Consider the following 71,549-nt stretch of genomic DNA (forward strand, 5'->3'; position numbering starts at 1 on the left):
CATGGTGGTGCAGACCCTATCCTGGAAACATAGGGAGCAAGGCAGGACCACTTGGAACACATCTCTTTGGACCGTGGGAGGACACCAGAGCACCCAGAGGAACGCACGCGAACACTGAGAGAACATGCAAACTCCACTCCTACTGAGCCGGGTTTCGACCCACGTCTGAACCCGGAGCTCAGGAGCAGTGAGGCACCGGTGCTACCTGCTGTGTGACTGTGCCACCCCAAAGAATGAACTGGAATCAAAACAAGGTATCACGTGGAGAGCAGAGCGCACAGTTTTTTTCTCCATTTCAGTGGGCCACTTGGTACCCAGGGCTCAACACGCCTCACCGTCTCCACTGATGATCGTCCCTCCCTGATCGGCCTGCCCCGCGCTTGTTTATTCGAACACCCCGTGATAGTTTTCTCATTTTCCAGCTGGGAGTCACTGGGCGGGTCAGGAGTTAGATGGAAAAATCAATAGCATTTATCAATAACATTTGTGTAGAAACATGTCATAAAAGCAGCACTAATGAGCCTTGGATTCTTAAGAAAGGGGAGTGGAGGGGAGAGGAATGGTTTGCATATGGTTTTTCAAAGCCTGGCCATTAGAAGAATGTTGTGTATGTGACTATGCCCTCCCTCTCTGTCTCCCCCACCCTCTACATGTGACTCTCTCACACCCGCTTTTTCTCTCCAACATGCACGTACACACTGCGGTAACCAAACAGGGTTCTTTGAGCATGCTTTACTATGTTTGTACTATGTCGGGCTGTTGGGAAAGGTGTAATCTGCACACAGGTCAGTGGGCGCCTGTGTTTGGCACGGCGGAAACTCCATATAGTGTGTGTACCAGACCTTTGACTGTGGTGGCGCTTTGGGACAACGATGAAGATGTTCCTGTTTAAGTCCAGTACAAAAGCCCTAAAGGGAAGGGGCACCAAGTGTGTGTTTCCTTGTAAATGCTCCTGGAAGAGAAGTATCGTGTGATTTGGGTCACACGGAGGAAGCTCGATTTGGTGACAAATGAGGCCCGCAAAATAAAAATGTAAAAGCAATGAGTCCAGGAGAAGATGTCAGGGGGGCTGGCTTTGTCCATCTACCTGGGACTTGCGCTGGAGAGCTGCTCTAATATCGCAAACCACTCACAGAGCAGCTCTTCACATACATATTGGCCGGTGTTCTTTAAGTACTTTCGTTTGGGCTCCTAAGAGTCTAAAGGTTATTTACCTTTATTTGCTTAGCTGATGCTTTTCTCCAAAGGGGCTTTCAGTGTCAGGTTTGCACCCTAAGTTGCTTATTGTTATTTTCCCATATATGCTGCTGGGTAATTTTCACTGTATCATTTCAGCACAAGCACCTTGCTCAAGATGTGGGATTCAAACATTTAATTATTTATCAGATGCTTTTCTCCAAAGCAACTTCCAATGAATTCTTATCAGCCCACACACCTTCTTCACCACCATGACTTACACTGGGTCACTCATCCATACATCAGTGGAATGAACAAACTATGGGGGAACCTGGACAGCATGTCTTTAGACTGGGAGAGGAAACCAACACTTACACGGGAAGAACATGCAAACTCCACACAGACTGAGCAGGGATCGAACCCATGTCCTCTCGCACCATCCAGGCGCTGCGAAACGGCAGCGCTACTTGCCATAGCTCAGGTCTCCAAATCTGAGCCTTTTGAGTAAACAGGTACTTCTGACCTTTATGCCTCCTGCTGCCTCTGTATAGTTACAGGAATCTGGTAGTCAGATGACAAAATTAGCACAAATGGATGGACTTTTTAAAAGAGTAGGTAATGTGTGTAATGAGAGGCCAGCAGTATGCTATCGATAACATTTTCTTAGTACAGAGCTCTGTGTCATAGTTGTAAAGCTGAAGGTCAGTGGTGGTCAGTTATGGTGTAAAATTTTCTGGAAAACTTCTCAAGAAGTTCCAGTAGGGAAGCGTGAAAGAAGACTCAAGGTGAGCTGTTAATATTACATGATTCCACTTAGTTACATGTCTTGTTGGGGTGCGGTGGCGCAGTGGGTTGGGCCACAGTCCTGCTCTCTGGTGGGTCTAGGGTTTGAGTCCCGCTTGGGGTGCCTTGCGACGGACTGGCGTCCCGTCCTGGGTGTGTCCCCTCCCCCTCCGGCCTTATGCCCTGTGTTGCCGGGTAGGCTCCGGTTCCCTGCGACCCTGTATGGGACAAGCGGTTCTGAAAATGTGTGTGTGTACATGTCTTGTACACATCTCCACTTTCACCATTTATCTGCTGCTTTTCTCCAAAGTGACTCACAGTGCAAGGTTTGTACACAAAGGTGTTAAGAATCATTTCATCCAGTTACACAGAAAGGTCACGTTTTACTGTTTCTGTTCAGGTGGGATTCAAGCCCAGGTCCTTCGAGTTCAGGGCAGCAGCTGCAGTTGCTGCACTGCCTGTCTTTTCAAATGTATGTAGTACAAATTTCAGCATTTAATATGCAACTAAATTTCATAATACTGTCTTCGTGGATTTTCTTAACGGCACTGAAACTGTGTTTTTATTTAGCAAGTGACCAGTAGGCTATCCATTTTTCATCTGAATAAGTTCCCTCTTATGAGCAGATAATAAGGCATTCATACCAGAGTTCACTGATTATGGATTTATAATCTAATAAAAAGCTCCCCTGTCGACCCCACTTATCTGTTTTTGAAAGATGTGCTTCATATGTCGTCCCCCACCCCTCGAAAACAAATGAAGAGGATACAGGTGTTCACAAAAGTGCCATCTGTCCTCTAAGGCGTATTTTACAAAAAGCCAGGGCCATGCGCAGATACATGACTGGCACTCATTCACTCATGCATGTATGCCGAGATGCAGACCAACACACACACACACACGCACACACACACGCACACGCACACAGAGGAGAGAGACTGTATGAGTGATTGTGACCTTGACCACTCCTCTGCTCTCCACATTGGTCAGGCCCTCAGGGGTAAGTTATGCTATTTGCCCCCCGTCGAGCTGGCCTGGAGCAGGTGGGGGAGAAAAATGAGGCAGGGTGGTTTCGCCAAACAGAACAGCCCAGAGCAGGTGATTTTTATTCCCAAACACCCCCTACCATCATTAGCATATTTATGGAGGTGAAATGTGTTTGTTTACATTTCACTACCCCTGGCATCACCTTTTAATGACACAGATTACTTATTGAGATTGCAGAGCCACAAAGGGCGGCGACTCGCATCCGAAAGTGCCCTGCGTTGCGCAGCGATCGCTTTAACGCACGGTCGCGTGCGCATACCAGGCCGCACAATGGATGATATTACAGGGGTGTGTACAGTATGCTGTCATTTCCATAATACTGCACTGTTTGTCCAGAGCGGGTGACTTTTTTATTGCAATGTTGCTTCCATTTACTGTGGTCAGTTTAGCTATTTGCTTCAGAAGCTGAAAGAAAGAAAAGCTGGAAACAGTAAAGCTCAACGTTGCAAAAACTCTCAGCTGCTGTGCACTGATTTATTGTTGTCCTGCTCAAAAGAGACTGCTTGTTCTGAATATATATACAGCAGGGCCAGTAGTCCTAGCGAAAACAGATATTTTGTATTTAGTGTGGGGTGCATTTGACAGGGTTCTTTCTGATTAGTTTGTTAAAGTATCTGTGAAGTAACTGTTCAAACATGCAATTTAGAGTCAGACGATGCAGATTCAACTTCAAATGCTGAATTTAATCTCTATATTATGTACTACCAATAATAAAACAGATTTATGCCTACTTTTGAGACGAAAACCACATTAAATATTGCAGCCTACAACAGTAAAAATGGTGTAAATTGATTCCATTTATTAAAGCGTAAAATTGTAACTGGGATTTATTGAGAAAATAAGTACTTACTATTTAATTATATTGCTAAGAGCGTTAGCTTTCGATTGAAACAAATGGAACCCATAAGAAATACATTTCATTTGTAAAGACATTACAACTGTGCTATGATAGTTTTTTCCTGGTTGATTTTTAATTTGCATTTTATCCCTTATTACTTTCTTTGAAATTATATAATTATAAAACTATACAGGTTCATTTTCCATACAGCCCCTGTGGGGTTTCGTGACTTGGTTTTGCTATTTCTCAACTTTTTATAAGTGTCTGATTTTCTTCGCATTATTCCAAAGGGCGAAATAAAACAGCATCCAAGAAGCACCCATGTCCAGTGCAGTGTCTAGGAGTGCGTGAATCTAGAATTAAGTTTGTGTGAAAGCTCACTGCAGGTTTGTTGGTTCAGCAGATACAGATTATTATTATAGCCCATTTAGCCGAAACTTTGCTCCTGCGTGTCTTGCGTTCTTACATAATCTCTGGACCCACATGGAGAGCTTACTGTATTCACATTTATAGTAACGTTTAATTATTTAGCTGACACTTTTATTCAATGTGACTTACTGTACTTGACTCGCGTATGCAGTGTTTTGACTAGAGTACTGTGCTCCAGGGTACTGCAACGGTACCGCATGTATGTTCTAACATTGCAAGATGCTTTGGAAAAAAAGTGTCTGCTGAATGAATAAATAATAAAGTTAATAACGAATAATAAAGTTATTTTTTCAGCGAGAGTAAATGATTAGTATCTGTGCTAGCGATGGAAACAGGAGCGGCCTTTTTAGGGAACCATCCACGCTGCAGGCGTGACAAGCCCTGCCAACACGGCGAAGCTTACCTCCCTACCAGCAGCGACCCAGAACGGGTCCGTTTTAATGTTGAATACTGTTTAATTCATCCGCACATGGCCATTTGCAGCGCATTGCTGTAGGGGTCTGACTTTTCGACAGGGAAATAGTCCCCAACCGAAAGAGGGGAAAAAAGACATTACCGTGTGCAGTGCGAACTATTCATTGCAACGCCCTCGACTCATATCCTGCATTAAGTCAGTCAATTTCATGCATATGGATATAATGCATTGTAGCGCAAGGACTCCTGACTGCACCCAAACTAATTTCATGATGATTAGTTTTGAAGGGGGCAGGGAGGAATAACGCTTGGATACGATCAGTGTGCCGATGCATATTTACATGAGGAGCTCACGCGACCTGTGCTAAGGGGGGAGGGGACACTATGTGCAGCACTCTTTATCCTATCACCCCCCCACACTAACCCCCTCCTCTTCATTGCTCTGGGCTGTTTGCATGCCCACTCACCTGCCATAAAAGAAATGAATAGCTAAGATACTCATTTACATGAATCCTATCTTCATAATAGTCCTCTTGGACTGGAAAACACATTCATGTATTCGGGAACTGGACACGGGCAGTTTTAAAGATGGATGGGCAAATTGGAGTGGCAATTAATGTGTGAGAAGTGTTTTTGGATTTAAAGGTCCCCAGAGTGTGGCGCAAGTGGGGGCCTGGGCTGTGAACACAGCAGACTCTCCTCTAGAGAAAAAAAAATGGGAAGGGGGCAGCTCCTCTCTGTCCGAGATGCCCCGTTCTGAAATGCTCAGCTTTATCTCACAGAACAGCTGAAGGCCTGATGTTCCAGCAGAGTTTGCTGCCCTCCACCCGCACCGGAGACAATCGGGCTCATCTCCAGAGTAGAAGCACGTGTGCTCTGGGCCGGCCAGGGAAGATCCTTCACGTGGTTGGAGTAGTTCCCTGGTTACAGTCCTGGTGTAAGAGATCTAAACCAGGATTATTATTATTATTTCATTCCCCAAGGAGCCCCTCTGAATATAGGTCAGCAGTTTAGACAATAAGGATTTTTTATAAATGACAAATTACATGCGCTGCTTCGGTAGTTTGTTCACTATACGTAATGCGTTACATTTCATTCGATTGTTTTCACAGAAAATCCTACAGATACGCACATACGTTTACAGATACGCACTTGCACATACACTTAAAATCCACACAGACACCTCTGTGGAATGCATTTCGGATCCTTGCTCTAGACCAAATAGTGGAATGCATTTTAAGTTCATTGTTCTCAGGGTTAATCCTTCTTTTAGTGCCATTTTCAAATGGTTTTGGATTATTACTGCATTTTTGGCTGAGTTTTGAGCAGTTAAATTCATAATATTGTAAATGACATCATTACTATTGGACTATAGGAATACGCTTGGGGGTGCATTCATTCATATTCTCACTGTAACGCAATTCATTTTAACAAGGTCCTATTTGTGAATCAAAAAAAATCCTTGGCAAGCAAAGAAGCACACAGCAGAGAGTATTTTTGTTGGATTTTCGCCATGTAACAATTACCTTTGCAAATGTGCCCCCTATTTCAACAGTTTACTCAAAACAAATCCAACAACACTTGGAGTGACCCTGAATTACAGCAATTTTCACCATATGTTGGTTGCATGTTGTCAGTACAGTTGTCTTTGGCAATGAAAGCTTTCCCTTTCTAAATGTACTAGAACACTCCGGGGATTGCGGGGCATTGCTTGTGTATAATGGGGAGAAACGGTGGAGGTCAGGCTAGAATAAAGAATGATTTTGCCCCGAGAGAAGATTAATGAGGCATGCTGTAACATGCATCTCTAAAGGCAGGTAATTCTGTCTGGGTTTCAACAATGCTTTAAATAAAAATGCTATTAAGGCTCATTGTACTCTGCAAATGTTCAAAGAGTGTTCTTAAGTTAGGGGTTAGATGAGGAGGTCCAGCATTTCAGATGAAGTCACAACATTCACAGTTAAGCAGGTGGCTGCTGTGACTGAAAGGCCACACTGCAGTCTGTCCCTGTTCAACAGCTCAATGTGGCACCACTGTTTGGTCCATCATCCAGTGGCTGTGTCCTCCTCTGCTTAAAGACATGGTGGCTTTTCTGCTTACATTTATTCATTCAGCAGATGCTTTTCTCCAAAGCAACTTCCAATTTACATTTATTCATTTTAGCTAACACTTTTCCCCCAAGCACCTTACAAGGTTAGGGGCACAATTATTACATGCTTACAATCATTTCCCCATTTATACAGCTGGGTAATTTTACTGGAGCAATTTAAGGTAAGTAACTTGCTCAAGGGTCACTACAGCCAGAGGTGGGGCTCAAACCTGCAACCTTTGGGTCCACTACACTACCTGCTGTCCTCAATAAACTTTCTGTAGTGTTCCACTGATGTATGGATGAGTGAGCCATTGTAAATAGTGTATCTAGCAGTCTAAGTCACCTTGGTGAATAAGGTGTGTGGGCTAGTAACACTACATAGCTTTGGACAAAAGCGTCTGCTAAGTGAATAAATGTAAATGTAAATGCAGTGTTATCAGCCCGCATACCTTATTCACCGCGGTGACTTACACTGCTAGATAAACTACTTACACACGGTCACTCATCCATACATCAGATACACCATATGCTTGTTTTCACTTTTACAGTGATCCCAATTGAGTAAAGATGCAAAGGTTCAAAAACATATTTTTTGCAGTTAGACTCCAGTGTAATACATGGTAATGGGAACCCTTTTTAGACACACTCTCAAGTAACCTGTGACATCCAGATTTGTGCTCTGTACATTATTTTATGGCAGTTCTACGTAACCGTAACCCTTGGAGTGCTCTCGCAAGTGACTACCTGAATCTTGAATTCTATCCTAAGTGTCATTGTCACCTTACGATGGATGTCAGACTACACTTGTCATGATTGTCCTTTCTAGATTTTTCATGAGACTCTCTCCTTGAACTGATCCCATCATTTTAATGCTTTAACTTTTTTTTTTTTAAATTGATGTTACATTAGTGTGGCAGAGAAACTCAGCATATAATGCTGGTTCATCCAGGCTGTGGCTTCGCTTGTGGGTTTGAGTCCAGCTCAGTCCGTGTTGAGTTTGCGTGAGATTCCTCTGGGTGCTACGTGTCCTCTAGCAGTCCAAAGACAACAGTGACAATAGGTTAACAGAGCACATTTACAGAACATTATTGCCGGTCTTCAGTTCAGCTGGTATTTAGAACAACCAAAACCCATTCCATTAGAAAGTCAAGCTGCATTTTTTGTCAGTAACCTGAAAAAACGACCCGTTTTCTGATATTTATTATACTCATTTAAAAATGTATACTTATTCTGTTATACATGCATTTGTATAATTTTCATATTCATTTATTTAATAGCTTTTCATATTTATGATGCTCATTAAAAATATATACTTATCCTGTTCTATATGCGCTAATATAATTTTAATATTTATTTAACACTTGCACTATTTTAATTCATCATACGGTGAGTACTACCTAGGCTCGATTGGGTATTGATTATCGATTGCCTCCTATAGTTCTGTTACGGTATCGCGCCTTCGAGTGTTTTAGCATAAAAAGTTATCATATTTTTCAAAAATATTTAGGATTGAATGGATTAATGACCTCTTATCGAGCCGCTTGCCAAGGGCGCATCTCGAACACTGACCGAACTGTGAGTGCATGTGCGCTACCGATTGCGCGCTACCGATTGCGCGCTTCATCACTTGCAATTCTCAGGAGCCACCACAAGGGGGAGAAGGACAACCTGACAATGGCAGAAATCCGGCCGGTGCCTGTGCAGCGACTCAGCCGGTGCGTCACTGCTATACTGCGCATGTGCGCGGCGACTGCCGCCTCAGCGCTTAACCGGCAACGGCCTCGCGTCGAAGGGACCGGTGCGGCCCTGTACTTCACTCTGCTTCAGTTGTTTTTAAAGCACGTAAAAATAGTAAAAACGATCCTTTGCGCACAAAGTACTCGAGACAGAAGAAGCATAAACACAAGATCGGTTACACAAACAGTCGGAAGCATTTATTTCACAGGGAGCATTTGCTTCTCTTTGAACTGTGCCTGCTGTAGGAACGCAGTGCTTGTGGCCGGGAAGATTGCGGCTCGCTAAGACAACATTTTTCTAATGTTTAAAGAGAATGGCGAGTCGAGCATCGAAATATTACGGCTGTTGCATGAAAGGGACGTGACCGTTAGGCGAACTGTCTAGATGAGGGGTGTCAGAGAGCGTCTTCTGGGCTGTGCGTACGCTGCCTTCTGCCATGGGCCTCTCTCTGCTTCTTGGCCTTACTGGTTCCAGTTTGCTGTTTGTTGTTTGTTGTCTAACATGAACTCCTGTTTAAGGACCGCTGAAGTATGGCAACGTAAAACAGAAAAACACAAGCACACCCTTCAGTCAGACATGCTCAGACATTCTAGCAAAAAATAACGTGAGAATGTCGTTCGTTATGTGGCGAGGAAGTTGGAGGGAACACGGCGAACTGGTGTACCTCTCCAGGACCGCATCTGGGACTTCGTTGTCCAAGGCAGGAGAGTGCTGCCGCTTTCCTGAGTGCTGGATGTTTACATTTATTCATTTAATGCTTATTTTCAATGCGGCAAACGACTAAGGGGAAACAAAACGCACGTCACCAACAAATGGAGAGATACAGATATTTCAGCTCTCCAGTTCTCCCCATCATCGTCACAGGTAGCCTCAATCAGGCTCTGTGTGTGTGTGTGTGTGTGTGTGTGTACCTCAGCAGAGAGCAATAGTGTGTGCGCAACAATGGATGCTGTCCTTCTAAAATTTTACTAGTTACATTGCTGTGTACTTCTTGTGTCCACTCTAATTCACTTCAGGATGTTCAAATCAAAAGACAAATGCAGTCAATCTCTGGCAACTTGCGTATCTTTTACTTGTACAAACAGAATTATATTTTCCTACATCTTTAATTAAGTTATTGTTTTGGGGGGCACGGTGGCACAGCGAGTAGCACTGCTGTCTCACAGCGCCTGGCTGGTGCGAGAGAACGTGGGTTCGATCCCTGCTCAGCCTCTGCGGAGTTTGCATGTTCTCCCCATGTCTGCGTGGGTTTCCTCCCACAGTCCAAACACATGCTGTTCAGGTTCCCCCGTAGTGTGTGAGTGTCACAGAGAGTGTGTGTCCCACTGATGTATGGATGAGTGACCCCTTGTAAGTAGTGTATCTAGCAATGTAAGTTACCCTTGCGAATGAGGTGTGTGGGCTGATAACACTACATAGAGTTTGTTGGAAGTCGCTTTGGAGAAAAGCGTCCGCTAAAGAAATAAATGTCAATGTTTCCTGTCTGCTTTCTTGGAAAATGGTGACTGACTGACTGACAGTAGAAGACAATAATACGAAGAAAATAGATCCATACTAAATAAAGCTGGCCGATAAGATCCGTGATTGTAGAAGCAGACAAAAATCTGATTTTGGTCAAGTTAAGTACAACTGAATGCTGAATGCAGGAAGTCCTCGTATAATCTGTTTCCTCTGTTGGTGTAGCCTGCTGTTAATGGGGAAGAAATAAGCTGCACACTTATCTAAGAGGACACGTGTGAAACGGGTGTGTTGAGATGGATCTCGCAGAAGAATTCTCTCTCATTCTCTCACTCGCGGACTCATGAGAACCGTTTCTTCTAAGGCAGGGTCGCGATGGTCTGGAGCATAATCCGAAAGCACAGCAAACCAGGTCTGGACAGGGTACACCCCGGACGGGACACCAGTCCATCACAGACAAAATAATCCCCTCACTAAAAAGCTGGGCGATTATTCATTCAAAGCCAGAGAAGACTTTGGGTGTGCTGGGGTGATTGATATTGTAGCTGATGAGCGTGGCTCAAGGGAACAGTATCACTACCCTAAACCACGGGCAAGTAAAGACTACTGAAAACTGGAGAGCTTCATAAATTGAACATATGTTGGAGATCACGGTTACCAAAATGGTTGTGTAGGTACTCTGGGAATGGAGTGAGTCAGTGGCTGTCCTTTCAGTGCCATTCTCTTTATTTCTCTTTCCTCTGACCAACTTGTGCTAAAGCTCATCCAGTCGCTCATGCCACAGCTGAGCATTCATATCAGCGGACTTTGCGGACCGTAGAACGCAAAGTCTGCTTGTGCTTTATTGTACCCAGGTAGTGAAAGAATGCAGGCTAGGGGCAGGTGACAATGACATGTGCCCTGCTGTGGAGACCAGGTTTACACAGTGAGCTCCCACAGCGACCAAAGCCCTGGCCTGTGCCAGCATGCACACGTGCAAATACCTAACCAACAATAAGCATAAAGAAATCCCCTGTGGTGGGACATTTAGCACACTGCTAAATTCCCTTGACTCATTTCATTACAACAATGCGTGCTGGGCAGTTTTTGCTGGGCGGTAATGGTCACTGGTGAGCTTCAGTCCTATGGTATAGACTATCTGGTGCACGCCGTTGAGGTCGGGAGCAAAGAGTACGTTGATAGCCATCCTCATTCTGACACCGAGAAAGAAAGTGCAATTGGAAATATTCGTAGGGGTTTTTCCGAACATATATCCTAACTTTTCCCTAACATTTCATGTACAGTACTACGTTTCATGGTTTTCTAAAAGTCTTTGATCACATTTCATCTAAATCTGTCTCATACTTTCTGCCATAATCTTCGGCCTGTAATAACAACCTGTATGTTCTGTCAGACTGGATCCAGGAGAGAAGATTGTTTCTCTTGTCTTCTGCAATTATGCTGAAGTTGGAATGAGTTTTTGACATTTCCGCAGTTTATGCTGGTATGAAAGGCACTTCTCTCGCTTACGTGGAAGCGTGTGGTAAGCACCTGCCCTTTGTCACCTGTCCACAGCCCTGAGCCACAGTGCCTCAAGGGACTGGACCTTTGGGCTGCTGGGACTGATGGTCCCCCTCGGGGCTGGCCATGTGCTCAGTTTGTGCTGAGCAGACACTGGGAGCAAGCTTGGGGAAGTGAGTGCTTCGAAGAGGGGTTGACTTGGGGTGGGGCGGAGGGTTGAAGGGCACGGGGAAGTTGTGGGGGAGGAGGAGGAGGAGGTGGAGGAGGAGGAGGAGGGGAGGCAAGGGGCTGGAACGCCATGTGCTGCCACAGACTTGGAGCTGTCACAGGCTGCTGAGAGATTGATGGGCGTGAGGGGGAGAGAACAGCCTGCAGCGTTTTGCCAGACGTAGCTAAGGAGATTTCACGAAGTAGAGCTCCACACCCCTCCCGATTCCACTCCAGCTGCGAGGAGCAGTAAAGTGTGCTTTAATAACAGCCCTGGGTCCCCCGGTTATCTTGGGCAGGCTTACGGACTGTGGTGGCAATTGCAGGCTTCTCGCAGGGACGCTCATGCATGTTTCTTAGTGTTTTATAATCTTGCCAGTCAGCAGGTTAGCATTTATACTCTGGCTGCTGAGCTGCGGTTTTCAGCTGTATGAAAATGGTACCGTGGGATTAGCGGGCCAGTGTTTTGTAACTGATATGTAAATTCCTAACAACAGCAGGACCATTCAAAACTAAAACCTACATAAACAATCGCCAGTTAGGGCTAAGCACGTAGGCTGCGAGCTTTATCACAAATAAAAGAGACGAGTATTAGAACTTGAGACGGGAACTAACTTGGTGCCTTAAACTCGTGATGTGCGGCGTGATGAATCAAAACAGAAACATAATGGTAATTAAAGCTAAACTCTTCATCAGGTTCGCGCCAGTGTGTTGCTTTTCATTCGATCGCATGCACGGGGACATGCCTTCTATTCTTTTCCTTTCTTTCTCACAGGATTGCTGCATCTCGCCAGCCCTTTCCCACTGCCCCAGTCCGCCTGCGGAGTCCCTCGAGGCCGCTACAATGGCATCATCATCCATCGGATTGTGTTTGGCCATCACCCATTCAAGTTTGCCTTCTTTCCTTTTGTCTGGAGCAATTCCTTACTCAGGCCCCCAGACCTTCGCCTCTCCCCCACTCCCCACCCTGTCTGCTGCAGTCCATCTGCCCCCCTGCCCTCTGGTCCCCCCTCCCGACATACACACACACACACATACACATGCGCACACACACACTCACACACGCTCAGCACCAGCTGTCCTGGCCACCCAATCCCTGGGGATGTAAACAGGTGCAGACGGCACATGGCGGGTCGTGCTGCCGTAGCAACCTGCCAGCGCAGAGCTGCGTAAGGATGCATACGCATTGTTGCTTATCGTCATTGTTTCCACGTAGTAGACTCAGATGTGCCTCTACATGTTTGTTGCTTAAGGCAGGAAGACAGCAAAAAGTTCAGAAGTATTTTAGTGCACGACACGCAGTCGGCTGGAAAGGTAGTTAAAATGCACTATTCCCATAATATGAAAAACGTGTGTCGCGAACTATCAAATGCAAACCTCACTGTGGCTTGTTTGAACGTGGAAGTATGTGTAGATTGAAATTTGTTCTTCATAATACAGAAGTCTCAAAGAAATGTGCATTTTAACTTGTTGGATGTATATGTGCAGGATTTTAAGTCTTCCAGGCTAAAGAGTTTTATTTCGTTCGAAAAGAAGTGTATTGATTTCTCTGTGAAATACCTTTCTCCGGCAGCTGCAAATTACAGTTTCTGCATCTCGGTTTACAAATTCCTTCGTTGAATGGTATATTTTGTATCCCTGCTTATTGTAATTCAATTACTATATGCCAAGGAGTATTCCTTCACCGGGAAACGTGAAGGTCCGGGATTAATTTCATGTTTCAGAGGAAGGCCACATCGTGGAAGTCACATTTAAACTTTGTTTACAAAAGGCTTGAAGGAACTATTGGCTGACTTTTGTTTAAGACAGGAAGTGTGGACCCCTGCCAAGTACAAATGTAAAAATATAAAGGTAAGGCCATCCTACATAGATGAAACAAAGGCATGCAAACAGATATTTTCTGGTATTTTTAGTGTGAGCACTGTGTGGTTTGTAAATGGCCACAGTGGCAATGTAGGGAATTTATCAACAATACCACAAAACAAAACATTAACAACCTCTGTAAACACCCTCACTTTTTATGTTTAAATGCATCATTTAATGTATCGTTTGTTATTTTATGTAAATTTGAGCCAGTAAAGGATGAAACAATTGTGCTGCAAATCTGTAGCTGCTGCGAGTTTGTTGTTTTCTTCGATGATTTTCATCGATAAGAATCCGAACTGCCATCAGTATCAGTACAGTGAGATTAAACTGCTAAATTTGCATATGAGAGCAAAAGAGACGTTCAGATCTTTGAAGCTGAAATGTCATAGGGAGACAACTTCTCTCAGAACACACATCCTTTGTTATGTGTTTCTATTTTTATTTGGCCTTTACTTCGTTTTGCATGTTTTCTCTGAAACGGCTTGATTTATAAACATGCCAAAGAAGGAGGCAAATTTGTCACATCTTAATTTACCTTTATTGTCTGCCTTAGGCACACCCTCCCACACAGATGCTGTATTCCCCTCAACTACACCCCAAACCAAGTGGAAAAAAAAAAAACAACACACAACTTCAAACTAATTAAAATTCATCTGTTTCTTAATCAAGGACATGGATACTGTCTTTATTTCCAATGTGCTAGAAAGGCAATCACAGGTCTCTGACTTCAGAAGCGGAAGGGATGCCAGCATGGGATATACTATGGGTACCAGCAGCATAGTTACAAGGACAAAAGTTTATAAAAAGTTGTAGGGTCAAAATCTTTCTTTTTCAATACATTCCGGGGAGATTTTCTCAGTGTCCGCGACATAGATTATTCTACGCCACGGATATTTGTTCTCGAAGGGTAACACGTGGGAGGTAATATTGGTAATTGACCCCCACCCCGAGCTCGGAGCTGGAAGGACGACGTACCGCCGACAGAGAAACAGCCACCGATTCGAGATATTCCCTGGTCAAGGAGCCTGCTTTGCATGGACGGAACAAGCCGGGACAAGCCTGTGCCAAGCCTGTGCCGCGCACGCATGCCGCTACCAACCCCCTTGCTCCTCTAAATAAGTCCCTGCATTTAGTCTGGGTAACATCACAGCAGAAGGCTGAGAACTTCACCTGAGCTGAGGACAGAGCAGCGAAGTAGCACAGCTACCAGCGCGGGTTTCGCTGATGCCGCAGCATAGTTAGAGCTGAGAAAACAAAGGGAATTCAACGAGTGTTTAGGATTCTTAAATCAGCCCTTGGTATTAAAAAGTTGCCATAGTAGATCACGAGTACCCTAAGTTACCACAGCCCAAGTGCCTTGAGTTGAGTTCTGTGAGCCTCAAGTGTGGCTTAGACTAAGTTAGAGTGTGGTCTGACACCAACAACAAGTAGTAGCAGAAAATAATCTGGCTGATGCTAAACAGCAGAAACAAGTTCTGGCTTTTAAACAGATTCGTTGTCTCTAACAAGTTAGAGGGCCAGCTCAAGTCAAGACACCGAGGACAGAAGGACTCTAAATAAAGCAAACGGATATGTCTGTGTGTGTGTGTGTGTGTGTGTGATGCGCTAAAACTGGGGACGCTCCACGACTCCCAGTACACAAACACAAAGCCTGGGGGTTAGGGGACAGCCCCGCATTTGCATAACTATTACATCGGACAGCCCCAAAGCCGCAAAGCCGCAAAGCCGCAAAGCCCCAGAGCCCCACACTTTGAGCGCGGAACCCAAACCAAAGACTCCACCACGAACTCCACCGTGAACTCCAGCAGCGGGATGACGGCCCGGGCAGTCGGAGGAGCTGGCGGAGCGGAGGACTCTCCACTTCTCGACAGACACTGAACTCGCCATTTAACTTTGCCATTACCGCCCCGCGATCGGTACGAAGACAGGCGGCAGTTCTCATTCTCTCGAATGCGCACGATTAAAACTTGAAATGTGTCACAAGTGACTTCTGCGAGCAGCGAGTCTTTAGTCGGCACTGAGCGCAGGCAAGAGAGACGAGGAGGGACTATATTTCGAGGCGGACGAGTACTGGCTTGGAGAGCGCGCGCTAGGGCTGAGCGATCAAAGTTTCAGTTCGGGCGGTTGCCTTCCTTCCACTTTATGTGTGTAAATCGCGCTCGGTCGCCTTGTTTTCTTTACTTCCACACTTAAAGTGCTCCGAGTGTTCGAAGTCAGCAGAGGAGGCGAGAATCTGGGAGGATCCGAAGGCGCTCAAGATGTCGATTTTGCCTTTTACTCCCCCGATCGTGAAGCGGCTGCTGGGCTGGAAGAAAGGGGAACAGAACGGGCAGGAGGAGAAGTGGTGCGAGAAGGCGGTCAAGAGCCTCGTGAAGAAGCTGAAGAAGACGGGCCAGCTGGACGAGCTCGAGAAGGCCATCACCACCCAGAGCGTGAGCACCAAGTGCATCACCATACCCAGGTAGGGCTCCGCGTACGCCGCGGCGCCGTCGTCGCGACTCGCACTACGACTACGCTACGCTACGGCACACCAAGTGCAAGATAACGTTAACGTGTATGTGCACGAAATCCAACGCCGTACTGAGCAGGCAAACTAACTAGCCCGACTATCTCGACTGAACAACCATTTATTATCCGCCGACAGTGACGGTAAATTGAACGGCACGCGTCGCGACGAGCAGCGCCGTCGTCGTGCGCTAAATTCACCACCGCCGCCACCAGGCTCCGTACTCAGTTTCACTCAACAAGCGGCAGAACCGTGTGTCCTCCGAATTACTGCGGCGAACTCAGCCAGAAGTATCTCTGAAGCAAAGTCATCACAGTAGTGATGTAGTTTTTTAAATAAGTCAGTCCGGTTTGAAAGGTTTCGGCTCTGAGTCTCTGAGAACATCTGCGCCGCTGAGCGTACTGGTACTTGGTTCCACTCTCGGTGTCTCGGAGCGCGCGCGCACACACATATACACACACACACCCTTTTTTTGACAGGACTCTGCCGCTACACCGTTTGGGCCACTTGTGGCATCTTCGCGCAGTGCCAAGGGCTCCGTTTTTTCAATAAATTCAGCCCTGCTAAATATGCACTTTCCCTGCCTGCGAGCCTTGGCTTGTGCAGCTCACTGCCTCATGATCTGCGGTGCTGCCTGGGCTGCTGGGCTCCATCCAACCAAGCAGCCAGCAGTGCTCCGGCGGCCGGCCGGGTTTAAAAGTTGAACTGGGCTGGGCTGGGGCGCCATCTCAGGCACTCTTTACTTATATTTTACCTCATACTTTGAGTCTGTACAGTGCATGTGCGCGTGCATGATTACTTTCGTGTTCGTTGTCGACTCATTCTCTCTTCTGCCTGTTCCCTTCCTTCGGCCGGGCCCGGCTCCAGCCACGTCACTCGGGCTGCGCGCTTCGGCTCCGTCCCCGTCTCCGGCTCCGGCTGGTTCCTCCTTGTCGAGCGGTTCTCTCTCACCCTGAACCGCCTTCGCTCAGACGCGGCGAGGGCTGAACGGCGCCTTTTCGCTCCGTTTACTGCGAGTGTGACGGCGGTGACTCCGCACCGAGCCCCTCTGATCTGTTATCTAAGCGAGTCACATCCACTCGCTCGCTCGCTCGCTGTGTTTCCAGAGCAGCACCAGGCTGCAGGCGCTAGTAGTAGCGACCCACCGCTAGCGGCTACTTTCCCTCTTATTATTGCCAGCATCTGTTTTGCATTTTGGTGGCTGTGTGGTGGCCGGGATGAGTATATTTGTAAAATAAATAAATAAAGAAGAAACCCTTCTCGGCTTAGTGATTTCGTGCGCGTTTATTATAGTTTGAAAAAGTGAGATTTACGTGCGCAAGGGACGAAATGACGAACGCTGGCGCTCGGTTATATAATAGCCGGACTGAATGTGGGACAAGCGAAGCTGAAGCTGCGTGGGCTCCTCCTGATCATGGCAATAATAATTTACGGTTTCATTTCTCTCAATATTGGAGCACCTAAGGCTTAGATCACATCATCAGCCTCGTAGCACAGCGCCTAAATCAAATGTACTTCTGCGCGTTTGTTTTGTGCGTTCTGCTGGTTTGCGGTTAACATCATCATGATCAATAATTTAAATGTTTTTCTTTAAAGTGCTTACTTATTTATGCCAGGAAAAGTGTTTTGTTGGGGAAAGAAAGGGACTTAATGTTGTTTTCGCCGCTGTAAACTTGTTTTATTTAGTAAATCAGTGCTTGCATCTAACCCAGTTAATCATGCTGCTGGGAGTGGAGTTACCACAGTAAAGCCCTTATGTAATGTAAGACTAATCTCTTTTTGCTTGGCCAGGTACCCAGTTGCCTTCTAGAAATGTCAATATGAGCAGCATTCCCAAAACATACAGATTTTTTTTTTCCTTTTGCTGCTTTAATGTGTTTGATGACTCTAACAGTTTCACTGAAGCCACATTAGGATTCGTCAGTGTCCCTATAAATAAGCTATCGTTTGTTCTTTAACGTGATAAGTTTGATTCCAAGAAAATGTTTAGTGCAGTGGAAATGGCTGCTTGCACAATTATAAGGGGGATGGATCCCATAACGTGGGTTCTCAGTGCCGATTCACACCTGTGCCTCATCGCGCCGTCCGTGTGCAAAGGAACGTCCAAATGGACACTCTTCTACTCATTCATCTTTGTTCCTGCCTTAACGTTGCTTTTACTGGTTTCGTGCTTAATTTCAAAGCCTGGATACCAGGTAAAAAATGCACTAATCCATTCATTCTGCTGGTGCCACATTTAAGAATACAGTATTTGTACGTAAAGTATTTTCGATCGATTGATCAATTTGTTGCCAAGCTTTTCGTGCAAATCCCTGTTGCAGATCATCATCTTTCATTTACAGACTTGGCAATTTAAAGAATACAAAGTTCAGTGTTTAATTCTCTATCTCTACATCTACAAACAGAAATGGGATTACATTCTGAGTATGAAGTTTTAGCATACTCTGTTTTCACTCTGAGGTGAGCAGCCCCGTCCAAATCATTCAGCACTGTGCTTCTGCTTCGGCCGTTGAATTCTCCTGCAACTCCTGAAGGAGTCCAGCCGCATCTCTTCTTCACCCTCGTATGGAGAGGCTGACGGGAACCTCTGGCTCAGAACTGTAGTGTGGAGTTGACACACATAATAGATTGTTTTAAAAGAGCCTCTTTACCCTCGGCAGCTGGACAATTTCCCACTAGGTTGGGATACTTACTGTTGAGTGTAGTTAGAGGTCTTTGTTTGCCACCAGCTTAGATTTGGGGGCGGGGGGTCCATTTGCCATTTTTATAAATTGCAGTTTGTTTCGAATTTAACGCTTGACGTTAACAGGACATGTGGTGGTGCACATGTGACCTGTGATGGTGTGGTGCTCCGAGACTCCAGATGATTATATGTGGTGCCGTTAAATGCGGTAAAGGGTGTTGGAGAGGGCAAAGAAGTATATGTCTTAAATAGATGATTCCCTCCAAACCATTTCGTGGTAATGCTAAGGAGGACATGAAAGTGTGCAGTTCTGTGAATTTACAGAATTAGAAATACACAATGCTGCAAAGCTGATCAGTGTGACAGCAACATCCTGTAGCAAAACATTAGCTGAGAGGAACCACTCAGTTTCAAACTCATAAATATCAATGTTGTATGGGCTGACATATTGCTATTGTTTAGTTTTATCCATTGTGTCCTTTTTTTTTTTTTTTTTTTTTTTTTTTTTTTGTTGCCAAGCCGTTTCTTTTGTTGTCCTATACCTTAAGGGCACATTTTTTGGGGCAAAAGTCTGTATGGCTAAAAAACACAACACATTGTTGGAACATCTGCCACATAAACTGCCTTTAAAAGCAAACTTTAAAAAAAAATCTAAACTTGATTTCATCTGAGTGGAGTTAGGGACCATTTATCATATCAAGTGAGTGAAATTATCACAAAGTTAAGAAAACAGAGTAGTATGCATATACAGTTGTATACATCATGTATGCCTTATGAAATGAAGTTTCAAATTTTACTCAAATTGTGCTGTTATCTTCCCTAGTTCCTGTACTCCATAGTCTGTATGAGTGACTTGGAATTTTGGATATTTTGGTGTCCAAGGATGTTTTTACTTAATTGCAGATTGTAAGTATGTGCAGTAGAAACCACTGGAGTCCTTAATAAAGATACTTAATTTAGAAAGTGTTTTCTGTTTCTGAAATTGTTGTTGATCAGCTGGGGTTCATACAGTTCAGTGTAGAGCAACACTAGAAAATCAGTCATGTTCTATTGTAATGCTATTAAAATGATACTGCAGTGGAATGGATTGTGAGGTAATGCACCAAGTTTAAAAAAAAAACAGGCATTATATCTGTAGAAATTAGTAGTATTATAAATTGTCTGTTTGATCAGTCATTAAAGTGGTTTCACTATTATATAGATTGTGTGGTTTTGGATGTACTGGCTGGTTTCCGTACCATACAAGAAACTCATAGTGCTTTTGCCTCTTCCTTATTTATATCTGTGTTGCACCATCCCTTTTTCTTCTTGCAGTTCTCTTATCCATCTCCTAGAGAGACTTAACTGAATGTCACTCCTCTGTATTCAAGATGGCAGTGATTCACAACAAACACAGGAATTCAGTCTTTTGTATAGATGTATTAATGTGGAGAGCTACATGATACATGTCATTACACATTCTGATCAGGAGAAGAAAGAAGATTTTTTTTTTTTTTTAAAGAAGTAAAATCTCTACAGTAAGCATTTTCATTTTTTTTTTTTTTTTTTTTTAAATATAACTGCTGTAGTATGTACAAATCAGTTCAGTTTTGGAGTCTTTTCTGAACTAACAAATTATAATGGCACTTGTACTTAAAATGTCCATAGGTGACAATCAGTTTTTGGGCCTGGAGTTCCAAGAAGTGAATAAATATGTGTTTTGCTGGAGCAAGGTACCCGAATCTCACTTTAGGAGAATCAACAAAATGAAAAATATGGCTTTACACCAAGGACTTTTTTTTTTTTTTTTTTTTTTTGGTACTGAAGATACTATGACATTCTGTTGCCAAAATGATTTGCCAAGTCTAGTAAATTAATGACAGTGTTTGTTCTGGTAGATTCAAACACCTTTTGTCCATTTGAAGGGTTTAGTAGCACAACATGTTGTAGAAGATTTAATCTCCAGATTTCCTTGTCCATGGGATTGCACAGATGAGATTTAATTAAAATGCCAAAAAACTAGAAATAAGGCTTTTCAGACGACCTCTTGATGTTGCTAAACGTACATAATCTCTTAAGCAATATTATAATTAGAACATTACTAAAACATTTACATAATGAGGAAGTAATGCCACTCTTGGAGGGGTCTTACTGTGCACAATGAGGAAACTTTTTTTTTTTTTGTTAAAAGGCGTTTTGTTTTCTAAATCTTTATTCTTTTAACTTGTCATAGTCAATAAAATCTTAAGTAAATAAGTACTAAATATTTGTTTTCTGTCTTGGTGGTAAAGCTACGGTGACAAACTTGAGTGCATGAGTAATGAATGGATGGATTAATGGGACATGATGTAATAAAGTACCTATTCAGATGAGGGTATGCTTCATTTAATTTCCTGTTTTCTCTTTCCTTCATTGAATATCTGACATTAATTAGGAGTACCTGTAATGATATTGTAAGCTATTTTCAGGAACATCTTCCAAAATTCTCATTACTCCTACTCTGGCATTCTCCTTATTGTAAGGAAAATGAATGTATATTTGTTTGTGTGGCAGTGCGTTTTCCGTGAGGTTTCATAACTAATAAAACAATATGTAATTGCAGGTTACTTCAGTGGCAGTGCAGGTTATATGATTACACTATGTGGAATGAAAAATGACTATGTTTAAAGACTGCCAGTTGATCCTGCCATTTATATTGAGCAAACAGATCGGAATGGTGCTGGTAGTTAAAATTATTCTGTGGAAAGCTTGCTCCGTTACTCAAAGTTCAGTTTGTCTTTGATTGAAATGTCCTTCAGCTTCAGTGATTTTGTTGTACTGTGACTGCTACCGGTAGCCAGTCTATGATTCGCACTGTGATAATGGACTTACTGAACAGGAGTTTGCCGGTTTGCGTCCCGGAAGATGTGCAAAATATTTAACTTGAATTCTTTCAATAAACATGAAGCTGTAGAAAATAATTATAAATTTAACTGTAAGCTATGTTAGTCACTTTGAATGAGGATGAGGATGAAGATGAAGGAGGAAGGTATGCTCAACCAAAAGCAGGAAAGGCCTGTAACATTTAAGGCATCAGTTTCACATAGCAGTTGCAGCTCTTGGCTCAGCTCATGATGAACCAGGAGAAGGAAAGGGAAGGAGCGTACTTAAATGACACCTGCTAGGGTCTCTCCCGGCCTCCTCTTACTTTTGGTACACGTTGTGTAAAAATGACCAGGACAGAGGTAGAGCTGTTACTGGCAGTCCCCCATCAACTACTTTCACAATGGCCCTTAGTTTTCAGTATTAGGCAATTACACAGGCAGTTCGGCAGGGCTGGGAAACCTCAGTGTGTCTTTAAACAAGGGCCGCCTGTGTGCTAGCAGGGCTTCGGGCCACTTATCGGCCTTCGTCATTCTAAAGCGCACTTGTCGCGTTACGGTGCGTCCGCCTCCGCTCCGTTACGTGAAGCGTCGTGTTAGGAGACGCTCTCTCGCATAAGAACAAAGAGAGCCGCCACCAAAAATAAACATTTTAAAGTTGCAAAGTACGTCATGTAATTAAAGAGGACGTTCTGAGTGCCTGCTAAGGTGGTTGCAGTGCTGCCTTTTTTTTGTGTGTGTGTGGGTGAGATGACTAATGCTGTTTTTTATCGCTCGTTCAATGTAGTTTCTTTGTGTCACAGTGTCTGCTCTTCGGTGTTGCTGAAATCCTTTCCGTGCTTGTGGATGGCTCTGTTCTTCTCTTCGTTCTGAAGGCTCCCTTTTTCTAATTAAATGCATCCAAGGCTTTCTAATAGCTGAGAATGCGGGCTCCCGGATGGCTGCCGGGACTCCTGCGCCCCTCAACCGCTGCCTGGGGCGGCAGATTCCTCACAACCAGCCGATTGTCGGAATGCTTTTTTCCAGAAGCAGCTGGTGTGGAGTCGGTGCCCTGTCCCGTCTTGTCCGCGCACGCTGCCTAGGCTGGGTGTGCGAGAGGGGTCGGGCTGATTCATTGGGTGGTTTGGGTTGTTTAGGCGAGTGAGAGAAGGGGAAAGCTGGAGGTGGGAGGGGGTGTCGTCAGGGGATTCCCAGAGCACAGGGTGCAAAGGAGTCCAAGAATGGGACTCGTTTCGAAGCGGGAGGAGGTGCTGCTTGTTCTTGTCTCGTCACAGCGCTGTGGTTTGCGGTAGAGAAAGCACCTGAATGAATTACTTAACAATAACTGTGGGGGGGTAATATTTTAAGGTCATTGAAGTGTACGGCGTGCTTGACGTTTTAGGCTATCGGAAAATTGTTGGTACAATCGCATAATGAGAGAATAAAAATTGTAGAGACTGTAGGATAAACATGTGACTTTGTGTCCAAGTACTTTTTGAAAAGCAGATTTTTAAAAAACCCAAAATAAATTATTTTCGTTCACAAGTGTCCCCAATCAGAAAATGGACATCCCCCCCACACCTGCCCACACACACACACACATCCTGTCCCTGTGTGGAGGAGCAAAAGGCGAGAGGAAGTCTGCGTGTGTGCTGGGACAACACCCTGCACTTCCAACAGGTTTATTTTTAGTGAACAATGACTTAAAAGGTACTGAAACTTGAAAGACTTAAGTCCTTCTGTGTTTTGTAATTTTGATAACCTTCTCTAACCTGGGGAAGAGAAGCAGTTTCACAAAAATGGTTTGGAGTTGACCGTGGAGGTACATGTTTAGAAGACAATGAAGCTGGACCTATCAAGTTTTTAAATATCAGTTTTTTGTGGGGCAGTAGGGGTCAGGACCTACTGCCCCCTTTCAGCTACACCAGAGCACAAACCAGCAAACGGCTTGTCTGTGGCAAAAGTGTCACTTGGAAAGCTGTTACTCTGATGTCGAACCTCTTTCCCTGTGTGTATTGACTGTTGTTCAGTGTGATGAAACACTACAAGGATTAGTCTCTGCAGCATCTCCTGGGACTCCCAGCGGTTGCAGGACGTTACAGTAGTGACAGCTCCTGCGTGCACCCCAGCGATTGAGAACACTGTGCGAGAAATCTTTGCAGTGCCAGGTTTTTTTTTTTGTGTGTGTGTGTGTGTGTGTGTGTGTGTGTGTGTGTGTCTGTCTATGTCTTTGAGAGAGCTGAGCAGTTCGAGGTGCTGTTAGTCAGCTCTCAGGAATGTGCCGTCGGGCCCCCAGGGAGGGCGTGGGCTGGTGTTTGGTTTGCGGTTCTCGCAGGGGTGGAAGGTTTAGAAAGCAATGGCTGCCATGCTATCTGCGGGGGATAAAGGGCACTCTGTACACAGACAACAAGCCTGCATTGTGCTACACCACCATAGCTGCTGCCGCTCTTACTCCTCCACATGGCCTGAGGGGTGACACGCAGACTTTATAACTCGTAGAGTCTCGGGGAAGGCAGGTGTGCAGAGGGTGAGAAGAGCAGCACTGCAGCCATCATGCGCTTCGTGGAAGCATACCGCTTAAAAAAAGTGCACGTTCAGACAGGAAATGAACTATGTTATACTGTAATGTGAATAGCCTTGCGAGAAGTTGGCTTCTTCAGTGTTTCTGTAACCTGCAGAGCCTCCTATGTAATAAAATAAAAAAAAAAAAAAACCTCTTGCATGTGTGCATATTTGCTCCATGATCCAGAAACTGTATTGTACCACTGTATGTCATGTTCTTTCTTCAGATGAAACAAAAAGTAATACGTGCAAATGGTTAAACCGAGAAGGTACTGAAACGGCCAATATCATCACGGCTGTATTCGAGTCAAGGCTAACTATACCTGTTGCTGCTTTTGACCCAAGAATTTTAAACTTTTTGCCATACAGCACAAAATGTGGAGGAACTGCTTTAAGTTGAACAGAAAGTTAAACCAGAGTAATAAAAAATGGCCTTGTGGGGGAAGAAAAACTTAAATTCACTGGGGAAATTGGTTGAAAATATGAAGTTAAAGCCTGCTTCTTGGGACACTAAGTTATAATAAAGGGTGTTAATTTTATGTTTGTGTTTTTTCTGCCGGTTACTTAATGTAACTGAAATATACAGTTAATATGTAAGGTATTATATAAAGGTATTTCTAATTCTCTGCAGTCACTGAAAATGTTACAGCGCTTAGTTATTAATTCGTGCTGAGAACTCAGTGGCACAGAGAACAATATTGAGTATGTGGAAGGTAGTGTAACACTTTGTAATAAAGTTTTTTAATGTGTCATAATGTCTACTACAGTAGTGTTGTCTTGCTGTAGTTGCTGTATGTGTGTTTGTGCGTTCATTTTTTTTTTTTTTACACAAATGAAATTGCACATACTGTCAGTCAGATAGTAAAAAGAATAATTAAGGGTATGTCCCACAGCTTGCAGTAGTGAAATTTGTTCACAGGGAAACAAAGCAGCTTCCTGCTTAATTATTGTCCTGAAGATGAATTATATATTTAGTTGCATGCCAGTTTATTCTGTGTTCCATTTTGTTATGGTGTGTAAAGTAAATCCTGATAGTTCAAATCTTAATTTTTAATCCATCTTGCACTAATTTTAAAATGTAAAAAGCACTTGGAACAAATGGTACGAAAAGTGCTTTATGCATGTTTGTTTATAATTATGTTGTCAGCTCTTAGATGCCAGAATCACACTTTTTTCCAGAAGTAGCAGGGTGTGCAACAAGCCAACCTATCCAGTTAGACATCATCGGTTATTGAGGTTGGCTGAAAGATTGCAATGAATTTTGTAGACAGACATTATCATGTAACAGGGCAAGGCACTGGACTTTTCTGGTACAGGTATCTCCCGTTATATGTACCTAATTGGTTTCTGAAAACGGTTTGTATTCCAAGAGCCTGTAAACCCAGAGGTCCTTTCCCATTATTTTAAATGGGGAGTAAAAATGGTTTCTTCCTGGACTTTACTAACATACCCAAATATTTCCACAAACATGCTCCAGACACCTTAAAAGCTGTCAAATGGTAATGAAAGCATTAAGATAAAATATTTAAAAAAATCACGATGGGACTTAATAGACTAAATTAGGGGAGGTTTTTTACTAAACTACTGTACAGTAAGTACATGTAAACATGTGAAATACATATACAATAGATTTACATTTATTCATTTAGTTGACACTTTTCTCCATAGTGACGTACATCTCGGAGAACAATATGAAAAGCGTATTGCATAACAAGGAGAGATTTGGATGCAGACGTGACGTTTGACAGTTTGTCGCATGCCACCATATAAACTAGTATACATTTCACAAGAAGCTGCCTACAGGCTTTTCCGCTATGAAACAAATTATTAAAAATTATTAAACACACATATTTATTAGGCACTTAGGAGATTGGGAAGAAGTGTCCGAAAGAGGTAAGTTTTGAGACCACTCTTGAATGTAGAGGGGTACGTGAACAAAAAAGAAAACATTTCTCAAAAGTATGTGATGAAAACTTGAGAAACAATGCAAAATTACAAAGAGGTTATTGTTTGTTTAGAAGTCTGTGCCTGATTAGCTTATGACTTCAACATTGTTAGTCTGTGTGTGCTTCATTGGTTCGTGACTTTTATATCACTGGGGAAAAGTCTACCTCGAACAACCGAAAAAAGTATGATAGTGGGAGCGGTCAGTCTGTATACCGAACATAAGTGCAACTTTTCTAGGGTTGTTATACCAAAAGTCTGTAAACTGGAAGTCTCTATCCTGGGGTACAGCTGTCCTTCTATGCAAGCCAGTCTTGTGAAGATGTACACTTGGCACCCTTAAACCTTGCTCATAAACCACGCAGCCTAATGCTCCGAGACTTCATATATTCCTCGATTTGATGTCTTGTGATAATGAAACTCCATCCAGGGTAACAACCCCTATGTTAAATGGAGCTAACGTCTTTCAGTTATCCATTTTATTGTACAGGGCACGTTTCTGAAGTGCAGCATTTGCTGTAACTGAACTAGATGGTCTATTGGGACAATCTGTATAGTTAGACCCCCGGTTCAGACTATAGGCAGTGTAAGTTGGATGCCAGTGAGAGTGTTTCCTGAGTTTGGCCTGGGTCGCCGACCAGACGTGTGTGTATTGACTGCGGAGAGGTTTGAGCTCCTCAGGTGGAAACGCAGACCTAGGTTCCCGCAGGCCAAGCATAACGTAGCTGTCTTAACTGCTTTGCACAGCTGGGCGATGATGTCAACCGCACAGATCTGTGACAACTGATTACTACAACAGTGTCAGGAGCGTAGGCAGAACATTATGTGCTGGTTGTTTGACCAGGCAGTTTGTGCAACAGTAGGTTTAAGAAATCAGAATGCTTGAAATTGGGCCATTCATATAACGTGTGTACTGTAAACCAAGTTTGTAGTTGTAGTCATTTTGCAAGTAGCTTTTCATATGGGATTGAGTAGTTCTATTATTTTGCCAATCTACTATTGACGTTTTCTATACGCTGCTTGTCATTAGGGGGGCGCAGTGGGTTTGGCCGGGGCCTGCTCTGTGGTGGGTCTGGGGTTCGAGTCCTGTCTGGGGTGCCTTGCGACGGACTGGCATCTCATCCAGCGTGTGTCCCCTCCCCCCTCCAGCCTCGCACCCTGTGTTGCCAGGTTAGGCTCCGGTTTGCCGCAGCCCTGCTCAGGACAAGGGGTTGTAGGCGCGCGCGCGCGCGTGTGTGTGTGTGTGTGTGTGTGTGTGTGTGTGTGTGTGTGTGTGTGTGTGTGTGCGCGCGCGCGCACACGTTTGTCATTAAATTCCTGTAATGTTATGAACTCAGATTTTCACAATTTCGCTCTGTTGTCGACTATCCCAACTTAAATAATTTAAATGGCACCGGAATAACAACCCGTGGGTGTGGCAGCCGCCAGTATGTGGTGGTGTCTTCGCACGTGGATCCGTTATCTGACCCATAATAGTATCTAAGCAGTCTATCCAAACCAAGTGCGTCTGCTCGCTCACGGCAGGGGGATGTTAGTGACGTTACAAAATGGAAATCTCTGCCACCACTTCCTGAACTGGTGAGGGGGAGGGGCAGGCGTAGGGGTGGGGGTGTGGGGTAGGGAGATGGAGAGATGGACGGGGGGGAGTTGTGTGCAAATCCACAGAGCTGTAGCAAAGTACTGCAGTGGTGTGCCGCACATGGTGCCTTTGTTCCCCTTTTCCTGCCTTGATCGCTTTCCCTTTTTGTTTTTGTGGTGAATGGTTAGTCATCTTACTCCACCGAAGGCCTGTGTTCTGTTTTACTCGCTGTTTGTTTCATCTGGTTGTGTTACTGTGATGCAGCTGCAGCCAAGTGCAAATGTAGAGTAAAATGAAGATTCATTCGCACTTGAACAAAGTGACAGAAAAGACGTAGTGTTTATGACACAGTCGCAGACATGTGAAGTTATTTTATGTCCCAAACCAGAAGGGAAATGGTCAACGTTGTCCATTAACAAGGGATCGAATAAGCAAATGCATCGTATTTATTTGTAAATAAAATAAGTGATGGCTGCGTGTCAGAAGAAAAGTTGTTTGCTATGTGAAGACTTCTGTGGCTGGAAATGGGGATGGGGGTTGTCACTGAGGCTCAGACGGGGGTCAGCTCAGACATCCCCGCTGAGGGCGTCTCATGCGCTTGTGCTGCCCTTGAGATTAGACCAGCTAGGCTAACCTTAGTGTGTTTTGGTCTGAGCCCATCACCCAAATGTCAATCCCCTTCCCCACACTGGGGACAGCAGGCATTAAGGGGAGGAGGAGGGTATTAGGGTATTAGGGTATTACTGGGCCAACACGCCTTCCATACCCCAGGCTGGGCTGGGGGTGGAATTAGTGAAGCGCAGTCCCATTTAGCAGTTTTCCCTGACTCTAGGATCAATAGCTGTTCAGCCATTTATGTTGTCAGTGCTGTTCTCTATAGGACTCCGTACAGGCGCTCTTCTTGATTCTTGGCACCTAACAGCTTCCAGCAGTAAGAGAGAACATAGGTGACGAGTTTGCACGGTCACAGGGTGTCAACCTTGGTAGTCCGCTTGTCTAAGTAAACGTTCCGTCCGTTGGTCGTGAACCTTAATGGAACTGTTTGTGTCTGTTTTCCACCATTTCCCGAAACTTGCCCTCAGTCTGCACTGAAGTGGCAGGCGAGGGTCCGTCTGTCTGCAGGTTCCCGCCGTTTCCCTTCGGAACCTCACATTTGGGTTATGATAAACTTGGCAGAATTAAAGACAAAAGTGAGCACCTGACCACACACTAACAAACTGCAGAACAATTGCAGTATCAGATCAGCCTTTTGGAACGCAGCAAGCATGTAACGTGTTTCCCCGCTCTTGGCTGCCGTCTGTCAACCACGAAGGTCCGTTTCAGAGTATGTAAACGTGGATGAAATATTACAGCCAGCCTGCAAGTGTTATCCTCGCTTACTATAAAGGGGTCAGCCTGCTGCTGTGACGTCTCTCTAGATGATTAGTGGTCCACCGAGGGAGTGTGAAAGTGACTCAGCCACCATTAACCTTAATTCTTCACGATGGCTCTTGGTTCGCTGATGTGTGAAAACGGAGGAAATGGCTAGTTGTTTACAAAATTTGCAGTTTCCTCTCTCAGCTGCTTCATCAAATAATGACTTTTGGTGTTTGAATGGCTATAATAAAACTGAGTAAAAAGGGGTATGTGTGAAATGCCACCATTTAAAAAAAAAAAAAAAAAAAACACTCAGTGCATCTCTCATTGGCGCAACTGCCTAGTTGCTACTGCTGAGCAACTGAGAATCATGATCTTAACAGAGGAGTTAGTGTTTACAAGATTCTTGCTTACTGATGGAAAGAATAAGAATTGCTGATGGGAAGAGTATTGATCACTCATACATCACTGTAAGGACCTGTGGCGCTGCAATATCTAAGGTACAGACCACTTGTCTGAGTAGAATTATCAAAAAGTTGTTCACAGTTTTGGCCTCTTCCCAGGTTTTCATATTTTATAATGTTGACATTTGCCACACATACAGTCTTATGTCCTTGATAAACTATAACAAGTTAGATTGGGTTAGTATGATTGAAAGTTTTAGTTTTAAGGATTGATTAATTTTATAGAGGACTAGGCACCTTTTTATTCTTCTTGCATGTGGTGTAATGTCTTTCTTTCAAATGATTGCTCTTCTCAGTGGTTATAACTGTTTATATAGAACAATTGCTGTCATAATTCACTTCTAATTTGAATGATCAATGTGATTAAAGTCCATGGATCTTGTCTGTGGCTGCAAAAATGTATGTACACCAAATGCTTTAGTATGTTTTGATAACCTTCCCTTTCAAATATAAAATAAGCAGGCTGTTTTCTCCCAGATGTATAGCGGTACTCCTGCTACACAGCTTTCATTTTATTTCACAGACCTTTAGAAATCTCAGCGCAGCTGGCCTTGGTGCACTGCAGCAGGAGAACTTTGTCAACATGTGAGAATTGGAGCTCAAACTGGGTGAATACTGCCAGTCATTCTGGGGTTTTTTTTTTTTTTTTTTTTTTTTTTTGCCTCCATCCCTCTGTCCTGGGCAGGTCACTGGATGGACGGCTGCAGGTGTCCCACAGGAAGGGTCTGCCCCATGTCATCTACTGCCGCCTGTGGCGTTGGCCCGACCTACAAAGCCATCATGAGCTGCGTGCTGTTGAGCTCTGTGAGTTCGCATTCCACATGAAGAAGGATGAAGTGTGCGTCAATCCCTACCACTACCAGCGAGTGGAGACACCAGGTGAGTCTGCTGGAGTTGGGAAGAGGGGGCTCTTTCTGTCACCCCACCTAAGAATGTGCAATGTTTGTGCTTTGACACTTCAGTGTAAATTGTTCATTTACAGAACTCTGTGCATGCTGAACATTCAGATTATGTGTTACCTCTTTATTTAGACTGTAGTGAGGTTGGTTTTACTTTGCTTGATTCTAGCCTGTTGTGCCTTTGTAGTCAATGTGATGTTGGTGACAGATGTCGCTGAAACTTGTGTTTTGTCTCTAAAGTGCTTCCACCGGTGCTAGTGCCACGCCACACAGAGATCCCCAGTGAATTCCCACCTCTTGATGACTATAGCCACTCAATCCCAGAGAACACCAATTTTCCTGCTGGCATTGAGCCTCAGAGCAACTATATCCCTGGTAAGTTGGGGAGCCAGAGAGCTGATCCAACAGACAGCAGCCTGGTGTCTGACACAGTCAGTATTTCTTTTCTGTTGGGTTCTGGGTTTGGGGTGCCAGCCATTCTCTTGGAGACCTTGGAAATGTCATACCCAACTTCTCCCTGCAAGCCACATGCAGAGGTGTGTGGAAGAGGTGTGAAATAACGGCCAGCAGGTCCCTGGCTTCAACTCTGACTTCTTACTTGCTTGAGTGTCGAACTTTGTGGCTGAATGTCTGTAAGTAGTGAGAGATGTTAGCCTTTTTGTCAACATCGGTCAACTAGCCGTATGTGAATGTGCTCCCATGTCACACAAGCTGGCACACAAGGCCATCAATAATCTTAATTAGCCCTCAGAATTCATCCCAATTTCTTGGTTGTCTGTTCTCCACCCACCACACTAGTCACATTTAATCTTACTTAGTTTGATTTAGACACACTGTAGCACCAGCCTGGTCAATGGGGTGTTTCCAGTAATCAGCATGGTGATGGGCAGGTCCTGTGCACTTCGAAGGGGAAATTCCTGAATTCACCATACTGCCTGTATTACAGAAACACCCCCACCGGGATACCTCAGTGAGGATGGGGAAACCAGCGATCACCAGATGAACCATAGCATGGACACAGGTCAGTGATCATCTTGTATCCACCTTGATGGAGTGAACAGTAACAAATTTGTAGCTGATTTATTAAGGGGCCCTTATCTTTTTTTTTTGTCTTATTTTTTTTGAAGGTTCTCCAAACTTGTCGCCAAACCCAGTTTCTCCAGCACACAGCAACCTGGGTAAGCGAAGTTACTAGCTGTGGCATCATCCTTTGCTGCTTGATATGCACTGTGTGTCTGTAAACTGCTTTTGACAGTTTTTCTGTCAAGAACCCTTCAAAAGAGTTCAAGGAATCTTAAATTTTAAAACCCCATTTCCCTCATGCACAAATCTCTCTGCCTTTGTGAAAGTACGTGTTTAACTTATTATGGTCTACAGTAAAATGTAAGAAAAACATCTCAAAACATGCTGGAAAGCAGCATTGTCGAATCAGTCTGCCCCAGCAATGCTGGGAGCTACGTGTCTCTATGCATTTGTCATTACCCATGAGCCTGTGTGCATCTTCTCCTCTAGGATGAGCTGCCTCTGTGTGGATTTGACCAGATGCATAGTAACATCCTAATTTACATAAATACCGTTTTAGAGAATTCAGTCTCCCCAGTGAGGAAGTGTGAACAGTCTTTTAGATCAGCGTTGACTAGTTTTGTTTGAGAAGATACTTTGGGTGACCACTCCATTTGGATCCATAGACCATATTAAGTATTCTTCACATATTGCCTTACTCGTGTATCCAGTGCACCCTTTGCAGATGTTCAGTCTTCATCCTGTCACAAATCAGAACTCTACCATGATGGTTCTTTCAATACTATGTACTCTTACATTTATTTATTTAGCAGACACTTTTCTCCAAAGCGACATATATCTCAGCAAAAATACAATTTGTGCATTACATTAGAAGATATACTGTAGTTGCAGACATGGGATTCTTAATTAAATCTAGTTCTCTTTCCACTTGAAGCACCAATGTTCATCGCTCGAGTAGGTGCATAAAACGCAGGATAGATTAATTCTGATAACCTTCCTACTTTTTTTTTTTTTTAAAAGGTACACAGACATTAACATACAATACAGGAGTAGCGGCGGTGTAAAGGCTTACTTATTGGCTGCCTGTGTGTATATGTTGCAGATGTGTGTGTATGCAAAGTTGGGGATGTCAGCATGCATGATAATGAGATAGTGCACAGGTGTAATGTATTGTTGTGTGGTGAATGGCAAAGCTGGTCAGTTAGCCTGGTGAGACCAAGCTTCTGAAGGGCCTGCACTGTAACTGAAATGAAAGATGAATTTCATAAAAATAAATTTTGGTTTCTTTTCCTCCTGGGGATCTGAGAAATGTCAAGATATGGTCCAGCTCAGGTGCAGAAACCAGCAGAAGTGGTGTTCTGATGGCTTCTAAGTGTACAAGAGGGCCAAATTTCATATAGTAGGGAGCTAACTTCATGTTATAATTATAGGGTTCAGATCCAGCAGAAAAGGTTTTTCAGTGTTTATGAAGGGTTCCCCAGAAGCCTATAATTTGCTATTCCTGCTCCGGTGTCCCAGTGACGAATGTATTTCCGCAACCCCAGCTTGTGTTTCTGGGAACTGACGCAAGCACTGACATTAGCATGTCCACGCTGGTTACTTCAGAGCTCTTTTCCTTTTGACTTCTCTGTGTTGTGTTTTCACCTTTCCTCACGTAGTTAATCTTCACTGTCCTCATTCTGCTCCTATCTACAGATCTACAACCTGTGACATACTGTGAGCCTGCTTTCTGGTGCTCCATATCCTACTACGAGCTGAATCAGCGCGTGGGAGAGATTTTCCATGCCTCCCAGCCATCTCTCACTGTGGATGGCTTCACTGACCCGTCAAACTCGGAGCGTTTCTGCCTGGGACTACTCTCGAACGTTAACCGCAACGCTGCAGTGGAGCTCACCCGCCGTCACATTGGTACTGTTCCTTCTCACCTTGGCAACACGGAAGCATGTTCACTGATACTGGAATATCGACAGGACTTCTTGTGTAGTGTGAAGTATACAAAGATTTTGGTTTAAATCAGATTCCCCTCTTTAGATAAACTCTGCAGAAAGGTAATCAATCAGTCAAAAGCCTAATGTAAAAGTACACACGAACATTAAAAGAATGTTAGGATTTAAAATGTTAGTGTCCGTTTATGCCTCTGAGTCTCTTAATGGGGTTTCTCTTAATGATTATTAATTTCAGTGTGATATTTCAATAAGTCATGGGTTGGCTTCTCACAAGTTGGACCCTAAGTAGAACTGAGTTTTGCCTTTCATGTTTTGCTGCCCTCAATGCAGATCTGTCCATCCTTTACAGGCAGAGGCGTGCGACTGTACTACATTGGAGGCGAGGTATTTGCTGAGTGTCTAAGTGACAGCGCCATCTTTGTGCAGAGTCCCAACTGTAACCAGCGGTATGGCTGGCACCCAGCCACTGTGTGCAAGATCCCTCCAGGTAAGCTATGTACACACTTGGGAGGGGCACAGTCCCAGTAAGACACCCAAACATTGTGGAGCATGCCAGCTGTCAGACAGGGGCTGAGAACACAGGATGTATGCCTATACAGGGTTGTTTGTGTGTTGAGTCGTTTATGAGACCACCGTTGAGTTTTCATTCCTCATTTTGGTTCCGTTGCTCCTCAGGTTGCAACCTGAAGATCTTTAACAACCAGGAGTTTGCAGCTCTGCTGGCCCAGTCAGTGAACCAAGGGTTTGAGGCCGTATATCAGCTCACCCGCATGTGCACCATTCGCATGAGCTTCGTGAAGGGCTGGGGAGCAGAGTACAGGTAACAGGGAGCGGCGTTCTTCTCACCAGCTCGTATGCTGATTGGTGAAGTACTTCTCAGAAGATTAACCTGGCTTGATTCCAGTACTTAGGAACATGCAATGACTCTAAAACAGCGGTGGGCAGCCGTTGCCTGGTGGCTGACGTAGAATATGGCTTTTGTTCCAATGTGTACATTGTTAAATACAGATTAGGTATTTTCATTTACATTTATAAATATAACGACACTGCTGTGCCTTCACATAGGACTGGGAGGGCTTGCAGTTGGTATTTTTCAATTTCAGACAAAACAATTACCTGCTCAATTAAGTTCAATCGCTTCCAGCTGGTATCCCATTCATGGCTGAAGCTGCTGAAACAGCACAGATAGGACACAGATCGTCCAGGCCTGTTGGATTACCATGACTCAGAGGTCGCTCCGGCTTGGTTCGCACTGAAAGTGAGTCACGGATTAGAAAGTTGGGAGGCACGCACCTCTGCCTGGTGCCTCACCAGCAGAGTGTTTGCAGTAACAAGCCAGGCCTGGGCTCCTGTGACTCACAGTCCTCAACACTTTTCCTGCACGTGTTTTTGGGGGGGGGCGGAGGAGCAGTGAGAAGGGAGGACAGGAGGTGACTCACTGTGCTGGTCAGTGGAACACCACCCACGATACAGCCAGCCTTCCACTCTGTCCAGATAGTCCATTACATTCCATTTGAGAGTGAAGTGAAGTCAGATGAAATCTCCCCCCTTCCTTTGATACATACACATCCTTGCCATAGTTTCTACAGAGTGATTTCACTGTTTACAGGAGAGGAGTTGATTTTACTCGGTTATTTCTAGGTTTTTCGATAAGGAGGTGTACTGGAGAGGTCAAATAGTCTGCAGACAATACAGCATAAAAAGTATTCATGTGTCAGTTTTTTAAAAGCAGAAAATTTATTCTGACAGCTCTGTAGAATCACTCTTTCTGTCCCTTTACCATCTCCTAGCTCTGTGAAAAGGAAGCGCATTTGTGGGACAGGCTTCGGAATTGGTCACGTTCCACAGCCAGGAGCAAACATTAACTCAGTTCAAACAAATCAAAGCACAATTGTTTAAAGGGCTTTCTTGTCATGTACTGCTTTCTGTGAACGTGAGTGAAACTGTGACAGTTTGACTTATCTTCTGGAACTTGTTTACTTTCTGGTCTTTCATTGCCTTTTCTGCTGACACAGCAGTTTCCCTTGTTTCCCCTACTGCGATCTAATAAAGATGAACACTGTGAACATGCGGAACCACCCCTTTGATTTATCACTCATGTGGGCTATGAAGAACTTGGCAGCACCTTGTGGTTTGGACTGGTGCCTTGGCTCAGTTTAGAATGAGCAAGTTTAAAGAGGGCGTAAAGATGAGTGGTGCCTGCCAAGCTGGTGGACCTGTGTGCTTTGCCATAAGTTTTTCTCCCCCCCCCCCCCTCTTTAAGCACAATAGCAAACAGTGAATCCATCTCTGGAAACAGAAATAGCACAATTCCTCATTTCTGTCTGTCCTATGGCATTGAAGAGCTAGAAGAATGAAAGACAGTGGGGTTGTTAAGGTTCCTAGAGGTGAGGTCCAAGAGGAGAAGATGACAAATGTGAATGTGGAAAGACACAGGATGTTCTGAGTGGTGTCTGGTAGCATGTGTGACATGCATTCAGAAGAATCATTGTTATCTGCCAAAATGTTTTCAGGTTGGGTACTGAGTTGGATACCTGGGGGGGGGCCTTTTTAGCCTTTGAGATGGCATTGAGAGTATCCAGCTCAAGACTGCTGCACTTTCTGCTACTGCAAAGAGCCTTTCTACTACGGCAAGGCACTCTGTACTACTCCAGTGGAAAATGCAGTGAATTTACTGTTTACTGGCAGATGGAAAATCCCGGAACACAACACACTTTACTAGTATCAATAATTCAGAATAATTGACAGTCTGTAGCTTGTCAGGCAGCATTATTCACTTAAATGTTTTCTAGTATCGTGCTAAAGCTGAACTCATTGTTCCACATATGTGGAAAGGGGGTGGTGCAGGTTTTTTTTTTTTTTTTTAATGTTATGGGATGAGGGTGGTGACACCCCCCTCCTTGTTTCTCATGCTTAGCTGTCTCAAAAACAGACCAAGCATCCATTGCATAAGTGCTTCATTAAGGTTCCAGTTCATATTGGGCTTTTTTTTTTTTTTTCCCCCTCCCCCCCCCCATTCATTACTCATCAAGCAAAAGGCACTTGGATCTCCAGTGTGTCCTCATTCTTGATTTCTTGCCCCTCCTCTCAGGCGCCAGACTGTGACCAGCACCCCTTGTTGGATTGAGCTGCACCTCAACGGACCTCTACAATGGCTAGACAAGGTTCTTACTCAGATGGGCTCCCCCAGCATCCGCTGCTCAAGTGTGTCCTAAAGAAAATGCACCAAAATCAAGACCCAAAAACTGTTCTTGAAGCACCCAGTCTCATCCCAGAAGACCCCGGGGGAGATAATGGCATATGCTGGGTAGGTTAAAAACCCACCTGTACATAGGTTCCAGCAGCTTTCAGTTCACACAGTGTTCTTAGCACTTTTGTTTTCATGTGTTGGCAAAGGGGATGAGTGCATTACAGACAGTAAAGTTTGTATTGTTTTTAATACGGTCCGTACCAATTGATTTTTTTTTTTTTTTTTTTTTTTAAAAAGTGTGTATATACATGATATACACACGTGCATCATGTATTAGTTTGGCATGCAGTGCTGAACAGCTGTAGAGTGTAAGCAGTGGTAAATTTTTTTTTTTTTTTTTTTTTTTTTTTTTTTTTTTTTTTTTTTTTTTTAAAATATTACTCCTTTCAGATTTAGCTGTACATATATGTAGCGTTATTAGATCATGAACAAGGCAAGTTATATTTGTATAAAACAAAATTCTGTGGTTTTGGAGATTTTTTTTTTTTGTTCTTAGAGCAATGGAATAAGTAACCTATTGGTGGTAATAATACATGTACTAAATGTACAGTTGTTTAAATGAAAGGTGTCTGGCCATTTCTGCCCCTGAGCAGTGCTTCAAAGGATACCTGGTATGATGCATCAGCATTTGTAAATGTCCCCCCGACCACCAATAATACAATTCTAAACGTAGTAAAGTATTTTCATTTTGGCCAAAGGGCCAGGAACCTTAGTTTTAGCTTAATGTTTTGAACTGTAACTTGATTCTCCAACTCCCCAAGCATCTGGACATGATTCTTGTGTGCCCTTTGTTTTAGTTTTGCTCCATGACCATGAAGTAGTGCCTTGGAATACATGAGTACAGCTACAAACGCTTGCACATATTGCAGCGTTTTTTTTTTTTTTCTTTTCTTCTTCTTCCGTTATATGGTTTAGAACCATGGTTGTACTGCAGTTTCTCCTTTCCCCAGAACAGTGATCTCGTAGTGTTGTTTAATCGCTCTTTGTTGGAAGGAGGCCAGATCAGCATCCCCTGGTGTCAGATGTGATGGTGCAGTGTTTAATCTGCTGGCCAGCTGTTTCCTGGATGTGTCGCCACAGACTGCTCAAGGATACCATCCACAGTCTTTCACTCCCTTAGCTTGTTCAGTAGCAGTAGTGTTTGGAGGACAACTTTCACAGAAGTGTACTCTAGAATCCCAAGACTAGGCAATAAGTCACAAATTTTCAGCAGGATGATATTGAACATATTAGTTTTGTCCCATGATTGTAAAACAGATTTAGCAGTTAAGAAAATACCACTTACAAACTCTCGATTATTCCTGTGTTTTTGCAGTGTTTCTTAAAAGCAGTTTCTACTCCACCTATGCCAAAGTATTGGTGTTTTGGTCTGTCTTTAAATACAAGATTTCAGAAAAGAATTTGAAGTTGTAAACAGAGCTACTTTATGAGAGGGGGGGAAACTAAGTTGATTTTATGTAATTATGTAGACTTTTTGCATGAAAATACCCTGTGTATAAAATACAAGAGCATGTTGCTATTTTTGTCATATCAACATAGTGTACATAGAGAGGAAACATTTTTTTAAAGTGGTCAGTGTCTTGAACACTAATGGAAAGGGAGGCTTTTCTGCTCCATCCCTTTATTGGAGGTGTGGGCCCTTTCCCTGATCTCTGGCAAACATAGTCCACAGCATAGAGATGTATATTTATACACACAAACACCTTTTTGCGTCTGACAACTCAGCCTGATTAAAACCTTTGGCTGTTTAAAAACCTTACCCATAAGATCACTGTCATATAGCAGGAAGTGTCCTTCCTGGTTCAAGTGTGTTTGGGCTGATGCACAGAAATGTCACTCTAGCTGTGCACTTTTTAAGGTGTTTGTGTATATTCTATAACCAAGACCAGCTTTTTTATATTCTAGCTAAAAAAAAAAAAAAAAATGTATATACATCTATAAAGATGCATTATTTTCTAAAGTTTCCATTCTGTACTGTAGACTTTTGTACCAAGTATACTTTTTTTGTAAGGGAGTTTTATTGTAATATGTTTCAGCACAAAGTCCTTTATAATGACATGGTAAAGGGGCAAAGACTGCTGGCAGATCTCAGTATCCTTGTATTTTTCTAATAGAACTAGCAGTCCGGGGAGGCTGGGTTTTGAAAGGGAAGAACAGTTATGATTAGGTTTTTACACACTTCAGACAGGTCCCTGGCAATTTCAGTAAAGGTGATTTATTTTTTTTAATTAATTTCAATAAGTTCATATTTAGCACACATTGAAGGGCGGTCCTTCAAAATACACACCTTTGGACCTGATGTATCCTTGGGCAAGATAAGTGTGTAAGCAGTCCACTGGGCAGCTTCCCCCCGTGTAACTTCTGCACCCAGGCAGGTATTGCACGTGTGTGTGTGTCAAGCACCATGGATCTCCTACGCTGCACTGTACCCCTTTTGGCCTGAGACGGAGTGTACAATATTGCTCCTCTTTGCGGCGCACAGGAAGGCACACACTCCCACTGTGGAAAAAACACTTTGGTTTGCATAAATTTCTGCAAGGTTTTCCCCCTTTTTTTCTTGTGCATTTAGTCAGTGCTGTGTTTAAAAATGTTCTAAATGTATCCTGCAGGGATTGTAGTCATTTCCAGTGACTTTGACATACCCCTATTCTCCCTTACTCATGCTAAGGCACAGTACACTGGTACGGAGTCGTGTTCAGCAGCTTTGTAACGTGATTGTAAGTGGGCCTCCCTCCCCAAAGCGTCTCACTGAACCATTTCTTAAGCCGTACAGCTGTACAGAACCTGCAAGAGAATGCTCCTTCCTCACCTTTGCCAGTGTCGAGAGCCAACTTAACTCCTGCAAAATGTCGTGGAGGATTTGTGTGTTTTTAAAAATGTACACTTCAGTACTTTTGCAACTGTATTCTTTAATTGGTGCTTAGATTTCCGTTTTGTGCTTTTCTCAGTCTCTTAGGTGTCCTTTTGTATAAAGCTGTATCCTTTTCATTTAAAATATATTGTCTTTTAATAAAAGCAAAAAGCAAATTAGTCTTATGTTGATGTAATTTTTCCATGTTTGTCAACCAGCCACAGTAATTTAGTTCTATAAATGCAATCAATGCTATAGTCTTATTACAAACATTACTGTAGATGATTTGTTCTTGCTATTTTTAATGTCTTTTGTTCCTTTTAGTACTGGGTGGCAACTTCCAACAGTTAAAATTGCATATTGATTATATTATGGCTGAGGCCTGTTTTCTAGGGTGGGAAGAAATGCTTGTTAAGTTAACAGTTCACTTCAAAGAATTAAAAAGTCAAAATGGTTATTCTCAGTTGCACACTAAAACATTAAGAACTGACCGTGAAACAAACTCCAAGTAAAGGTTTCAGAGTTATCTGGTCCAGATAACTTCCTCCACACATCTCCACTCTTGGTCCAGTAAGCATTTTGGGTAAAGTATCAAAGATCCACCCCCTTTGGACTTGCAGAAAGGTAGGCTGTTGAAGTGTAACACAGCAAGCTTCCCCACTGTCACACCTACAGTTTAAGTGAACTGAAACTTTTTTCTCTTCAAATGGTGACATTGCATGTTGCAATTGGTACCAACTCATCGGGGATGTTCAGATCATCTATAAGCTGTAGTTTCACTTGGCAATGGTAAGCCTTGTGCCATCAGCTCTCCCCAGCAGACACTATGAATCAACTCAGCAACACGCTTAAGTGTGCGTTGCTAGGTTACAGCTAACGTAGTCTGCATCTGCACAGAGCTCTGCAAGAAGATGGCTGCTGATGATAGAGCAGCCAGGGACAGACCATCAGCTGTAGTAACATCACAGAACCCATGGATTTTTTTTTTTTTTTTAATTAAACAACTAACTCAGAACTGTTGCCAGAAGTGTTTTCCAACATAGGCATACACAGGCTGGTAGAAACGATTACAGAAGTACTGCTTGTTTCCTTTCGTGCCCCCCCCAATCTTTGCAGGCATCTGAAAAACTTCCTGAACATCTACAAAATGTAAACCAAAGTCAAACGGGTATATATGCAGTAATATACTGGAAAAGGTGGGCATATTTATGCATTGTCTTGCTTTGAGTCCACTGTGAAGGACAATCTCAAACTAAGCACATAACATCTGACCTTATTTGGGATGATAGTTTAGGTTAACGTGGTATTACACCTTGCAGATACGAGGGAGCCACTGGTTCAATTACATGTTTGATAGTCACTGTCCTTCAACTATGGATTTGATGGCCTAAGGTGGCAGTGGAGAGACAGAAGTATAACAGACACAAAGGGCCTCTTCACCTCCTACTAGTCTCCTCTTCATCACCCCAGCTCCACGGGGGGTGTAGGGAAAGGGACTCATCAGCTGACAGCAGAAGAGTAGAAGGAATGGAGGCAGCTGGGGGCTGAGTGTTAGCTTTCCTCCCCTGAGGACAGTCCTTCGATCTCATCTTGGTCACCCCCAATCGCCATCCAGAAAGCTTTAGCAACCTAAAAATAAACACCCCCACCAGTTTGAAATTTAAAAAAAAAAAAAACAAACAAGATGCAAGTTATTAACTGCCACTTCCTCACCGATTCTGCTGGCAACCTCACTCACTTCAAGCACTCAGCAAGTACTGTCAAAGTACAATGTGGTCTTTCAAATGTTATTTGAATGTCTTGTCATTAGCATGTTACCTTTCGTGCATATTAAAAAAAAAAAAAAAGGATCCCCGAACAGCTAAATACACTTAGTTCCAAGAAGCAAACTGCACAACTACAGGTGCTGTCCTTCTAGACACCTCTGCAATTAAGCTGTTAAAACTTAAGGTGTCCGCATGTTGCTTCTCAACCTAATGACAAGTATCAGGAAATTTGGCTAAATTAATACATTAAAAATTAATAGTAAAATCCAGCAAGAAGTTTCTTATTGTACTTTAATGCTGCAAACTTTTACACAACACTGTGGAAGACCTCTTTCAGCAGGATCTTTAACAAAAAACATTAAGGGTGCATATTTACATTTTAACTAAAGCGCTTCAGCAATATGTCATCATCCCTTGAATCCTGTGGAGGAGCAACTACACAGATGGAAATCAAATAGGGTTTTTTCAGCTCTGTAGAACGGAGTGGGGCGTTACCTTTTCTGCGTGAACTTTCCGCTCTTCGTGAGGTAACGACGATGCTTTGTCTGTGGTAAAGGAGGTACGAAGGAAATTATACCCTTTTACCCCTCTAACCCAAAGTAACTACAGGACTAGATTAATGATAACTTAGCCTGACTTTTCTTAAACTTCAAGGAACTTTTGTACTCCACTGCTAAAGCAGATCCTAAACAACCCCAACCCATGTCATTGTTACCTTTCATCTCCTTCAGCTTTGTGAAGAGTCGCTCAAAATTTTCAGCATCTGCATCGCCATTGGTGAGGCTGGCTAGCTCCTGGATGTCGATGTCTGTCATGGGGTCTGGGAAGGGAAAGACCATCAATGACAGTCGTGTTGACAAACTGAAAATGCAGCCAACTGGTGTTCGCTCACCCAGCGCGTTGACCCCCGTATCGCCGTTGGCAGCCATTTCGGTGTTTTCCTCCTCTCTGCCATCGTCTCCTCCCTCTACTGGCAATGGTGGGGACTGCAAGCAGCATGGTGAAGAATTATTCTGAAAAGTAAAGCTTAATTACAGGCAATTAATGTCAAATTATTATTATTTTTTTTTTTTTTTTTTAAAAAGTCACTTTCTTTTTAGGTCACAGCCCTTACCACTGAAGAGTACTGGAGAAAAGGTACCTTTTACAAAATTGTGAATTTTATATATTGAATCTCTTAGTAAAGAGAAACATTGTTCTAAAAAACAAATGCAGCCAGACACAAGAATATTTATTTATTTTTCAGTCCGTTGCTTATTTGAGTTCAGCTTAGTCTCGGACTACAGCGTACACCGACACCGCCGCGTTTTGATGGCTAGAGGAGGCCGGCAGGCGTGGGGGGAACTGACGTTAGAATCCTGCTTGGGACGAGGGTTGTTGTGTCGGGATGCCACCAGGCTGCTCATCAGACCAAACCCCTGGTTGTGCTCTACAAGAGAACAACACGGGGAGATTTAAAAACATGACTATATAGTAACAAGTACAGGAATCTCCAGGCATTCATTAAACCCAAGCCTGAAGAGCTCTTGTCATTTTTGTAAGAGAAGCCACATCCACGGGCTCATCCTGAAACGGACGCGAGCTCGCTAGAGATATAAAAGTGCTGTAACGTAGGGCTACTCGGCTCCAGTCCTTGACACGATTCTGCCCGTCACCGAAGCACCGAGAGCTCAAATAGCATGAAATATGTGAAATGAAGGTAGCCGGTGAAATCGAGTAGTTCCTCTTTCCCAAAAGCCAGCCTGGACGAAAGCAGGTGAACAAGGCGGGCTGCAGTAACGAAATGGGCACTAGCTAAAAACCAAAACAGATTGATATGAAATATGCCAAATAAGTAGAAGCTTCTGCAATAAATGTTTTAATGCTGTTTAATAACTGTAGCCCAGATACACTCAAATAGCTGTGTTGGTGGAACACACAGATGCACAATGTGCAGCGTGACTCAACACCGAGTCAATAAAAAAGCTATGATGATAATTTGAGCAGCACAAGTGAAACATCGGTTTACCGTCCTTCATCTCCACGCTTGACCACACGTTTGCGTTGAGCGCTTGGACGATCCTCTTCACTCCCGTCGACTCTGGAAAATCATCTACGAAGAAATTGCAGCAAGTATGACAGAGCAAAGAGGCTGTGAGAAATGAAAAATCTCATTCTTGCCTCACATCTGGCCTATTTATAATCACAGCCAGCGTCAATACTTGGACCATTTTTATCCATTTGAACTAAAAAAAAAATAAAAAAGAACCTTAAGATCTTGCCTGCTCCCCATTATAAACAAACCCTGCTTCTACACACAGCTGAAATCCTTCGCTACTACTTATTACTAGCACCACGTTTCTGGCATTATTTCAGCACTTCAATGTTCAGTTTGCAGTTTTCATACTGACATCCTGGAAGTAATATTATGTAAATACGCTATGTGTTGTCACAGACAAAAAAAATTAAAAAAAGGTGAAAATATAGAAATTTTCCACCTATTAGCATAATTTATAGCAATTATGTAGGGAGCACTGCATTTTACACGTTCATTTAGTAGATGCTTTTCGCCAAAGCAACTTAGAATATTTAGATTTTTTTTTTTTTTTCTTTTTTCCAACAATTGTTTACCCATTTACACAGCTGGGTAATTTTACTGGAGCAATTTCGGATAAGTGCCTTCCTCAGGGGTGCTATAGGGGGAGAGGTGAGATTCAAGCCTGCAACCTTTAGGTCCAAAGGCAGCAGGGCTACCCACTGTGCTACCAGCTGTCCCATTTTGGACAAATGCCCTCTGTATTTTGGACGTTATAATTCAGCTGTCGTCAACGTGCACGCCAGCCATCTCTTCGTTTACTTCTTACAAAACACGTTGCTTCATCCCACCTCCTCCAAGTATGAGATGATGCCAAGTGATTATGCGTAGAACGTTGCGCTGGAGAGAAAAAGGTCTGTCGTAACACTTGTAAAATATTTTATTTTTATGCCAACACGGTTAGCTGCGGGGCAAATGCACTTGGTTTTACCACAATTTAGTTCATTTTGGAACTGAGCGTTTCTCATTAAAAATGTTAAAAATGGAAGTGACGGAGCTGCCTGAGGCATCAACAAGCTCCCTGGCAAGTTCTTCACGGAGCTCAGCGGCGAACGCAAGGAAGGTACGACGGCGCAGGGTTCCACGGTGCGGCGTTTAAGCGTTTGCGTCTCCGCCATCTCACCGTCCTCGTCCGGCAGGTCCTCGGGGTTGAGCTCCACCAGTTCGAAGGCATGGGCCAGACACCACTGCTGCGCCTGCTGTCGACTCACTCCTGCAACGACAGCGCTGCTGTTTCTCCCTCACACGCACACATTCCCCTGCGGCATCGCCGCGGGAGTCCGCGTGCCGCGAACCGAGCCGACACGAGCCACCCACCGTTGTCGTGCACGCGGTCGCACACCAGGATAAGCACCTCCGGAGCCAGCTCCTCCACCACAGCCAGCCAGGGGCCCACGCTGTCCAGACCCCTGCTCTGAAGGCAAGGGAAACCAAGGTTAAGAGTCCACTCGGGCCAAGACACACAGGACAGGGAGACCAAACACCAACAGTCCGCCACTCGCCTCCGCGCTGTCGAAATAGACGATGAAGGCCTGCAGCGAACGGGCGACCTCTGCCGTCACCTCGAAGGGGCTCGGCACCACGCACAGGCCGACGTCCGCGGTGTAGTACTTGTTGTTGATGGTCCACGGATACCAGCGCACCACCCCCTGCTGCTTGGAGGGCTCTGGCAAGGTGGCTACACCGAGGATCTCTGAAATGAGATGACTTTAAGATAACTTCTGGCAATTACCGCAGTACAAGGAATATTCAGCTCAGCACGGCCTTAATCTGCTTTATATCGTGCACCACCCTGCAAATCACTCCATTTATAATCCTTCCAGTTAAGAACTGTTTTTTTTTTTTTTTAAATTCCTTTTATTACTGAGGTTGTGGGAAAAAGCAAAGTTGCGTCATAACATCACTTTGTATTTTACCATCAGTACGGTTGCAGCGGGTGTGCGTTGAGCGTGATGCATCAGGCCGTCACTCGCACACCGGCAACCAGCTCCTACAGCAAATGCTCAGCACTGGCAGCAACGTCACGTTTTTTCTAGAGTATTACACTCGTAAGACGGAAATAGAAAACTGAGTCAGACATCTGCTTTTGTTAGGAACGCCGCTCAGCGGACTTTGTCTTGCCGTTTCAAGAGAACGAGGTGAAGAAAAGGACGGAAGTCTGACCCGAGCCAGCCAAGTTTTGCATGAGCTGAGCGCAGCTCACATCTGGTTTTGCTCAAGATGAGAGGAGAGGAGAGGAGAGGAGAGGAGAGGATGAGTAATCCGAGTCCTCACCCACCCTGTAACAACAATGCTGTGGTAGACTGTGGTCGAGCACTGTGTTTACGCCACACATAGTGGGTCGAGTGCATTTCATTCAGTGAAAAGTCAATTAAACTCCTCTCCAAGTCTGGATGCGAGCGACTTCCCGAAACGGACCGAGACCGCAACGGTCGACGACGTCTATTCATTTCAACGAAACGTGTTCCGCTCGCTTACGGCTCCAGGCTGCAGGTCGGTAGTTTGGAGAACTCTTAGCTATATTATCTTCATATCTAAATTATATACAGTATATATACACACACATACGCTACATTTATGCGTATTCATTTTCTCCAAAGCGACTTCCTATGTACCGTCATCAGCCCACACACCTTATTCACCCAAGGTGACTTACAACGCTCCATGCGCTACTTGCAATGAATCACTCATCCATACATACACCGGGAAAACACGTTCCCTCCAATCGCTCGCGCCACGTACGACTTTGTTCGAGCGGCCAATCCACCCGAAGAGCACGTCTTCGGAGGGTGGGAGGAAACCCACGCGGGCACAAGGAGAAGGCGCCAACTCGCCGGAGCCGCGTCCTTTTCCCACCACCCAGGTGCTGCGAGACGACAACGCTACTCCCTGCACCACCGTGCCTCCTCTCTCTAAAGAATACGTTTTACATTTACTCATTAACTGATGCTTTTCTCTAAAGCACCTTACAATGGTAGAATACTAATTCTTTACCAATTTACGCAGATGGGTAGTTTTACTGGAGCAACTGAGGATAAGTACCTCGCTCAGGACAGGAGCACAGCAGCAGCATTAGGCGAGATTCGAAGCGGCAACCTTTGGGTCCGAAGGCAACGGCTCCGTACAGGTACTGCATTTGGAGATGTATTGCAATGTCACTGACATCAAATATCTTACGGTAGAAAACTGTTTATGTAGAAATTTTTTCCAAAAAGAAAAAAAAATGAACTTTTTCAACACTGAATGTCTCTTACATCACCAGTTGTTCACCTTTACTTATTATTTTACATAAGCGCCCTAAGGTTGTTCATACCGCTCAGCTTAGGAAAAACACAAAAGCAACAAGTGCCACTCATAATAACCAGTGCCACTGTAAACAAACGGCAGATGGACACGTGAAGACTAGCTAAAAATACGCAAGTGAGAACAAGAGTGGGGGAATGGAAAGCCCGAGCGAGCGTCGCCGGGAGAAGAAAAAGGCCCTCCGCACTCCGGCTGAACAGCGCCATCTGCTGGGCGCAGCGCGCAACTCTCCGGACACGCAGCAGCGGAAGATGGAGGGAAGCGGGACATGTGACACAAAGTGGGCCGTGAACTCTGTGGAACACGTCGCTCGGGGAGAACTGAACTGTGATAAACCACCCGCTTCTTAAGAGCCGTTTAATGGAAAAAAAAAAAATATATATATATATATATATATATATATATATAATCAGAGGTGACAATCATTCGGCTCAGCTTCCATCTAGAGGACCTCATCATCTTTGAAAGTTTAACTCTAACGTGACTCATCAGAATCAATGCCTCCGAGGTAACGATAACGCATAGATTTTGTAGCGTGTAATTATACACACATATATATAATATATATATATACACACACACACTTATGAATGCCAGCAGCAGGGCACTGATTCACGCAAAATGCCGTCTTCGCCGTGTCACGTGACCACGAGGGCCGCGGTTCGCACGCGATTTACGAGGAGAGTCGTTCGTAACGCGAGGCAAGCAGCGCGGTGCGGCACCGACGAGCGGAGAGCGAACTCGCCGCCGTGCCGCACGTCATGCGAACTAAACAAGAGCTCAGCTTGAAGTTGAGCTGTCTAGCAGAAAAAGCCTGCAGCCTGGGCAGTTTAAAGTGGGGATCCGATGTTACGAGAGAGAGAGAGAGAGAGAGAGATACACACAAAACCGCGAAAAGAAAGACTTCTTCTCAGACAGACACGGCGTTGTTAATTCGCTGATGCTGATCACTTACCGTGACATGAATTTACTGACAAGTTTTAACATGAAAACCACGGTAAATAAAAGAAAAATCAGCCTGGTCCAGAAGCAAAGGAGGAAGGCCAGGTGATATAATAGTTGCCAAAAAAAAATACACTTTCATGTACCAGTTATACTGCGGCGATTACTCACGTTTAATGAGCTCTTCTTCTTCAAACTGGCCGTCGCAGCTGGTAATGAGGACGCAGGGCAGCGCTCCCGCCTCGCCGTCCTGCGCAGCAGACATGTTTAAAGGCTGAAAAGAGGCGCACGGACCGGCTCTCGCGGAACCTTTCAGCTGTCGGCCACTGCGGCAGAGGGACCACATCCGTGGAACAAAAGTGCTCTACTGGCTCGCGTGTAGGGTGATGCGGAACCTTGCGCTTCTCATCCAACACAGCAGGAGGGACTGTTTCCGAGTGTAACACCAGTTGGCGACGAAGAGAGTCACGTGACCTCTGTGTTACTGCAACGTCACGCTATTGTTAAACTGTAGAATAAACACGAAGCAAAAAAGAAATTTGGAGCATCTGGGGAGTTTTGCGGAATCCCGTAATAATGTGATGTTACGAAATGAAACATGTACCCACTTCTGAAGTCGTGTTAGCTTCGCTGGGTTAATAATAAAGGAACAGTTCCGTAGGCAGAGGGCGGATCTTCATTTCTTTTGTCAAAATCGTAAAATTGGCGCAAAAACTACGGGCCCAGAAAAAAAAAAAAAAAAAAAAAAAAAACATGCACGCAGTACAGCTAAATTCGCATTAAAACTGCGTACCGTCGAAGAAGTGCAAATGTTTTCCCGCCGGGTGGATACACCCACCCACCCACATACATATGATATGATAATTAATAATGATGATAATAGTAGTGAATAAGAGAATTAAGAGTTGCTCTGCCTCATTATAATGATGGTGGTTTACGAAGATACAAAAGAAGAACAAGTTTGCAGTTCTCTTAGCTGCGCTTTACTGAGTCAATGTTAAGTGTCCACTTGATCCTCATGTGGAGCTCGAATGTTTCTTTGTCTTTTCTGTCCTTACTTACACATATGAGCCACTCATCATGCTTTTGATTTTTGAATCATAGAATTACAGTCTTTCAGATGTTGAAAATCAGCATCAAATGTAGGAAAAATATATACATTTATCTTACTTTCATATTGATTCTCAACATCTGACAGACTATAATATATTTTGCCTTGGGCTTTTGTTTACCCTTCTAACTAAATCTATGCATTTATGGCATGATTTGCAAGTCTTGGTATCATAATAAAGATGTTTTATCATGCATTAGAAAGATAAAGTTTTCTGAGATCCAACGCTGATGTCTCTTCTTGGAAAGACCTGCCCTCGTGCCGTTACTGATACTCCTATGTTCTGGAAAGACAGTCACTCTGAGATGTCACAATGCAGTGCTGTTATGTGTCCCAGTAATATTTTCCGCTCCCACCTCACCTCCCGTGCAGCTTTCGGTGCTCGTGAATTAAGTTGTGCGACCAAGTGCGGTTTGATGAAAATATGAACGTGCCGATGACGACAATCCAACAGATTCTCCGTTTCCCGCGGTGACAAATTTGGAAAGGTGGCTGCATTTGGAGGTGGACTGCAATGCCAGTGATGTGAAATATCCTTGCATAAAATAATTTAATATTGGCAAGTAATTTTTCTGCTGGAAAATTTAAAGGGATTCCCATTTTCCCTGATAAAGTTTTTCATTTGGATGCTTCTCGTTTCATTTATTCATTCAGCAGATGTTTTTCTCCAAATCAACTCGTAGTGAATATTATGTAGGGTTTAGTCGATACCTTTGCATCCATGGTGACTTACAGTGCTACGCACAGTACGATACACTACCTAGAGTCGTTTCCTCAGGCTCCTTCATACTCAAAAGCAATGTAACACACCCTCACGCTCTACGGACAATCTGGAGTCGCAGTTCTACCTGAAGCGTGTCTTCGGGTGTGGCACGCAATCATCGCAGACACGAGCAGAACATGCAGACCGCATAGACTGAGCAAGGATCAAACCCGTGGCCTCTCGCACAGCATATGCAGCGTGAAACATAAGCGCTGTCCGCTGCACCGCCGTGCCACCGACATTTGTATTTTGTAAATGGAGGAAGGGCTCACAGAAGCCGTGACTCACCAGCATAATTCATAATTTTATGAGATTTCAGGTAGAGGCTTGATTGTGTGAAGGTCAATGTTCTGCATTGGAGCAAGTCATTGGGATCCTTCGTCGCACCCCCAGCCTCCCATAGTAACTTTTAATTCCTCAAGAAATGTAAAGACATTCAGTTAGTAGTTAGTAGCGACACGAATGATAGCAAATAGCTCTCTGAAAATGACACACAATGCTTTACGTTTTTCATTTCGCACAGTATGGCACTGATTTTGTCCACAGTGCTACCTGAACCCCTATCACCGGGGTGTTCGCTTAGCGGCGAACGTGTGGTCCCGGTCACAACGTGCAGCCGCATTATTTTGCACTTGTTCAGAAGCTTTAAAGAGCTCTAAAACTGAGTGCTAACATAAAGTGTGTTGCTGAAGGGCGAGAAGCATTTATCATAACCATGATAAATGATATTTAACTGAAGTTCTGCAGCTGTCATTCTTTCAATGGATTCTTAAATGACAGTAGTATTATTATTAATAGGTTGGGTGGTGTTACTGTTGTTTGGTTTGATGGGGCATTTCCTTGAAACACAATCCTAATGTGTTTATAAACCAGTTAGATATATACTTTTGCTTTACTTTAGGAAAATTTCTTCTTGCACGGACCTAGAAGAAAATTAAATCTGCAAATTTGCACAGTTCAGTTATTTCAGCGGCAAAATTGGCTATGACTGAAAGAGTGTAGTATGAAATGGAATTATCTTAGTGCTGCCTCAGTTGAATTAAGTATGAAGTTTGCACTACACGTGAGGGATTATTGGGTTGGGAAGCTTGTGGTCTTGTTATTGGAACGCTATTCCCATTGTGCAAGCTTACTGCTTTTATGAATTTTTCTATCAAGGATATTGACTTTCTGCTCCTTCCATTTAGCTGAATACAGCACATCAATACAGGCTTGTTCATCCTTGAGGGAAAATTTGATTAGGAATTATTATAGGAATCATTACAGCTAATTGAGACGAATTGGACGTTATTATATGATGATGGACTGAATTTCCAGCCCCATTCGTTGCCTGAAACCCAGCAAATTAATCCACGGCTGCTGTCACGGCCAGGACACGGAGTGATAGAGAAGTTTGCGGTAACAGATGACTACAGTCAGAATCCTCTCAACCTGGAGACAGGGAAGTGAAGGTCACCCAGCCTGGCTATGACAGCAAGAACATTTGTTGGTAAACAAATTAATCTTTCCAAAGGTCACCATTTGTTTCAGAGCTCCTTTCCCCTCATTCCTCTGCTCTGCCTGGTCCTCCCCTGTATCCTGGGCTTGTCACAAGGAGCAGCGCCGAAGCTGTCATTCCGCCTTATGCGGGCCGACACGCAAGACGGCCGCTAGACCGAGAGGGCTGCAGATTGCAGCGGATCAGCATTCTTCGAGGGGAGCCAGCGCCTGATTGCTATGCCATGGGCTGGTGCTTTACAGCTGTCTCAAGACAGGAACGGGTACCTGGGCCTGCATGCCAATAAGATGGGCGCCCGCTTTCCCCAACTGGCACCCACTGGCCCTCTGCCCACCGCCTCAACGGCTCTGCGGCGCCAGCCAGCACTTCTCCGACGCGCCTTCTGTGCCGGCAGAGGTACCCTCACACTTCATTTTTGTCATCTCTTTTTTTTCTCCTTTCCTTTTTTCCCTCTCTGCCCTAAAACAGATGTGTGCCTTTCAAAAGAAAATTGTCAGCACCTGGCAGGTGCCTTCGCTCCACGAGAGATTCACGGCAGGAAAAGCAGCGAGCAAGCAGAATCGGAGAAAGAGCCTATTCAACTTCGCATTTTGTCTTACAGCAGGCGCTCGTTGCAAAATCGGTGCTGTTATGCCCACATAAAAAACTTAATGTTTCAAATTATAAAAACAATTATGCACTTTTAATAGCGGTGTTAATAAAGGGATATAGACCAGCTAGTGGTCTGCCTTGGTGCAGAAACAATGGCAATTAGAGAAATGAGGCCAACAAGCAGTAAGAGCAACACGTAAGAACAATGCGTATTGTAATTTTGGTCAATATCGATGGATATTAAAAAGACAAGGTAGAAAAAGAAGTCTCTTTTGTGTATTCCAGTATTGCAGGGGCACCTTTATGTTGCCCCCTAGAGAAAACAACTGAACTGAACTCTAGCCTTTTTCCTTGCTCCTTGAGGGTGTACATAAAGAGTGCTCTCTTTAGTAAGCTGCATATATGGACTAAATCAAATTCTAATGTTCCATTATCTCACAAAATTGAAATATGCACTTTTCTAGGTTATCCTTTGTTCAGCCAAAGTAAGTTATCCACTTACTTCAGCATGCGTTGAGACGAGTTCGAGATCGACCGGCATGTCACGGGTCCACGAATAAGTGTTTTAAGCAGGAAAACTCAGATGCTGTTTGCAGAAAAAAGTGGGTGGGGGTTAATTATGAAACCGGTGAGAGCAAATGTATTCCCTGAGAAAGAGAACTGTCAGAATTGAGACCCCCAAAGCAGTCCAAACGGAGGAATAAATAAGCAAATGCTAAAATTGTCCCCCAACCATAATTGACCAGAGCCATGCCAACTTGTGATTGATTGCTGCAGGGAAGGCACTTATTGGCTGCTTTACAATGTCATTAGCTACTGTGCCTTTAATGGATGCAGAAAATCTGTTAGTTGTAACTACATACTTGCATGTACACAATCGGACCCTTCCACAATAGTAATAGCGCAACATCAATTATGGTGCCTCTGCTCTCTGTATCATCTTTTGGCTGAAAACTAAATGATAAGTTCCCGGAATTTATAAAAACCACAGATTTGCCAAACTTTCAGAGGCAGTAGCTGTTGTCTTTATTCATTTTTTTTGATTGATTTTGAAGCCTGCACTCATTGATAATGTGCAGCAACCTTTAGTTTGGTGGCATATGAAACAAACATTTATTTGATGCGCAAGCATGAAAAAAAAAAACATTTGAATATTCTAATATTTCTAACGTACAGCCTATTCTGGAACTACAGGGTGCAAGGCAGACTGCACCTTGGATAGGGTGCCACTTCAATGCAGGGAAATCGCACGTACTCGGTCACACACACATACACGCTAAAGGCAATTTAGAGTCACCGGTTCACCTGAAACACGTCCTTGAGCTGTGGGAGGAAACCGGAGCGCCCGCCGGAAACCCACACGAACACGTGAAGAACGTGCAAAGTCCGCACAGACCGCGCCTCATTCGAACCCGCGGCTGCTACGCCGCCATGGCGCCCCTATGTCGGAGATAATTTGCTCTAACATTAAACGGGCTTTCACAGACATTGTGTATGTGCGAGAGGAATTATTTGGGCTCATTCAGTCTCATGTTACGAGAGACAGTCCAGGTTTGACTGAAATAAGGAACTTTCTGCACGATACAGGGCTGGATGGTTAACGTTACGTGTAAATGTTACCTTGCCGATGTTTAAATAGCTGCGCTTGAACATGTGCGGTTAAACCAACTCTGAAACGGTCCCTGAGTGATCAGAGACAATTTCTCTGGGTAAAAGTTTAGTTTCAGACTAGACGAAAAGAATCGAGTCTTTTCTCTCTTTCAGTAAGGGTCAGTTTGCCAGCAGTGCTTGCTTTAGCAAGACAAACAAACAAACAAACAAACAGTTGGCTTCGAAGCAGCTCATCCAACATCAATCCATTAATATTTTTATCATGCAGGCTTCGTTGTGAGGAGCTAAAATACAACAGCTGAAACATAATGGACCTGAAAGGAACTTGCTCTCTCTTTGTGTTGTGCGGTTTTCTGTCTACTGTTGCCAGCTGTTTCCATGTTGGAGAATAGATTATTAAAATAATTATAAAAATGAAAATAAGCACAATCCGTCCAATTCGTGGTGATCAATGGACAGTCGTAACAAGTGCTGCGACATTACAATATGTACAGTTCGTACTCATGTGTCAGTCGTATATCTGACTCTAAACACATTCCATTTTCTTATTACTTTCAGAAACAAGCAACGACTTTTAACTCAAGAATGTTACAATGAGAGTTTGTTTTTCATTCATATGTGCATTCTGAGGCCCTTTTTTGTTAGTGATGTGGTTCTTCTTCATTATGATTATAGTTGTTCTTATGTACATACTGTGACCCATTCAATTAGCGTTGTGAGCTGTAAAGCTGTTTGCTGAATAAAACCAAAACAATTGCTGTGAATTTAAACAGACAGAAAACTTTAAGAATAAATGACAGTGACACTGGTCTAGGGATTCAGCGATTCTGCCATGGTTTGTTCCGGAAGGAAGCGACGGACCCAAGCACAGGGCAGCAAGAGGCTTTATTATGGAAAATCCAAGTATCGATGTCACAGGACAGGCGAAGGTCTCAGAGGTGCGTACGTCATTGAAAGGGAAATCCAAAAGACGAGGCCGATGAACAAGCAAGAGGCCGATGATCACAAACAGTTGAGGCGGACAACGGGGGGGGGGGGGGGGGGGGGGGTCAAGGGAGCTAGGAAGAGGACGGGAGGGCGCGGCAGCCCCTAAGGCTGAGCAAGGTTCCACGTTAGCGCTTGCTCTGCCGCAGCCTTTTATGCGTCTGTCTGCGCCGAGCCCCAGGTGTGCCTCGTTGTTCCGATGGCGTGGGCGTGGCCGATACTGGTCTACGTATTCAATGATCCCGATCTATGGATTCGGCGATCCCGGTCTCTGAGATTTCTTGGCGGGCGATGGCACAGACATCCAGGAACAGACTGTCATGCTCTGTCAGCAGCAGCATGCTTTGGGAGCGTATGGTGCCCACGGTCCTTGAGACGAGAACAGGGAGCAGCGTCGAACGGAGCACCGGCCTGCCAGGGAGCCGGCGGTTAACTCGGGTCCCGCCGCAACGTCGGGCCGCGGTTCTCACGTGACCCGCGTGCTCGGGGCGGTCCGCCGTGGCTCCTCCGCCTGGCTCGGCCCGCTCGGACGGCCCGCCGCACGCGGGCCCTGCGGGCGCGTCGCCTGCGACACCTGGAGAGCGTGCGCGGCGGGGCGGAGGTGAGCACAGCCCGCCAGCTGTCACGCTCACGCAGCGCTAGCACTCCAGCGGCGCTGCTTCGCTGCGCACACAGCTTTCAGCCCTTCGCCGCTCATATATCCGCACGTTCCCGCAATAGCGGCCCAGCGCTTCCTTTGAAATCCCCCTGTTCTTAGCGCTACGCTTCCTTAAGAACATCAGCGCCGTAAAGGGCTCTCCAAACATACCCGCAGTATTTTGACGCACTCCTAATATGCCAAACGGAGACATAAACATGATTAATATATAGCCAGAGAGGATAATTTCCACTGTCAGTTTTCACTTGTTCGAAAAGAATGGAACACAAAGCGCACTGCCTTGACAAGGCTGTCATTTTTTGGTAACATCTTTATGAATGCAGACAGCCTTTTAATTAGTGATCACAACTTCATTTATGTTTGCCTTCACTCTGTGTATGTTTTGGTGGTTTATACATTCATATTCTGTTAATTAAACCCTCTAATCTTCCCCTGCCAGTAGCATCATGTAACTGGCTAATTGAATTAATTGGGTGAAGATGTTTTTAAGTATGTAATTGATTTAATTAATATAATTTATGCTTGGCTCGTTCCTGTTAAAGCAAGAGGGAGACAAGCTTGATTCCTGTTTTTTCGCCCCCCTCACCCCCTCCTTTGGAGTGATTTGATGAATATGCGCAGTGTCCTGTCACTGATCAATGTTCGTCTTGATTTCCAGCATCTGGCAACCAACTGGAAACACATCAGGTCTTCCAGAAGGACTATTATCCACATCTCATCATTAGGTAGCTCACTCCACCGCCTGCAGATCCATCAGACGCCACTATTACCCGACGCATTATAGCTTCTTTATTGAGTTCAGGGAGGGCCCTCTTGTCTTATTCAAATTGGTCTCGGCAGGAAAATGTGCTCGAGATGATGAGAGTAATAATATCGGGGAAAAGAGCCTTTCGCTTCAAACGCCATTTAATTTGGAGATTAAGCAAATAAAAAGTCATTACGCTGGGCCGCTTTAGATGCAAGCAGTGGTGATTTGTTGTAATTTCCTTGCATTTATAGGAAATGAACTAGAAAGGATTGAGATTTTACATCCTTGTGTTTTTATGTTTCCTTTCAGCCCCCCCCCAGCCCCCCCTTCAGCCCCCTACTCGCCACCCCCGTTTTTTTGACTTTATGAGGGTTCAGTGTTTCCAGGCCACGTCTATTGGTTTCGCTATTTCTAATGTCAGTGTCCAGGGCAGGGCAGGGCAGGGCAAGGCAAGGCAAGCAAGGAGTCTCATCAGGGAAATCCAGGCTCTCAAGTCTCCTACACTGGCTTTAATCAAATGTGCAGTCAAAATGATAAGCTACATAGTCTGAAATTATTTAGACCTAATTACGAGCAGATGGGATGCTTTATTTGCACTTAGGGCGGCTGAGCGAAAGGAAATGCTGTGTGAACAAGAATGATTAAGAAGTTGAATAGTTTTTTTCCCCCCTTTTTGCGCTTAAATAATCAACACTTTCATGTTAATTAGCGCTAATTTAATTATTTAATTACATTTTTGCATTTCAAGCAGCCGATCCTCCCTGAGCAAGGAGGTCCTGGAAACCAGTAGGATGCATTATTCATTCAGCGGTGTCTTTATTTACTAGTCTTCGCGGTGATGCTGCGTACCGGGGCTGACGAGAACGCAAGGCCGCCTGCTGCGTGGCTCCTGCCGCCGCTGGGCCTACCGCCGCTGGGCCTACCGCGAGCCGCCGGCGGAAGCGGGTGCGAAAATAATTAGGCGCTTCTCCGGACGGTTCCCTCGCCTTCTGCGGCGCGGCATCTGCACGGCGATCTCTACGGGCGCGTTGCCGCTGTGCTCCGAGATCTGGTTTTGCGTGCTGATGGCAACGAAAAGATTTCCAACTGTCCTCGGTGCCTGACCGCGCTCTGGGTTTTGCGTCGGTCCATCGACCGCTCTCGGCTCGGTGGCCTTCGTAAGACGGGCTACGCGCGGAGCGTGCGGATCGGCCGCCCCGTCGCCGGGGACAGAGGAGCGCGCTGCGGTGCGGAGCGAACGGGCCCGCATTCGTGGAAGGGAGAGGGCTGTCCTGTCAAGGCAACTAATGGGCTCGCTGTTCGCTTAAGCTAATATCCACGTGTCAGAATGTAACGAGTTTTGAACAGTAAACCCATGTAGTCATTTACTAAACCGAAGCATTTCTGAACAGAATGTGGTTTTTTTTTCTAGCCCTTGTAAATTAAAATGAATGCTGAAAAAGTGTGGTGATTGACTTACCCTCAAATGTGTGACGCTGGGAAATTAAGTCTGAGCTATAATTTTTTTTCTTTTTTTGTTACAATACTTTCCCGTGATGGGAATAGTTTCCGGTGTCCTTTCAGAGGCACAGCCTGAACCACTGATACGCGTGCAGAGAGGCGTCCGCATGTAGCGCGTTGGCCTATATTTTAAAATGTATGTTATTCATTGCAGTATCGAAGGCTCATTTGGGAAACAATCTCTTTTTTTGTCCTTCAAAATTACCTCTTTGAAGAGCAGGAACGGAAATATAATGTAACAAGCAGCATGCAATCATCATGTATACGTTCCCTTGTATACTTATTTACGCGTGCACATGCGGACACTGCTGCAGGCTTGCACCGGGGAACCCGGCAGCGTGCGAGGCCGCGTCGCGCCACGCCCGTGCCCGAGCGCGGGGCCCCAGCCCGGCTTCGCTCGCGGGCAGGTCGCCGCCGGCTTCCGCGGCTCGGCCCGAAGGCCCCGGACACGCGGCAGAATGCACAGATGGGCCGGCGGCAGGTCGGCGCGAGGAAGGCGTAGCGGCAGCCGCCCGTCTGTTCGCCGTCAGACGCGGGAGAGCGGGAACTGCACGCTCTCCGCCTCGCTGCCCGTCAGCTTCCGAGCTGCATCCATTTTTCACCGCGTGCTGTCAGCTTTTTTCCACCTTGCTTTGGCATGCTGAAAATAGCAAAAAATATTTACAAAACAGAATTTAAATAGTAAATTGCCTGGGGTTTGAAAACAGTGATATATTGCCTACAAAATGATGTGAATTATTCTCCAGCACAGACTTCCGTTCGGTAGTACGGCTTCGACCGACATTGCCTTCGATCCGGCAGCTCTTTTCAGTCCGGCATGGATATTCTCTAGATGACGTGGTGAATTTTAACAACGGGAAAAATTCAGAGGCAGACATGAAACAGTTCGGATGAGTATTGTTTGTAACGTGTGTCTTCAGCTTAGTGGCCCAGTAGACCTGAGGCAGGGGGTTTCGGCGCAGCAACGTCCTTACTTCTGCTGCAGCGCCCACCATGTGCTGAACGTATACAATAACAGCTCCATCATGCAGGAACTTTTCTTGTTTCTGCGGGGAAAAGCAGTTGTGCGCAGTTCGGCACCGACCGTTTCACAGCGCGTGTCGGCCGTAGGATAGCGGGGTGCGGTGGCACAGCGGGTTTGGCTTTGTGCGTGGTCTCTGGTGGGTCTGGGGTTCGAGTTCCCCCTTGGGGTGCCTCGCGGCGGACCGGTGTCCCATCCTGGGTGCGTCCCCTCCTCCTGCAGGGTGCACCCTGTGTTGCCGGGTTAGACTCCGGTTTGCCGCCGCCACCCTGCTCGGGACAAGTAGTTTCCGTGGTTGCGTGTCTGTCAGTCATAGGTCTCATGGAGCCCAGAAGGTGTGAAAGTCAGGTGCTGAACTGCAGGGGGCGCCAGAGCAAATTCCTCTTGCAGTTTCACCTTGTGCTTTGTGCTGACACCTATACATGTCTGGTAGTGTCAAATGGCTATTTCTGCTGTTGCGGTAACATCAGCTTATGGTATAAACCCAATTTGTAGAAATGAGCACGAGGTGTGTAAAACAAGACACGCTAAATCATTAGTATGGAAAATGAACTGCCAAAAGCCGAGCCAGAACTGGACAGAGGAGGCTGTCCAGCCGTTCCAGTGTATCCAGTATCAATAGTGGGACGGCAGGCCTGGATGGCTGGTTGAGCAAGCAGGAAGGAGACGCTTTTATTTATGGCCCTGTGTTTTATGCACTGCGTCTCAGCAGAGCTGAAAATGCAAGCGCAAGTTCTTCTTCTTTATTTTTTCTATTGATTTTCTAGCTGCTTTGATGTTAAACTATGCCAGAAGTGTCACCGAGATGAATTACTGTTAGCCAAGGCTGGCAGCGTCTTTCGCGAGTGACAGAAGGATAATTCCATGCGGATCAAATAAATACAGATGTGAAGTAATTAGTTGTATTCCCAAGGAGCCCATTGTCAACACGCTAAAGATGTGAAGGATTGGGACGCCTCCCACAAGCAGCCTTTATCAATTTAAACTACTCCAGTGCAGGATAGGTCACCACCCAGCTGGCTATTAATAATGTATCTGTTGTGTGTACAACAAAATAAATTAGAGTCCGGGACAGTTCCTGAAGAGGACGACGACGACGATTCTCCCAACAGGACTGTTTCTGAGTCCCTGCACTTGCAGACTGACAGCTCCTGCCATTCCTCAGCCCCGAGGAAGAGGATGGTCTCGACCAGCGACGTTAACAGAGGGCGATTTACGTACAAAAAAACTCTCGTATCCCCAGGAGCGCAACCTGCGCAGGCGAGCCGGTCGCGTCGCTCGGACGCGAGATGCCGTTGCTGAGGTTGTGCCCTCGGATGCTCGGCTCGGTGGCTCACGGTTTGAGTGGAGAACGTCCTCTTCGGCAAAGTAGCATCCGCAAGCCAGTCTTATCAGTGGACCGATCCTCCTCGTGGGTGAGGAACTCGAGGAGACTCCAATAAGCACGTAGCTCGGACATCTCGGTCGAAGCCCAAAGGCCGTGCTGATGTTTTAACCCATTTTTCCACTCTGCTTCCATACCTAGAAAAATACTAATGGCCTCTATTATAATTGAATCCTTAAATAATTGCATCAAAGAAGCACCTCAGCTGAACTCGGGCCCACATGTGAAAGCAGACGGAGGCAACGGCTTGTTCTGCGTACAACTTCAGAGGTCAACAGACAGGAACCGCAAGAACCTGTCCGTCGTGCGGTGGCCACATCGGGGCCTGTTACTCCGCAACGCTGACGGGAGCTGATTTCTCTGGTCGTCCCATAGCTCTGTCCGTCAGGACGAACCCCAGCGTAGTACAATTTACGCACCGTTGAGCTCGAGAAATGGGAGGTAATTGGTGCGATAATCTGGAAAAAGTCATCTGACCCGATAACCTGCGCAGTACCTGAATGCACCGTAATTGGTATGTTAACATTCGGTGGCAGATATGACATATTCAGTAATGATTTCAATAACCTCAAGCTGGATTTTAAGTTTTGGGCAGAAAGTTGGTTGAAGAACAACATTTTTGTTTTCAGCTCGTGGTTCGTGACAATGAAATATGCTCTCAGATGCATCATCGCCAAACCATCGCCGTCTGAGGGAATGCGCTTCTTGCGCAAAAAAGATTACTGACTTGCTGACAAAGCAGACAAACTAGTCAAAAGAGATCCACAAACTCTGACCTGTGTCAGGCATTAAGGTGAGTGACCGTTGAGAAACAGCTGCTATATGAAGAAAGGTCTCTGCCTTGATCACGAATAATGTTTGACCACAATCTCGAACCCATTCGAACACGAGAAAGCAGGCGTGCGCGGGCCTTCGCGGGCCTTCGCGTTCACGCCGGAGAACGGCAACGGAGGCCTCGGAAGCCCGGGACCGACCGCGCTCGGCGCTGCTGCGTCTCTCACGTGTCCACGGAGGGCATCTCGGCTGCTCGGCCGACGGCGGAATATCTTGCGAGCAGTCATGAGATGTGGGGCACGTGCGAAACGTGTAACGCCGCCCGTGTTTCATTTATTCAGCAAGTGGAGTGTAATTTATAGAGATTAAAAATACCCTTCAGCCCCACAATTATCCGCCCTTCAAAAACAACTCGAATAGGTGCGGCAGTTAGCGATGCATTGATTTAATATGGTTGTAATCAGTACGCACAGCTCCGGGCCTGCAGTGTTAGTTTTTCATATGCTTACAAAGTAGCCTTTGATTTTCTGTCATGCGTTAATTACTGTGTTTTGCCATTAAATAGAGAGCTTTGTGTAAACTAATTGCGAAGTAATCATTGACTACTGCGAACACGTTTTTCACCTTTTATTTTATTCCGAGGTGCGCCCATCACGCAATCTGCAGTCTCGGCAGTACCTCGCAGCTATTAGCTCTCCCCAAGTCGTGGCGCGACTCCGTTAAGATCGGGGGGCCGTAATTGTTGTGGTATCGGTGCTGTTAATTACTGGAGTAAACGGTTGAAGCGCAGCCAAGGCCCATTGTGGTGGTGCGGTGGAGGGGTTTAAATTGTGTTCTCACCATCTGGGGACCCGGGGAGAGGGGAGAGCGCGGGTAAACAGCGGCAAGGGCCAATCGGCGGCTCCCAGCCTCGGGGCTCCAGGGCCATATGGATCCAGCGCTCTGCCCTGGCTTTATTGTACACCTTGCTGTTTTAATCAATGGCAAGCCTGTTCACAGAATGGAGAGCACAGAGGTTATTTCTCAGTGTCGTCGTCGTCGTCGTCGCCGCCGCCTTCTCCCCCCCCCCCGCGCGCACGCTCGCCCCCGTTTCCCTGTTTTTTTCCACCCCAGTGCTTTTCCTGTGGTGCTGTGTTCTGCACCTCCTCACACTGGCTGCTTAATGGGTTCATAAATGCAAACTGCTAAGTTTATGGCTTCATATTTGCTTTGTGCCTTTGTAAATACAGAACGTTCCTCCACTCCCAGATGCTGCACGCATTTAAAACGGCAAACGTCACTTCGACCTTTTTAATGGTGGCCGTGCGTTGAAATGCCATAATTATGCACGTAGGTACGGATGCGTTAAAAGCATACGATCTCCCGTATTGAGCGGCAAAAGTACGTTTTACATTAGCAAGCCAAATAAACACAAAGCAGCTCTGTCTGGGGTTTCCCCTGCCGAGCTTTGCGCCCTCTGCTTCCGGGAAAGGCTCCGGGCCACGGTGACCCTGCGACGGGACAGTCGGTTGTCGACAGTGAGCGTGCGAACGACCGTAACCGTGTGCCGCGAACCACATTCGGCACGCAAATCGTTTTCCGCTATGTGTCTACGTGCGTGTTTTCCGACTACTCCGGGTGCCCTTTTCAGGCTAATCGGTTTGGTTTTACATAAAAAGGAGGAGATTTCATTCCCGAGCTCTCGGTTTGGACATTTACTACCAAATCATGTGAGCCAGTGATCATAAATTGTGCTGGGCGATGTTCTGGCTCGACTTAATGTGGCTGTGAGGGCCATTAGGGCCCCGTTCCCAGCTGCGGCCTCCCCTAGTCCTCCCTGGAAAGCCGTAAGACCTCCAAGTGGCTCCTCCTAACGGCGCTCGTCCGCCCCGCTCGCGGAGGAGCGTGCGGCTCTCCCGCTATTCGGCAGCCTGTGTGCATATTGTTTAATTATTGACTGCTGGGGGGCTCAGCGTGAGAGGAGGCCCGGCGAACTTGCAGGGAAGAATACAGGACCCCATGTGGGCCCGGGAAAATAAAAATAAACGCAGTTGCTCTGCAGTCCTGGGGAGCAGGGGTTGGGGGTGGAGGATGAAGTGTGCCTCTAGCTGGAGGGGCTGTTTTGTTGATTGCCTGCCCCCTCCCAAGACCTGCAGCAGCGCGCTGGCCTGCAGCGACCCCCTAGGTTCGTACCTCGGAGAAGCGCGAGGGGTTAAGGAGGTGGGGATCTCCGCTCTGGACACACAACACTGTCCATTCATTGCCTGGATACAGAGCCCGCGCGCACCCGGCGCACCCGGCGCACCCACGCACCCGCAGCCAACACAATGCATCATTAGGCACAAGAGAAAATTACACTTAATAGCATCAACAGATGGAGCAGAGCTTTTTTTGTCCGTTGTTTTTCACACTGTGTTTGCACCAACAAAATTAAAGTGAGCCGTGGTGTCGGCTTACTTAATGTAACCGCCGTCCTTGCTATCTGCCCCTGCAAGGATCCTTTGTAAAATACGGTCAACGTTTGCAATCATATTCAAGTTAAAATCTCAGCCTCGCGTCTTTTTTTTTTTTTTTTTTTTTTTTTTTTTTTTGGTAATGATCGTGAAGCTTTGCTCTTGTGCTTTTGTCTTTTGTCTTCGCTGTCATGGTGCCTTTCCTCCTTCCTGCGTTTCGTTGGTTTCCTCTGCACGGTAGGTGTCCTTGGGTGCCGTCGCTGTGCGATGGAGACGCGCCCGGATCCACTTGGGCCGGGCCAGACCCCCTTTCCGTGCACTCGTGGCAAGGAGCATCGCGTGTGTAATAATTCATCAGGTATCATGGAATAAAATGAGCTCGCGGATGCTGTGCCATCCAGTGAGGCGATCAGCTGGCGTCTTCTCACCATGTGCTTATGGGCAGAGGAAAATATCCATTCCGTTTATTGCCGCGTAGCTCGGCGCGTTTCTCGAAGGCCGAGCGAGGAATCCTCTTACGCTCTCAAGTATGCGGCTGAAACCTAAATAAATAATTGCAAATTTGTCTTTCTCCCCTCGCCCGTTATCATCACGGTGAAGCGCTATGACAAGTTCTCAAAGCGAGGTCGCTCTTCCGTGGCGAAAGACGACAGTTTTCTTACACTTTTTCCCGCGCCATTGTGTACTTTATGGCTCGAAGAAGAGGCGAAATCGCCATGCAGCGTTTGACCTCGGCTCTTACAGTACTTTAATATGATGATGGCCGTTTCATGACTGGAATTTCAACAGCGGAGCTTTCCGAAGCCACACGGCAAAGTGGAGCCAAAACGAATACTCCGAGCTGGATAGCAGCACACCGAATTCGTCAGATTCCTGCTCTCGCTTAATTGCGCCGCTTGAACAATGACGTCTAAATGGGAAAACGTATTTGTGCGCATATTAATGGCACCTCGCTATGCTTCCTGTGTTTGTTGAATAAATGTTAGTAATTTCCTCACCTACCGAAGCTCACATAGATTAAAGAGCTATTTCTTCATTGACAGCTGGAGGCTATAGATCAGATGGGTGTTCCTGTAATTGCTTTTTTATGTCGCAACACAAAGGTCATTCACCTTTAATTTGTTAATTTTTTCTCTTTTTTTTTAAAAAAGCAATCGCTTGTGTTAAGTCATTACAGTAATTAAACTGTGTTTTATTTTTCTACGACTTCCCTTCCGTTGTTTTCGCCTGTTCGTGAACGTATTTATTCGAACGCGCTCCTGGAGGACAGTGTCGTCGGCGCGGCCCGGCGCGAGAGCTGTGTCGGCGCAGCCCGTCGACCATCCCTCAGCTTAACTCTCGGATTTTTGAGCTGTGAATAATTGAGCTGCAGCTGGGGAAGGGAGAGCGCAGCCACTGTCAATTACCAACCTGTTCCCAGGCTCGGCTGCAGAAAGTGTAACTCAGCAATTAACAACATAATTAAGTGCCAGAGCCATTATGGTGTTTTCTAGCTGCGGAGACGAGAGCTGCATCGATCAGTCGTTTGGGAGGAGGGAGGGAACCTCCCCCCCGAATCCCACCCCAACGCCAATTGATTGGCCCATTGACTGTCCTGCACGCGCAGTCGTCAGCGGCCCCGGCGAGGCGGACCCCGTCGCTGCGTGCGCTCGGGGGTCAGCTGCAGCCTCGGTGGCGAGGCGCTAAAGCCGTCAGATGGCCGTTTGACACACGGATAATGGGCCGTCACTCTCCGAGCGGGCTTCCCTCCGTCCCCGCGGTCCCCGACAACTGCAGCCGCGGTCGCCTGACCGTCCGCGGCGGTCCACCTCCTGCCGAAGGACAAAAAGCAGAGGGTGACCCGATTTTCCAGCTGTTCGGCTCCGAGGAAGCCGTTCCGAACCGTTCCGACGCGCCGCGTTCACTTCGTTCGTTCTCACCGTGGCCCCCGACTTTGTGCAATCGCCATTCATAGCATCGGTGACTGGGTATCTCCTACCTTTGAAATCCATTCCGTTAACACGCTGCAGTGCCAGTCGGTGCTTTTCGTCGTCTCGGGTCTAAATTAGGGAAAATAAATTTGTTGCGTTATATTGCGTCGAGCCACTCAGGAAACGGAAGTCATGCTGTAATGCTCCGCTCTAGCCGACTAAACCGAGGGCCTTCGTTTCTGTTGCGGCGCGATGTGCTCCGTCTGCCTGCGCACGAGCGTAGTCGTTTATTCGTGACGCGGCATGTCCGTGCCGTTATGCAGACGCTTCTGATGGAGTAAATAAGAGCTCTCGCAGGACTCCTGACCCGTCCGCCTGCGAAGCGCTCGTCACATCGCGCTCATGGTGCACGTTAGATTCTCTCAGGCCACACGCACCAAATTTCTGTAAATAATAAAGTATATCAGCGCAAGCCCTTTCCTAACCGCGAATAAGCCCTTGGACAACGGAACCCGTGTTTCGACAGGCCCCTTCGCTCATTATCCAGTTGCCGCTGACATCATTACGGTTAAAGTGTTTAGAGCAGAAGAAGACATGCCGCGGAAGGGGTCGAAAGGTTAAATGGGTCTAAAGCGCATGCGAGTGCTGGAGGCGTCAGGGTGCCATGCAGCGTACCTGCACCTGCAGCCTGTGCGTACCTGTAGTCCCGTCTCCATCCGCACCTTTGTTCTGCATCTCCGCGGCCCGCAGAGCCGCCATCCTCGGGGCGCCTGCTGCAGAACCCGCAGGCGCCGCGTGCAGCCGGATGCACGGCTAGCGCTCTCAAGGAGTGACGCGCCAGCCGGCCCGCGCGTCGTACCGTCGCTAATTTCAAAGCGGCAGAGCCGTCCCTGCGTGAGCAAACGGATGGATGTTCCCTGCCGGAGTCGTCCCCTGGGAGCTATGAAATAGAGAGGGGGGAAAGCGTTAGGAAGGCCATCAAATAAACTGCCAGGTCTTATTGTGTCAATAAACTAATACCCCTTTTAAGGAGTGCCCTTTGACCTCGCGACACTCAAGCAATAGCAGCTCCAGCGTGCAGGGCCAAAGGGATGATAAGTCCCTGCCTTTCATTTTGCGCCTGTTCCCTCTCATTCTCGCTGACGTCTAACGCACGCGCTATTTTCCGTCACGGTGGCAGATCTGTCGCTGGCCGTGGTGTTAGAATTCCTTCGTTTGGAAGCGAACTCCAGACCAGACGAGTTCCCACTTCGCTCCTTGCTCTGAGAGCGAAATTTCAAACGAAACAAAATAAAATGGCAGGAGCCACCCCGCCCCCCGCCCCTTTTTGCAGCCAAGAACCACATGCTGTTTTCCTTAAGAGCAACAAAAAACACACACACTTGCAGAATGGCTCCCCAGCCACGGAGCATTAAAACCCATTGAATAAATTAATGTCCACCAGGAGAATTAGCTGGGATGCGGCTGTCGGCGCTGGTAATGAAGGCAACGTCAACGCTTGGGGTCCTAACGCAGACCCCCTCGTGGTGATTCCGGTGACGAACGAGGGCTTCCGTTGCTACTGTAGGAAGACGGCGAGAGGTGGAGAAGAGAGCGGATAAGTCAACACGTGTCCGGAGAGCAGCCGGGGTCTCCGGGAAACGTAACCACAGAGAGCCCTCTGAGGGCACCGTGCTTTATGTTTCGTTGCCGTTACAATCCATGGTGCGTTTAGAAAACTGACAGGAGATCCGGTTTGTGCGGGAAGTAAGGAGGAACGAATGCTTCTCTTGCCAATTAACAAAACTGCAATGAAAATGATAGCGAGACTTCAGGGACGCTGAGGAGAGAAACCAGGCGGACAAAATTTCCGCAAGTTTTTCAGCATCGCCACTTGGCACAAAGCCAAGGGTCTAGGCTCTCAGGGTGCTAACTATTTCAGATGGAGGAAATCTGTGTAAAGCCAACACGCAGTTATGATCCTCCACGGCAACCATGGTGATAATTTCAGGTGCGTGTGCTCCGTGTAGTCCTTTGTGGCCCATTTCAGAGGGACACTTTGGGTTCTCAGCCACTCTTCTGCACCGGTCCTTCATCTCCCACCACAAGAGGGCAGCATTATATGTCCCGAGCGGAGCAGTGTCCTCCCAACTGTACTCTACTGTACACACATACTGTATATATAGGATACATACACTGTTGTTGTCTTTTCCAAATAAAGGCTCTTATATATTTTATAAGGCCGTGCAGTAAAATTGCCACGCGGTGCTTTCTTTACAAAACATCTACATTTACATTTGTTTATTTAGCAGAAGGGGGTGCGGTGGCGTAGCGGGTTCGGCCGGGTCCTACTCCCTCGTGGGTCTGGGGTTCGAGTCTCACCTGGGGTGCCTTGCGATGGACTGGCATCCCATCCTGGGTGTGTCCCCTCCAGGGGTGTGTATTTAGCAGAAGCTTTTCTCCAAAGTGACTCCCAGTCAACTCTCTGTAGTGTTATGAGCCCGCACGCCTTATTCACCGCGGTGACTTACACTGCTAGATACACTACTTACACTGGGTCACTCATCCATACATCAGTGGAACACACACATACACACTCTCTCTGTGACTCACACACTATAAAACACATGCTTAGGCAGCTTTTCACCAGCTGTCAGTCTGCATTTCTGTGCGGTTTTGTTTGGCAAATCAGGAGAAGAAGCGAATATGGGATTACAAAGTTATTAGTTTCTCCTTTAGATAATCTGCGAAAAGTCGAAAGCAAAGTTTACTGTTGTTTAACTAGATTTTGACACATCCTAGAGTGACGCTCCCACGTTGATGCCCGGAGCCCCGCGGCACATCGCTCCGGTCTAAGGGGACCTGCTACAGATAATAGCGATAAAAAGGGAAATGCCTTACGCTGAAGTGTTGTTCTCTCTGTAGTATCCACGTGTTTCCCTGAAACCAGATTGTAATGACTACATCCTTAGTGGCAGAAGAGCTCAAATGACAAGGGTGTGAGCGAAGCTAAAGATGATCAGAGTCAAGCAGTGTGTGATAATGAGGCTTTCTGTAGAGCTCGGAGATGTTAAAGGCAGAACTACTGCTTTGTAATTACATGGCTGTTCGCTGCGTTGCCCCAACACGAAGGCACCGATACAAGAGGAGACGGAATTAATGTCACCGTGCAGCAAATGGCATTTAGTCTTAAAAAGGTACGTCAGAGGCGCACGTGTCACACTGCACCCACATCCATGGTGTTCAAACGAGGAGGAAATATGTCGAAATAAATTCCAAGCTCAGCTTAGCCGAAATGGAGCCGTAACCTGATATTGTAATTATAGCCCTTAACGAGGAGCATCACTTGGCCCGATACATAGAGAGCCTTCTACAAATTAAACAGCGTGAACATTAAAGGCCACAAAGGATGGGACGCTAAGTGGTCTCGGTCATTACGGGAGGTGGAGTCCCCTGTCCGGTCCCGGCCCGACTGCGGCACACACGGCGCTGACCGCAGCGAGACATGTGTGCAGACGTGTCTGGATTTCAGCATCCATTTACATTCAGACCTGTTGCAAAAGGAAAAAAAAAAAAAAACCCCATCCCTTTTTTTGTTGTTTTTTTTTTTTTTTCGCTTGACGTGAAGGGGAGAAGTGGGTCGCATATGTTTGCCCTTGTATCCCTGTAGCACATTGTGCGGTAATGGAGCCTCAGCTGCTGGATTACGGCTTTTAATGAAAACGTAGGCTATAGAAAACAGGTACAATCCGCACTCGTATTTCACATGGCTTTGTTACGTCTGACAATGGAGGAAGGGCTGCTTGATTCTTGCCGACTTGGTAAATGGCTCTCTGGAGCCTGCCCATCAGCCGGCCCTGGGTATTAACTAGACGGGAGCCACGGCGTGATCAATACGGCGCTAAATCTGCTCTGTGCCCTTTTATTTATTCATTTATTTACATAGTTTGCTCCCTGATTTCAAGGCCGAGGTTGCAGTTTAGAGGCTTGCGGCTTCGAGGAGTGACCGATCGGTCGGTTTCAAGTGCTCGTCGGCGTACGAGCGCGTTGTACGCGCGAGTCTGGGAGGACGGGGGGGACACCGCCTGCGTGCGAACATGAAGTGTTTAAATGTACATCTGTGCTGCGTCCCGCGATTTACATCCCTCTTGAGAAAAGCACCAACTATCAATCTGAAAAATGGACATAAATGGATCAGGAAAGGGATTTCATTAATATCCACATTGTTTTCTAAGTGTTCGCAACACAGCGGGACCACGTTTGCTGTGGAAAAATGGCTCTTTATCTCCAAAGTGCCACAAACTGTAAAACTGCATGTCATTACCAGCAGAATAAATCTACACCAGTTTGCCTGACACTTTGCCATCTTTTGTTTAAACATAATAAGTAAAAAAAAAAAAAAATCCTGAAACAGCACATTTGATGGAAGGTTTTTTCATTTTTTCACAGTGCGGAACTCGATCGGCGTCTCTGGCCGCTCGCTGTCCGGTTCCAACCTATTTTTTAATTCTCATTTTAAAGTACCTGTTCTTCGTATTTGAATTTTCTGCGTATGAGGACCGCCGGGAGGGCAGGATACGGCACGGCGTAGCATACAGTTAAACCATCATCATCCGGCGAGAGACGGGGTCAGGAGCCAAGCAGCCATTTGCATGTGCTGGCAGGAGCGTTTAAGTTGACAAATAGGATCTGTGGGGAGACTGCAACCACCTGGCATTTAGTTATTAACAACTCTTTCAGGGGTGATTTATTTGAGAGGGGCATTGCTATTAGAATATAATTCTAAAAATTAGCCCTGTTTAGGCATAAGGCCTTGGCTAGGCTGACCTCTTAATATACTTATAATGATGCCATTTACCATATAGATCTGAAGCGGAGCTCTCCGCTGAATATGAGTGAAGGAACCGGGCTGAGCGCGGACTTGCTCGCGTGGCACCATTTTCAGTACGTACTGGATGGGCAGGTGACGCGCGCCCACGCACACGCACACACGCGCACACACACACACACACACACACGCACACACACACGCTCACTCATTTCAGCCCCTACTGCTTTTACGCACTTACAGCCGAGGCATCATTCTCAGATTGAGCAAGTGTCCGTTTGCCTGCTCCCTCCACAGCATTAGCCCTCAATAAAGTATTTAGCTCCGTTCCCAAAGTAAAAAGTGCTCTCTATTGTGATAATGATGAAAGTGTCATTTTTAAGCTACAGCAGTGTTTTTCATCGGTATTTTAGCGAAACTATTTCAGTATTGATTTAGATTGTATGCAAATATACATACTTTATTCATAGTCTGTACGATATATCAATATTTCTAAATATGTATACACTATGTAGACTATACAGCTATACATTACATGAACTATACAGAGTAACTGCTGCGTTAACTAAATTTTTTTTAACGAACTGCGTAAAACAGTTTCCCGTAACATCAGTTTCAAGCATTTCCACTGACTTCGGCCAGCTCCGTTTGCTTACGTGCCCAGGAATGAATCGCAACAAAAACGTACCATAATTTGTCATGGCTGTATTTAGCGCGCAAGCAGGATCTCCCTTTTGTCAGTACGCAGCCAGGTTTTTATTGCTATAGACCTACAGCGCTGGTACGCGTTTGCATTACAGTATATTACCATAAGGACAAAAGCTGCACTGCTTGACCAGAGCTACCACCTCCACACTCCGAAGCAAAAATTAAAAAGGACTATGGAGCAATCTGTCTATGTCCCCAGGGCTCCATTGCCTGCCTCAGTCTTAGTTATTATATTCCACACCCATAATCAGCGTCTGCAATTACAGCGTATCCGTTAGTGGTTGTCTGACAACTTTCACACGTTGGCTTTGCGGCCCTGAACCGATTCACGAAATGAAAAATGTGTTAAATAGACTCCGAGCGTTTAGCCGTTTGCTCAATGATTCGTCATTTAGCTATATTGCTTTTGCGATTAACAACTTAAAACGTGCGCGTACCGGCCGGAGTACACGTCGCATTCGGCCCGTGGAATCTCTGTCGGCGCTGAGCCGAAACCAAACGGGGGCTCGTGCACGAACGCAGGGCTCTGAATCAGATAAAACTAATTAAACTGCGAAAGAATCCTTCATTTACATGATTCTGAATAGTAATTAAGCTCTGGATGTACTCGGATGCCAGCAGAGAGCGTGTCACTTCAGGACAGTTTGTGGTGAAGCCCTGCTTCGAAACGCTGCGCTCAAGTAATAAAAGGCTAACAAGTGAAAGATGATCTCATTAGGTTGCAAAACATATAAAAATTGATTAGTACAAAGTTTGTCCTTTTTAATTTTTGTTAAATACAACCAACTACTGTAATTATGCATAAAACACAGTTGGTGGCTGGGTGCTGAATACATTATCATTCTGATAGATGAGCCTAAATAATCAACACATTAATAATTCATACAGCAATTCATTATGCATGTGAATGCATACTTTGTAGCCACAATAAGCACCTCATCAGCCTGATGCCAACCCTTAGACAATAGAGTTCCATTATTAGTGGCAAACTGGAGTTTACGCTTGTTACGCTGCAACTTGCATTATTTTGTCAAACGTTCATTTGCATTGCAGCTCGCCGCTACCGCCCCGTCTTTAAAGCGGAGCGCTTGAACCGGAGCCGTTACAAGAGGCTGCGTATGATCGCAAGCGCGGTTATAGTTATGTCCCAGTTGGAATTGTGCTTTTATTGCTCGCCAAGACACAAAGTGCCTTAACTGAAAAACTCTCTTCCGCGTTGTCATCCGGATTTGGGGGACACAGCCTCAGAGCTGCCCCCGCTTCAGTTTTGCATCTAGGAGACTCGCACCGAATCATTTACAGTGTTCTCGGGACCCCTGCGTTCCATCCATATTCTGCTCCGTTGGTCTCGGACTGTGAGGTTTTTGGTCGGCTCTCTGCGTAGAGCACCTTTTTCCCTCGTTATACCCCGACGCGTCCCTTCGGTACTTCGCTACGTTGGGCGGCACGTGCGCGCCAGTTGTCGGTGCTGCAGGCCCCAGTGACATTTTCTCTCTGGTCTTCCTGTTTTACAACGATGCCCGATAGGAATTTGA

The 71,549-nt window shown here is 45.5% G+C and overlaps 2 protein-coding genes across 3 annotated transcripts; one reads left to right on the forward strand and one right to left on the reverse strand.

Annotated features, from left to right (window-relative positions):
- Positions 1 to 15,326: 15,326 nt before the first annotated feature.
- On the forward strand, positions 15,327 to 39,638 carry LOC108934681 (mothers against decapentaplegic homolog 3). Its single transcript, XM_018752708.2, has 9 exons — positions 15,327 to 16,008; positions 30,146 to 30,339; positions 30,600 to 30,734; positions 31,306 to 31,380; positions 31,487 to 31,537; positions 33,078 to 33,290; positions 33,678 to 33,815; positions 34,004 to 34,148; positions 36,420 to 39,638. Exons 1-9 carry the CDS (start codon positions 15,806 to 15,808, stop codon positions 36,541 to 36,543), a joined length of 1,278 nt encoding a protein of 425 aa, XP_018608224.1. The 5' UTR covers positions 15,327 to 15,805; the 3' UTR covers positions 36,544 to 39,638.
- A 769-nt stretch (positions 39,639 to 40,407) lies between these two features.
- On the reverse strand, positions 40,408 to 47,922 carry aagab (alpha and gamma adaptin binding protein). Of its 2 annotated transcripts, none has more exons than XM_018752406.2 (10): positions 47,686 to 47,922; positions 44,772 to 44,962; positions 44,587 to 44,683; positions 44,393 to 44,482; positions 43,204 to 43,287; positions 42,545 to 42,624; positions 42,088 to 42,181; positions 41,911 to 42,015; positions 41,691 to 41,740; positions 40,408 to 41,058 (listed from the first exon to the last, which is right to left on the reverse strand). In XM_018752406.2, the coding sequence occupies exons 1-10, from the start codon at positions 47,858 to 47,860 to the stop codon at positions 40,981 to 40,983; spliced, it is 1,044 nt and encodes a 347-aa protein (XP_018607922.1). In that variant the 5' UTR covers positions 47,861 to 47,922; the 3' UTR covers positions 40,408 to 40,980. The 2 variants fall into 2 exon arrangements, with proteins under 2 accessions (XP_018607922.1, XP_018607921.1); XM_018752405.2 differs by having other exon boundaries at positions 42,088 to 42,208.
- Positions 47,923 to 71,549: the final 23,627 nt, after the last annotated feature.

The sequence above is a fragment of the Scleropages formosus genome, chromosome 11, assembly GCF_900964775.1.
Source record: "Scleropages formosus chromosome 11, fSclFor1.1, whole genome shotgun sequence".
Lineage (NCBI taxonomy): Eukaryota > Metazoa > Chordata > Actinopteri > Osteoglossiformes > Osteoglossidae > Scleropages > Scleropages formosus.

Bases quoted from the DNA above. Each gene is read 5' to 3' on its own strand.
- LOC108934681 (XM_018752708.2), top strand. From the start codon at position 15,806: ATGTCGATTTTGCCTTTTACTCCCCCGATCGTGAAGCGGCTGCTGGGC. The intron at 30,735-31,305 runs GTAAGTTGGGGA...CCTGTATTACAG, and splicing joins TCAGAGCAACTATATCCCTG to AAACACCCCCACCGGGATAC. The intron at 31,538-33,077 runs GTAAGCGAAGTT...TCCTATCTACAG, and splicing joins TCCAGCACACAGCAACCTGG to ATCTACAACCTGTGACATAC.
- aagab (XM_018752405.2), bottom strand. From the start codon at position 47,860: ATGTGGTCCCTCTGCCGCAGTGGCCGACAGCTGAAAGGTTCCGCGAGA. The intron at 44,483-44,586 runs GTGGGTGGCTCG...CTGTCGTTGCAG, and splicing joins CGACCGCGTGCACGACAACG to GAGTGAGTCGACAGCAGGCG. The intron at 42,016-42,087 runs GTGAGCGAACAC...TTCCCTTCCCAG, and splicing joins TACGGGGGTCAACGCGCTGG to ACCCCATGACAGACATCGAC.